General features: G+C 44.8%; 3 protein-coding genes across 3 annotated transcripts in view; all 3 read left to right on the plus strand.

The window, feature by feature from the left end:
- The first annotated feature begins 4,215 nt into the window (after window positions 1-4,215).
- On the plus strand, window positions 4,216-12,888 carry LOC143933613 (hepcidin-1-like). Its single transcript, XM_077456563.1, has 3 exons — window positions 4,216-4,378; window positions 9,733-9,795; window positions 12,375-12,888. Exons 1-3 carry the CDS (start codon window positions 4,301-4,303, stop codon window positions 12,483-12,485), a joined length of 252 nt encoding a protein of 83 aa, XP_077312689.1. The 5' UTR covers window positions 4,216-4,300; the 3' UTR covers window positions 12,486-12,888.
- Window positions 12,889-16,016: 3,128 nt separating this feature from the next.
- Window positions 16,017-60,330, plus strand: LOC143933615 (NACHT, LRR and PYD domains-containing protein 3-like). The gene is made up of 9 exons (XM_077456564.1): window positions 16,017-16,173; window positions 22,259-22,583; window positions 25,865-25,951; window positions 40,450-40,491; window positions 41,347-41,382; window positions 44,758-46,549; window positions 50,899-50,985; window positions 56,435-56,602; window positions 59,666-60,330. The coding sequence occupies exons 2-9, from the start codon at window positions 22,259-22,261 to the stop codon at window positions 59,979-59,981; spliced, it is 2,853 nt and encodes a 950-aa protein (XP_077312690.1). The 5' UTR covers window positions 16,017-16,173; the 3' UTR covers window positions 59,982-60,330.
- A 6,247-nt stretch (window positions 60,331-66,577) lies between these two features.
- Window positions 66,578-72,089, plus strand: part of LOC143933616 (uncharacterized) — a 7,905-nt gene continuing 2,393 nt past the window's right edge. Inside the window, exons 1-2 of the mRNA XM_077456565.1 lie at window positions 66,578-67,538; window positions 69,471-72,089. The exon at window positions 69,471-72,089 is cut by the window's right edge and continues 2,393 nt beyond it. Coding sequence (XP_077312691.1) covers window positions 67,510-67,538; window positions 69,471-71,136 — 1,695 coding nt within the window. The 5' untranslated portion in view covers window positions 66,578-67,509 and the 3' untranslated portion in view covers window positions 71,137-72,089. The remainder of the gene's footprint in view (window positions 67,539-69,470) is intronic.

A 72,089-nucleotide genomic window follows, 5' to 3' on the forward strand; every position in this document is an offset into this window, starting at 1 on the left:
TAATTAGTAAATAGAGTCCATCTGTGTGTAATTTATTCTTAGTATTAATGCAGATTTTCTGTGAAGCCCTCAGAAGTTTGTTAGAGAACCTTAGTGAACAAACAGCATCATGAAGGTCAAGGAACACACCAGACAGGTCAGGCATTAAGTTGTGAAGAAGTTTTAAATCAAGGTTAGGCTATAAAAAAATCTCCCAAGCTTTTAACATCTCACGGAGCTCTGTTCAATCTATCATCCAAAAATGGAAAGAGTATGGCACAACTGCAAACCTACCAAGACATGGCCGTCCACCTAAACTGACCGGCCGGGCAAGGAGAGCATTCATCAGAGAAGCAGCCAAGAGGTCCATGGTAACTCTGGAGGAGCTGCAGAGATCCACAGCTTAGGTGGGAGAATCTGTCCACAGGACAACTATTAGTCGTCTCTCCACAAATCTGGCTTTTATGGAAGAGTGGCAAGAAGAAAGACATTGGTGAAAGAAAGTCTTAAGAAGTCCCGTTTGCAGTTAGTGAGAAGCCATGTGAGGGACACAGCAAACATGTGGTAGAAGATGCTCTGGTCAGATGAGACCAAAAATTAACTTTTTGGCCTAAAAGCAAAACGCTATGTGTGGGGAAAACTAACACTACCCATCACTCTGAACACACCATCCCCACTGTGAAACATGGTGGTGGCAGCATCATGTTGTGGGGATGCTTTTCTTCAGCAGGGACAGGGAAGCTGGGCAGAGTTGATGGGAAGATGAATGGAGCCAAATACAGGACAATCTTAGAAGAAAACTTGTTGCAAAAGACTTGAGACTGGGGTGGAGGTTCTCCTTCCAGAATGACAACGACCCGAAACATACAGCCAGAGCTACAATGGAATTGTTTAGATCAAAGCATATTCATGTGTTAGAATGGCCCAGTCAAAGTTCAGACCTAAATCCAATTTAGAATCTGTGGCAAGATTTGAAAATTGCTGTTTACAGACGCTCTCCATCCAATCTGACAGAGCTTGACATATTTTGCAAGGAAGAATGGGCAAAAATGTCACTCTCTAGATGTGCAAAGCTGGTAGAGACATCCCCAAAAAGACTTACAGCTGTAATTGCACCGAAAGATGGTTCTACAAAGTATTGACTCAGGGGGGCTGAATACAAATGTACCCCACACTTTTCACATATTTATTTGTAAAAAAATTGGAAAACCATTTATCATTTTCCTTCCACTTCACAATTATGTGCCAATTTGTGTTGGTCTATCATATAAAAGCCTAAAAAATACATTTATGTTTTTGGTTGTAACATGATAAAATGTGGAAAATGTCAAGGGGTATGAATACTTTTGCAAGGCACTGTATATAATCACATTATTCTCATTAAAATAAAAGTTTAAAAAAAAGAAGAAAAAAATGCAGCAATGCTGGGTACAGATGCTAAACCCCACTATGGAGGCTTACAATTAATTTTGCAAGATTTTATCTCAGTATTCATTAAAATATTACTTGGTGATCCTGCCATGAAGGTCCTTGTTCAAGCACTTCCTTTTATAGTGTGACAAGACTCTGTGTATGAACCTCAGTTGTGCTTGTGCCTTGTCATCTTGTCCAATGGAGACTAAAAGTAGCCATTTCAACAAATATTACCAGAGCTTTTTTCAGCAGGAACATGGAGGAACGGAGTTCCGGCACCTCCAGCTCTGAATGTGTGTAAAGACAAGGGGTGCTGAGGTGTACTGGAGGGTCTATTTATGCTGGCTGCTGGGGGGATCTATTGTTATTGGAGGGGGTCTATTTTTACAGGGGGGGTCTATTGTTGCTGGGGAGGTCAGTTGTCGCTGGTGGAGGATCTATTGTTGCTGAGAGACATCAACTGTTGAGGGAGGGGTCTATTGTTGCTAGCTGTTCAGAGTCTATTGGTGCTCCATTGTTATCATTAACAAATTATATATAAATTACTTAGCACCACAAATTGATACTTGGTTCTGTATCCATTGCTGAGAGGTGGGTAGGGGGTGTTACCAAGGAACGCTGCTCAGAGGTGGGTAGGGTGTTGAACCAAGGAATGGAGCTCGGAGTTGGGTAGGGGGTGGAACCAAGGAATGGTGCTCAGAGGTGGGTAGGGGGTGGAACCAATGAATTGTGCTCAGAGGTGGGTAGGGGTGGAACCAAGGAATGGTGCTCAGAACTGGGTAGGGTTTGATACCAAGAAATGGTGCTCAGAGGTGGGTAGGGGGTGGAATCAAGGAATGGTGCTCAGAGGTGGGTAGGGGGTGGGGCCAAGGAATGGTGCTCAGAGGTGGTTAGGAGGAGGAATCAAGGAATGGTGCTCAGAGGTGGGTAGGGGGTGGAACCAATGAATTGTGCTCAGAGGTGGGTAGGGGTGGAACCAAGGAATGGTGGTCGGAGGTGGGTAGGGGTTGGAACCAAGAAATGGTGCTCGGAGGTGGGTAGGGGTGGAACCAAGGAATTGTGCTCAGAGGTGGGTAGGGAGCGGAACCAAGGAATGGAGCTCGGAGGTGGGTAGGGGGCGGAACCAAGGAATGGTGCTCAGAGGTGGGTAGGGGGTGGAACCAATGAATTGTGCTCAGAGGTGGGTAGGGGTGGAACCAAGGAATGGTGCTCGGAACTGGGTAGGGGTTGGAACCAAGTAATGGTGCTCGGAGGTGGGTAGGAGGTGGAACCAAGGAATGGTGCTCAGAGGTGGGTAGGGGGAGGAATCAAGGAATGGTGCTCAGAGGTGGGTAGGGGGTGGAACCAAGGAATGGTGCTCAGAGGTGGGTAGGGGGTGGGACCAAGGAATGGTGCTCAGAGGTGGGTAGGGGGTGGAATCAAGGAATGGTGCTCAGAGGTGGGTAGGGGGTGGAACCAAGGAATGGTGCTCAGAGTTGGGTAGGGGGTGGAACCAAGGAATGGTGCTCGGAACTGGGTAGGGGTTGGAACCAAGAAATGGTGCTCGGAGGTGGGTAGGAGGTGGAACCAAGGAATGGTGCTCAGAGGTGGGTAGGGGGAGGAATCAAGGAATGGTGCTTAGAGGTGGGTAGGGGGTGGAACCAAGGAATGGTGCTCGGAGGTGGGTAGGGGGTGGAACCAAGGAATGGTGCTCAGAGGTGGGTAGGGGGTGGGACCAAGGAATGGTGCTCAGAGGTGGGTAGGGGGTGGAATCAAGGAATGGTGCTCAGAGGTGGGTAGGGGGTGGAACCAAGGAATGGTGCTCGGGGTTGGGTAGGGGGTGGACACAAGAGGATACTCAGAAGGAGGGATTTCCTGCGCCTATTCTCTGAGAAAAAAAGCCCTGCATATTACCCATGGTCCTCTGTTGGTTGTCATCATCGTAAAGGCCCCAAGGTGTTTTGCATACATGAAACAAGTGAAAAACACGTCTCTCCTTGTGGTGCGATTTATTTCTAATGGCACCCCAAAGGCAGCTAGCAGACGTATGTTTTTCCACGCCGAAAAAACACCCAACAATCGCGCTGAATCGCACAGTTAATAAATGCCCCAAAGCTCAATGATCAAAAATCTACATGAGCTACTGTGACGCATTTGAAATAATTGGGCTGCCCTGTGCAGGTAGAGCGAAAATGCACACAAACAAGGTGCAATTTTGCGCACATTACTCAATACACCTATGTATAAACGCAGCTTAAACCTGCCCTGAGAAATGCCATACAGCCATCACTGCAGTGCAGGTAGAAAGGAAGAGGCTCCATGAGATCAGCATTACTGTGACGTAACAAAGGATAAAAAAAAAGGTGAAAATAGTATTTAATTTAGGTGTAGTCAATAACAAATAAATAACAATTATTTATGATGTACTGTGCTTAAGCAAAGTATTTGGGATGAGGTTAGGATTTAATTGAATTGCTATTCATGTTTTTTTTAATTGAGCTGCAGACTTCTTCTCATATCTCATATCTGCTTCTCTAATTTTACCTTCACAACATAAGAGAACAGGAAGACACACTGCTGTTCAGTACAATTGTAACATAACCTTTAAGTCACTTCCTAACCACCATGTACAGCACATCCTATGTTCCAGAATTTCCCCATGTCTGAAATACTACATCTATTACGGTAAAGACCCCGTGCTATGTGATAACGTCTGGAAAAATTACAAAATTTGTAACACTGGCTCTGCCCGTAAGAAATAAATAAACAAGCAGAAGGCGCCATGGATTATCAGAAAAGTGACCTCTTCTGTGACCTCCAGGCCGGGACTCGTCCATATATACAGCTCTGCCCTGACGGTTCAACAACACAGGTCTCTCAGACATAACTCACCTGTCACATAGACTTGGATCATCTCAAGATACCAAAGATGAAGACTACTTACCTTTGCCTAATTCTCATCCTCTCCACCGCCTGCCAGCAAGGACTCTGTGCCTTCCTCCAAGAGGTAAGTGACAGTAGGAAAAGGTAACACCGCGGTTTATAAAAGCCACCAGAGATATGTAATAGGTAGTCATCAAATGGTGCCCACCAGACTGGTGGTTGGCCTTCTGTATGAAGGTTATTTCCAAAAACAGCAGTAGTTTTACCTACCAAAAATATACTTTATTGTTTAAAGTATATTGAAAGAGGTAAGTGATAGTAGGAAAAAGTGACACTATGATTTATAAAAGCCACCACAGATATGTGATAGATAGTCATCAAATGGTGCCCACCAGACTGGTGGTTGACCTTCTGTATGAAGGTTATTTCCAAAAACAGCAGTAGTCTTACCTACCAAAAATATACTTTATTTTTTAAAGTATATTGAAAGAGGTAAGTGATAGTAGGCAAAAGTGACACCACGGTTTATAAAAGCCACCACAGATATGTGATAGGTAGTCATCAAATGGTGCCCACCAGACTGGTGGTTGACCTTTTGTATGAAGGTTATTTCCAAAAACAGCAGTAGTCTTATCTACCAAAAATATACTTTATTTTTTAAAGTGTATTGAAAGAGGTAAGTGACAGTAGGAAAAGGTAACACCATGGTTTATAAAAGCCACCACAGATATGTGATAGGTAGTCATCAAATGGTGCCCACCAGACTGGTGGTTGACTTTCTGTATGAAGGTTATTTCCAAAAACAGCAGTAGTTTTACCTACCAAAAATATACTTTATTTTTTAAAGTGTATTGAAAGAGGTAAGTGATAGTAGGAAAAAGTGACAACATGATTTATAAAAGCCACCACAGATATGTAATAGGTAGTCATCAAATGGTGCCCACCAGACTGGTGGTTGACCTTTTGTATGAAGGTAATTTAAAAAAACAGCAGTAGTCTTACCTACCAAAATAATACTTTATTTTTTAAAGTATATTGAAAGAGGTAAGTGACAGTAGGAAAAGGTAAAACCACGGTTTATAAAAGCCACCACAGATATGTGATAGGTAGTCATCAAATGGTGCCCACCAGACTGGTGGTTGACCTTCTGTATGAAGGTTATTTCCAAAAACAGCAGTAGTCTTACCTACCTAAAATATACTTTATTTTTTAAAGTATATTGAAAGAGGTAAAAGTGACACCACGGTTTATAAAAGCCACCACAGATATGTGATCGGTAGACTGCCCTTTTTTGTATGACAGTTATTTCCAAAAACAGCAGTAGCCTTCCCTACCCAAAATATGCTTTATTATTTTTAAGTATATTTAAAAAGGTAAGTGGGTTGTAGGGATTGTAGGAAAAGGTGGCACCACGGTTATAAAAGCCACCACAGATATGTGATCGGTCATAGTCAATAAATGGTGCCCACCATAGTGGTTGAGCTTTTGTATGAAACAACAGTCTTCTCTACCAAAAGCATACCTTGTTTTTAAGGTATATTTAAAGCTAAAACATTTTTTTCAGTTTTGTATAAATTGGTTAGATTTTGAGAAGATTGGTTTTAAAATAAACTCAAGGTAGGGCATCATTGTGTTTATATACGATCTAAGATTATATTAATGAAAATATACTGCACACATTTTTTATTAGGATATAGACACACACTGTATCTGGGTTTTTGTGGGGTTTCAAGTTTGGTTAAGGTCCAAAACCCCTGCCAGGTTTATTGTTGCCTTCTTTGTTCCATTGGGGAGCTTTCCATTCATGAAGACACAGCAGGTACTAAGAAGAGATCTCCTCAAAGTGAAGAGATATTCCTTCTTAGCCCTTGTACACACGGTCGGAGATTCCGACGGAATGTGTCCGATCGGAGCGTTTTGTCGGATTTTCCGACTGTGTGTGGTATGCATCGGACTGTTTCCGTCGGAATATACGACGGACCAACTTTTCCAACTTGGCGGTAAAATTTTCCGACAAAATGCTCCGATCGGACATACTCCGATCATGTGTAGCCTACTCCGACGGACAAAGTGCCACGCATGCTTAGATCAAATTCGTAGACCAAAGCTATTGGCTACTAGCCTGAACATAGTCCCGTCGTAACGAAATAACGTCATCACGTTGTGTACAGTCGGATTTTCCGACAACTGAGTCCGACCGTGTGTATGCAACATCACTTCCGGACCTCTTCCTGAAATTAATCCGTCTGAATTAATCAGACGGATTTGGTTGCCGGAATCTCCGACCGTGTGTACGGGGGCTTAAAAAAGTTGTCAATGGATCAGATGTCCTTATCGAGTGATTGCCCCCCACTTCTTTACAGGGGTGTTGCTAGACCCTGGCACCTAGAGTAGGTCCCCAGGGTCTTCTACTGAGTACCCCGGGTTTCCTTTGCTGTTGCCACCATCCTCAGCATGATTCTTCAGACATTCTTCAATCTTTCTTGAACTAATTCTTTGTATCTTGTATCTCCATTCCATGTGCAATACACTTTTGGAATGTCATGCATTACTTGGAAATAATTTATGTTTTTTACACAGTTATGAATGCTTTTGCTCCTCAGAAGAGTCAATTAGAGGGGGATATGATCACCTATGAATACATAATTTGTCCCCATAGTTTGGTCACCCTAAAAGACACTAGGACATTCTTAGAACTGTTGGAAAAGAGGTTTAACCTTCTCATACCAAAATATATATTTTTTTATAGTAAAAGCTGTGAAAATGTAGAGTAGGGCTCTACCATAGCTGGTTCAAGTCAACTTTGGAGGTCGCTTACAAAAATGGCTGGATATGTCTCTGAATGTACAGCATATACACTAATTGGCTATGAATACTTTCATGTAATTGTAGATCTAGGGAAGCCTTTCTTGACTTTGTCAATACAGAGGAACCCTTAAAATAACTCTCCAATCTCAGGGAACCCCTGCGAAAAATGAAAGTATCTGCGACTCATGATGAGGGCTGTCTTTAAGGCAGGGCAAAAGGGGAAGCTGCCCTGGTCCCTGTCATTGTTGTGGGGTCCAAAGCAGCTGCCTCATACTTGCCAACTATCCCAGTTTAAATCCCCCTGTCCCTTGAAGATTTAGTCTTGTGCTGTGTCACGATATATCTCAGTGCGAAGGGCCGCTACTAATGCTGCCCAGCTCTGCCCTATTGTGTACAGATGACTCACCTGTAGACCGTGTGTTTACATGTAAATAACCGATATTCATATGGAAATAGAGGCGGCCGGCAGCATTGATATGTAAATAAAGGTGCTATTTGTATGTATAGTATGCTCCCCTGCAGTGAGCAGATGATGTGCTGTAACCTCAAGCAACTAATCAGTGAGCCGTAATGCATGCTGTAACCTCTAGCAACCAGTCAGTAAGCAGTAATGATATGCTGTAACTGCTGGCAACCAATCGCAATTGCTGCCTGATCTGATACAGTAAACTGATTTTAAGGGGGCCCCAAGAATTTTTTTTGTCCAGGGTCCCAATCAATATTAAAGTGGGAGTCCGCCGGGAGTTCCGCAATTTTTTATTTTTTTTTAAAGCCAGCAGCTACAAATACTGCAGCTGCTGACTTTTAAAATAAGGACACTTACCCGCCCAGCGCGCCCGGGATGTCAGAACCCAAAGCCGATCTCTCGGTCGTCTCTCGGGTGCTGCCGCCGCCATCTTGGGTATGGGAATCAGGAAGTGGAGCCTTTCGGCTTCATTTCCCGGTTCCCTACTGCGCATGCGCGAGTCGCGCTGCGCAATAAGGATGGTCCCGCTGTCTCTGGGATCCGTGTGTTTCCCAGCAGGCAGCGGGGGACTTTCGGAAAGGGGCATAGATTCTGCAGAATCTACGCCCCTTTCTGCAGATAGCTATGCCGGAAGTGGGTGCAGATACCTGTACTGTACAGGTATCTGCACCCCCCTCCCCCCTGAAAGGTGCCAATTGTGGCGCCGGAGGGGGGGAGGATTCCAATGAGCGGAAGGTCCACTTTAGGGTAGATCTCCGCTTTAAAGACGGCCCTGCTCATGATACATTTGTGTGATGGTCAATGTGAAGACTGACCCTTACATTTGTGGTCATTGGAAAGAATTAACCCCTTACACATAGCTAAAAGGTCAATGGTGTCAGTGGGAACTTATCTGAGAGGCAGAAATGGCTTGCTTAAGTAACCCCTAGCAAACTCTGGAGGAACCCTAGGGCTCAAAAGAACCCTGGTTGACAAACCCTGATCTAGGTGGTATACAACTGAGTGCTAAATATATGGAGGTCTAGTGTGAACTATCAATCAATATTGGGTTGCATGCATAAATAAGCCCCAAGACCATATTTTATGTATTATATAATATAAAAATATATTTTTTATATATAAAAAGTTTTATGCATACAAGCGGTACCTCAAAAAAGTCAGTTTAATTTCTATTTCTAGATTTTCTGTGTTTATATGGCTGTGGTATGGGATAAAATGCCACCACTATACAATTGATACCCTGGTTCTCAACAATAGTTTTTAATTAAGAATTTCCTTAAACAGCCATAACTTTAATTTCCTCTATTGATGCCATAACTTAAATAAAAGTCAAATATATCAGTTTAACTTATCTTCCCTCGTAGCTGAGCTCATTGCCCTCCCCGATAATAAGGCCACCCCGATAATAAGGCCCCTGAAGCTACCGTAAGGCGTCTGACTCCTCTGGACCATAGCGGTGGGCGCCGCCACGCAGCTCACTGATTGGCCGCAGTGCAGCTGGAGCTGTCCAGTGAGCTACGGCTGGCTCTATGGATGACGAGCGACGTCACCCGTCATCAGAGAGCCCGCCCCGCCGCCAGGACAAGCTGCCACCTTCTGCCACCTGCTGCTCGCTCTGCCCTGACAGAGTCTGGCCGACTCGCAATTAGACAGCGAGTGGGTCGCGCGGGGCAGGATTCAGGCACATTGTGTGTAATCTAGCCGCCACAGACACACAGGGGTGACTGAGGTGGGGGGGGGGGGGGTGTCTGGTAAAGGGTGGGGGATGTCTGGTAAAGGCGGTGGATGTCTGGTGAAGGTGGGGGGGGACTAAATAATCCACTGGCACAGAGGTGGGGGGAGGGGGGCTCACTTAAAATGACACAGGGTGGATTTGAGGGGGGGGGGGGGGAATCAAAATGGCAGAGGAGGATCAGAAGGGGCGGAATCAATAAATGTGTACTGTATTCATCTTTATGGAAAAATAAGACATCCCCTGAAAATAAGACCTAGCACATCTTTTGGAGCAAAAATTAATATAAGACTATAAGACACTGTCTTATTTTCGGGGAAACAGGGTATATACTGTAAGTACCTGTAATGAATAATCGATCAATAAATAAATATTATTCATCAAATTAAATAAATGTCCAGACGTTTTGAAGCAATCTATAAAAATAACAAAAAAATATAATGCTATTCATTTTTTATTTATTTTTTTTCAGAATGAAAAAGATGATTCTTCAGTCCAAATGGTTAACCCACAGATGGAAAATGCAGATTTCAAGGTAGGATATTGTAAGATGATATCATGTATAATAAGGGACACTTAGGTAATGCTTAGTTGCTGTGCATAGGAACCACAGAGTAAGGTCTAAGTCACACTTGTGATCATTTAAGGGAGTAGGTTGATGGTACTGGACCACTGAAGTTTCTCTTACTACCAGGGCTCTTTTTCAGCGGGAACAAGGGGGGACGCAAATCCAGCACGTTCAGCGCTGACTGTATGTAATGACAAGGGGTGCTGGGGTGTGCTGCAGGGTCTATTGATGCTGGCTGCTGGGGGATTTATTCCAGCTGGAGGGGGATCTATTTTTGCAGGAGGGGTCTATTGTTGCTGGTGGGGGGACTACTGTTGCTGGGGGTGGGTCTTACATTGCTGGGGGGGTCAGTTGTTGCTGGGAGAAATCTATTGTTGAGGGAGGGATCTATTGTTGCTGGCTCACAGAGAGTCTATTGATGCTGGCTATGGGGAGATCAGTTGTTGCTAGGGTGGAAATTTTGTTGCGGGTGGTCCATTGTTGTTAGAGGGATCTATTGTTGCTTGGGGGGGGGCTATATTGTTACTGGCTGCAGGGGATCTATTATACTGCTTTTCTTGTTATCATTACCATATTCAATACAAGTTACTTAGCACCACAATATGATACTTGGTTCTGTATGCTCTAAAAGGGCAGTACTGGGAGGTGGGTAGGAAATGGAACCAAGGAATGTTTCTCAGAGGTGGGTAGGAAATGGAACCAAGGAATGGTCCTTGGCAGTGGGTAGGAAATAGAACCAAGGAATGTTACTCGGAGGTGGGTAGGAAATGGAACCAAGGAATGTTTTTCGGAGGTGGGTAGGAAATGGAACCAAGGAATGTTACTCGGAAGTGGGTAGGAATTAGAAACAAGGAATGTTACTCGAGAGGGGGAAGGAAATGGAACCAAGGAATGGTCCTTGGCAGTGGGTAGGAAATAGAACCAAGGAATGTTACTCGGAGGTGGGTAGGAAATGGACCCAAGGAATGGTGCTTGGAGGTGGGTAGGAAATGGAACCAAGGAATGTTACTCGGAAGTGGGTAGGAATTAGAAACAAGGAATGTTACTCGAGAGGGGGAAGGAAATGGAACCAAGGAATGTTACTCGGAAGTGGGTAGGAATTAGAAACAAGGAATGTTACTCGAGAGGGGGAAGGAAATGGAACCAAGGAATGGTCCTTGGCAGTGGGTAGGAAATAGAACCAAGGAATGTTACTCGGAGGTGGGTAGGAAATGGAACCAAGGAATGTTACTCAGAGGTGGGTAGGAATTAGAAACAAGGAATGTTACTCGAGGTGGGTAGAAAATGGAACCAAGGAATGGTGCTCGGAGGTGGGTAGGGGGTGGAGAAAAGGGGTGACTTGGAAAGGGGGAGATCCTTCACCTATTCTCTGAGAAAAAAAGCCCTGCTTACTACCATCCTATAGCGTGGAACCAGCCTTTCCCAACCTTTTTTCTTCTGAAGAACCCTCAAAATAATGTTCAGGTTCACAATAAGTTGAAGAAGGTTTTTAATTAACAAAAAATAAGTCATGTGGAGTACCTAACATAGTTGACACCCAAGCCAATTAGTTTTGTTACCAAACCCCTACAAAACTATTTTCAAGAATATTCCTAAAATGAATACTAGCTTCAGAAAAGAAAGGTGGGCAGCAAAAATTGTGATACCCTCTCACATTAGTGGTCATTGTAGAAGTGACCTCTTACCAAAGACCTCATACTGTGGTATGCGGATACACCTTGGACCAGGGGAAGGGGGGCACTTGTCCCCCCTTGCCACCCCATGCGGATGCCCATGTCAAAGAACTCCGAGCAACCTAAGGAGGAACCCTAGGCTTACACGGATTTCCTGTTTAAGAATGGCAGATCTGGACAATCGGCTGGTAGTTGAAGGACTTTCATGGCCACCTTTAGACTCTGGCAGAACTGAGTAAATGTAGATATGAAGAACCCCCCCATATAATAAAGGGTCCATATACATGTTTATTCTAATATTAAAATCTGATGGAGGATTGTACACAAAGCCCTTAACCAGCTACTCACCAAAGTCTCACCAAAGTCTTTATTATCAAGACAGCATAAAATGCTTCCTATCTGTCAGCCCCTGATGAAGGGGACGAGTACCTCAAAACCTGTTGGCTTTGTGTACAATTCTCCTTCAGATTTTACATTGGTAAAAAAAATTGTATTTGGACTTTTTAACGTCATGATGTGGCACTTCAATTCTGAATTAACACACTAATAATCAAGTCACCGGTGACCATTTGGCAGCAACAAGATTGCTAGAGAGGACAGAAAAATTGTTCTTCTGCAGTATCTCTCCTTCAATGATCAAAATGCTGCAGTATCTCCCTTTCCAATGGGTTAGTGGCAGCTTATTGATCTGGCCAGCAAGGAAGCAATATTATGGAGATCAGTTTACAGTTCCTCTGTATTGATTCTGCTGCTGATGGGGCCCCTATTGGGTTTGCTGTGGGGCCCCATTACAGCTCTGGCTCCCATGTACAGTATCTATTTAGCTGTTTTCCTGAAGTTCTGCTGTAACTTGGCTTTATCTTTCTTTTCTAGGAATCTGCAGAGCTTTTGGTGCGGGGCAAGCGGCACACCGTTCTCCATCTCTGTACATACTGCTGCAAATGCTGCCGGTACAAAGGATGCGGCTACTGCTGCCGAACCTGAACTCCCTTCACCATGGACCATGGAAAATGTTAATGAGAACTGTACAAAAAAAAAATGGTCACATGACCAGAACTTCGAAACCTCAAACCCTACCTGCGAGAGTAAAATGAATGTATATACAGTATGTGTTCCCTCAGATACAATGGCAGACGTGTGAAGATCTGGAGCTGCCCTTACGTTCATAGCACACATGAGGAGGTCCCCTTTAGGTCCCCTTCTCTAAATGTCTCTCAGCTTCTAAATGATGTTTATAGATATAATGTTATTAAGATGTTTTCAATCTCCATATCACTTTTTATATTATATATTTTATACTGAATAGAAATGTGAGACTTTTTTATTTAACATTTATTCTGTTAAACTAATAAAAATAAAACAAAATACTATTATATGGTATGCACAACCTTTATTGTTGCTGTTGTCTTTTTTAAACACACATATATATTTTCTATATATCTTCTATCTATCTATATATTTTATATGCTTATACAGTATATATATATATATATATATATATATATATATATATATATATATATATATATATATATATATATATATATATATACACATATATATATATATATATATATATATATATATATACATATATATATATATACATATATATATATATATATATATATATGTCTATCTATCTATCTATCTATCTATCTATCTATCTATCTATCTATATATATATATATATATATATATATATATATATATATATATATATATATATATATATATATATATATACTGTATAAGCATATAAAATGTTGAAAATGACTATAAAGTGTCTAATCTGCAGATTTCATTAAATCCGACCTCCGACCTTCCCTTCAGTCTTGCATAGTTGTACCGGCTCTTCTCCAGGCCCGAAATGGCTTATTCTGATTTCACTGCACACTGTGAGCCTCTCACAATGTGCATTAGAAGCTGCAGCAAGCCAGAAAGAGCCTGCCTCATTTCCTGGCTGGAGTATGCATAGCATAATCCAACCCTTTCCTCCCCAGCTTGATTGTCCCTGGCTGCCCCCCTTCATGAATTGGCTGAACAGCATCATGTACTGTACATACCTCCCAACAGTCCCGAATTGGGCGGGACTTTCCCGCATTCACAGCTCTGTCCTGCTATCCCGCCATACAGGGGCTTTGTCCCACATAATTTTGTTGATTGTATGTTAAGTTCTGGCTCAATAGGACCTGTAGCAGTGTGATCATCCAGCTCAGCCAGGGATTGGAGAACAAGCTGGCTGGATGTGCACTGTGCAGTCAGGAAGAGAGACTTCACCTGTCAAATCGTATGATGTCAGGTATGGGTGGGACTGCTATCCAGACCCGCCCCTCTCTCAAACAACCAGTGCATAACCAAAGAGGCGGCATTCAGTGGCGTCGCTATGGGAGTGCGGGGGGCGGACTGCACCCGGGTGACAACAAGTGACACCAGGACCATGGCAAGGGCAGTGGAAGGACCAGAAGCCCTGGAGGCAATGACTTTCTGGTAGGCAGGGCTGGACTGGCCTACCAGGATACTGGGAAATTTCCCAGTAGGCCGTCTTCCCCTGGGTTTGCTTTAATTTGTCGATGCAGTCCTCCCCTCCCTCCCTTTCTCTCTCCTTCTCCTCTTGTGTGTCACACATAGCAGGCATCTCCCGCTGGGTCTGTTCGGCAGCGCTGTAACAAGGCCCCGCCTCCTACACCGGTATGTGTAATAGTCTGGATGGAACACTGATTGAATTAGAGATCTGCATATCGCACAAGCCGGCCTAGGAGGCAGGAGCTTGTTAGAGAGCCGCTGAACACAGATCCAGCTTTGAAAGACACAGCGGGAGATGCCCACTGTGTGTGACATCCAGGCAATGATGAGTGTGCATTGAGGGGCAGTGAGGCTGTATTGATGGGCAGTGAGGCTGCATTGATAGGCACAGTGAGGCTGCATTCACAGGCACAGTAAAGCTGCATTTGATGGACACAATGAGGCTGCATTGATGGGTAGTGATCCAGGCAATGATGAGTGCGCGTTGAGGGGCAGTGAGGCTGCATTGATGGGCAGTGAGGCTGCATTCATGGGCACAGTAAAGCTGCAATTGATGGACACAGTGAAGCTGCATTCAGGGGTACAGTAAAGCTGCATTTGATGGACACAGTGAGGCTGCATTGATGGGAAGTGAGGCTGCATTGATGGCTAGTGATGGGCAGTGAGGCTGCATTCACAGGCCCAGTAAAGCTGCATTTGATGGACACAGTGAGGCTGCATTGATGGGCAGTGAGGCTGCATTGATGGGTAGTGATGGGCAGTGATTTATACTTACCTTATATTTCCACTTAGGTGGATATATTGGTAGAGGCAGCAGTTCTTTCTCTTCTTATAGCTTTCATTCCCCATAAGTACGGGACTCTAAAACTCTTTTAAAATACTTTATTATACTGTAAAATATTATTATTATATATATTATAGATAGGTTGAGATATGGTTCGATAGATAGATAGATAGATAGATAGATAGATAGATAGATAGATAGATAGATAGATAGATAGATAGATAGATAGATGTTACTTTATTATACTGCAAAATATAATTATTAGTAGATAGATCAATAGATAGATAGACATATAGATACATAAAGATATAGATAGATTGTCTTCAGTGTGTATTATATATTTTTTTAATAAGATAGATAAATACACATGAGATATTACTTTATAATACTGTAAAATATTATTATTATATTTATTATAGATAGGTTGATATATAGTTTGGCAGTTAGATACAGTACATAGATGATAGATAGATAGATAGATAGATAGATAGATAGATAGATAGATAGATAGATACTGTAAATACATACATACATAAAGTAATAGATAATAATACATTGTCTTCAGGATGTATTACTTTTTTATTATGAGATAGATAGATAGATAGATAGATAGATAGATAGATAGATAGATAGATAGATAGATAGATAGATATTACTTTATTATACTGCAAAATATAATTATTAGTAGATAGATCAATAGATAGATAGACATATAGATACATAAAGAAATAGATAGATTGTCTTCAGCGTGTATTATATATATTTTTTAATAAGATAGATAAATACACATGAGATATTACTTTATTATACTGTAAAATATTAATATTATATTTATTATAGATAGGTTGATAGGTATAGATAGGTTGATATATAGATATAGATACAGTACATAGATGATAGACAGATAGAAAGATAGATAGATAGATAGATAGATAGATACTGTAAATATATACATAAAGTAATAGATTATAAAGGCATCTTTAGGAGGAGACGGCGGCGATGTTTATTATGCGGTTTGGGTTCTATATAGTAAATAGTTGGGGGTTCTGATTGATGACCCCAGCAAACCCCGGAGTGTGATTTCTGCAATATCTATCCATCTGGGCCCGGGCGCCTCCTTCCCCCACCTATCAGTACACAGACCTGGGCTGGCCCTCTACCAATCAGATGTAGAATCCTGGTATCTATAGAAAGGTTAAAGTCAATGTGGGCGCTGGTCGGCGTGTCGATCTGTCCTCTTAGCAGTCTCTGTGTGGTTAAAGATTAATCAGAGGAGATGAAGGATTTGGTCATTAGAATGGTGTGAGAGCAGAACACACAACCACACCAAGGATTACTCACCGCCGGTGAAGTCTGGACAAGGTAAGCTTCACCCTTCACTCTTCTCTATCCACATCTGAAAAAAAAGTTTTGTCTTTAGTTATACTTTAATATCTTGTAGTTGGAGTCCCTAGAAGAGGAGGACAGTCCCCGTTTGTGTGGAAGTCCCGTTCCCCTATGTTCCCCAGTATGTCCCTCCAGGAGGGGGCAGCACACAGGTTACCACAGCATACGGAAAATTTTAAATTGTAATGGAAATTTTAAGGGATTTTTGGCTCGATACAAGTAACGTTCTGGTGTTCCTTAAGCAGAGCATGCACTGTACAATCTGATTGTACCATATCCTTTATGGCGGCCATATACACATTGATAAATTATCAGTTACTTTTCCGATCGATCTTTTCTGATAAGAATAATCAATCTATAGACAACAAAACATTGGATCAACATGGCACACATGGGGAAGCAGATTTCAATCAATGGTTAATATACAATTGTAATGTATGGCTGTAAATTATCGATTGCATCTCTTTTTTCCACCATGTAATGTCATAATCTGATCAATCAAAATACAATCGTATTCATGAACAATGTATCTCAGTGCTGTCAATTGAGGCAAAAAGATCAATAATACTCTGACAAAGCCAATCGACTCAGTCTGATTGATACTGATTTAAATTGAGTCTAAATCGATCAGAAAAGAAGTTATGGCTATTTGACTGTTTGCAGATTTAATCGTTTAAATCACACATCGATCGGGTAATAAAATCGTAGCGTATGTAGCCACTATTAGTTCTACCATCAGCTATGTAGAGCAAGGGTCTGCCAGATTGGATACAAATTGAATAGATTATTCAGGTCTGCCCTCATATAACAATGTTTTGATAGCAATAAAGCAAATTGTACGGCCATAGATGGAGCTAGTTTCTTTCCTGCAACCAGTGGCGGCCCGTGCATTGTGGGCACACGAGCGCCGCCCCCCCCCAATCCCTGCCTCTGCCGCCGCCCCCTATCCATGCGCCTGGCCCCTTTCAGAACTCCGGGCACATGAATTACAATTGCAGGGATAGGCGGGGGTGTGCCTTTTGAAGCACTGATTAGAGCCAGCGGTTCTAATAGGCCTCAAAAGAAGGTGGGCTTGGGGCGCAGAGAGTCCACTCCAATCCCACCCAATTGAGTGACAATAGCAAATACATTTTTGCTATTTTCACACTAAAGTACCTCCCCGCCAATCAGGAGGCAGGTCGTGAGACCTGTTTCCCGATTGGCCGAAGCATCAGGCAATCCTGTTGTATGCGTAGCTTTGGTGGAACAGAGAGGAGACGGAAGAGGTTGTGTAAGGAGCGGACACCGGACCCGCTGCCCGCACCAGAAGAGAGGAGAAGAGGATGCCCAGCCCTAGATCAGTGAGGCTAGTGAGGGGGTGATGTCTATCAGACCCGTGCCAAGGGATGGGGGCTGGATGTCTATCAGTCCCGTGCCGCGGGCCCCGGGGAAGTGGTGTGCTTGTTTGCCCTTGTTTGTCACCCCCCTCAAAGGAAAACCCCACCAGCTGCCACTGCCTGAAACCACGGGTTTCAGGAAAGAAAATCTTTCAATTCTCCCATCAACACAGACAGCGTTGACAGGGGAATCCCTCCTGCCAAGCCATTGCATTCTTCCACCAGGGGGGCAGAGGAAGCTGTCCCCGCCACGAGAACACAGTGATTATTGCTAGCGGCTATACCAGCCAATAGCAGTAATTGCATTTAAAATCCGGCCGGCTGGTTGTACCCAAATCGATCGATTGATCAGCTTGGTACATTCAAGGAAAACAGGGTATAGGTGCTACAGCCTTCCCACATAAAAGCTCTGCCCAGTGCTCAGACCTTCGGGCTGCTGACACCTCCAACGTGCCAGAATAAGGAAAGGGATGGTCAACACTCAGGATGACGTCCAAAATAGCATTTTTTTTTTTTTAAAAGACATGTACAATGCTGTAACAGCCTACGCATTTCAGGCGATAGTCCTGAGTCACGGCCATGACTAAGGACTGACGTCTAAAACGTGTAGGCTGTTTTCACAGCATTGTACATGCCTTTTCAATAAAGGGATACTATTTTTTGGATGTTATCCTGAATGCAGACCATCCCTTTCCTTAGCTTGGCACATTCAGCCCATACATGGTTAGAATCTCAGCCGGTTCCTGCTAAACCGGTTGACAATCGAAACGTCTATGGCCGGCCTGTATCACCAGACCTGGAATAAAATATAAGGTAATATACTGTAAAATAATTCCCAAAGTGTGGAAAAATAAGTGAACTTTGTTATACCCAAATGGTGTAAAATGTTGATGCATACCTCACATCCATCCCCTTCGGAGATTGGGCCGCAGGGCAGTATTCCAACATGATAACGACCCCAAACACACCTCCAAGATGACCACTGCCTTGCTAAAGGAGCTGAGGGTAAAGATGATGGACTGGCCAAGCATGTCTCCAGACCCTATTGAGCATCTGTGGGGCATTCTCAAACAAGAAGGTGGAGGAGCGCAAGGTCTCTAACATCCACCAGCTCCGTGATGCCATCATAGAGGAGTGGAAGAGGACTCCAGTGGCAACCTGTGAAGCTCTGGTGACCTCCATGCCCAAGAGGGTTAAGGCAGTGCTGGAAAATAATGGTGTCCACACAAAATATTCACCCTTTGGGCCCAGTTTGGACTTTTTCACTTAGGGGTGTACTCACTTTTGTTGCCAGCGGTTTAGACATTAATGACTGTGTGTTGAGTTATTTTGAGGGGACAGCAAATTTACAATGTTATACAAGCTGTACACTCACTACTTTACATTGTAACAAAGTGTCATTTCTTTAGTGTTGTCACATGAAAAGATAGAATAAAATATTTACAAAAATATGAGGGGTGTACTCAGTTTTGTGAGATACTGTAGGTGAACTTATGTTCTAATGAAGAAAGTTGCAGGATCTGCATCCCTTTAGAAGTAATGCACCAATAGGGAGTATCTCACCAAAATTAAAGCTCCTATTGCAGGGGATACCTAAAATTGACCTGTAAGTTAGTGCAGACTCCTGGGAAAGTCAGTGAGCCAATCACAGTGAGCACATATTTGCGAGCTTAGTGGATCATTTTGTTGCCATTGCTGTTGGAGGTTAGTAAATATGGCAACATATTGCATGAAAAATCGGTCCCTATATGTGCCCAAAGTAGATATGATCCCAATTTCTCTAAGAGGTGGGGGATGGTGATATTTGCAGTATCCTTCTCAATGCGGTCAAGGGAAAGGGCCTGTGTTGTTACATCCACCAGTCAGATACACCCTTTTCGGTTCTACACTGATGTTCCAACAGCAAGATCTGACTCCATTGCTGAGTCACCTTCAGTTTGGGATCAGATGCATTGGGAGGTGTTCTATTTTATTATCTTTTTGGAATCAGATGCATTGGGGTGTGGTCTATTTTATTTTTGTTTGTGATCAGATGCATGGGGGGTGTGGTCTATTTAATTTTTGTTTGTGATCAGATGCATGGGGGGGTGTGGTCTATTTAATTTTTGTTTGTGATCAGATGCATGGGGGGGGGTGTGGTCTATTTAATTTTTGTTTGTGATCAGATGCATGGGGGGGGGGGGGTGTGGTCTATTTTATTTTTGTTTGTGATCAGCTGCATGGGGGGGTGTGGTCTATTTTATTTTTATTTGGGATCCGATGTATTGTGTGGGTGTGGTCTATTTTAATTCAGCCTGGGATCAGGTGCATTGGGGGTGTGGTCTGTTTTATTTTTGTTTGACATCAGATACATTGGGGGGTGTAGTCTATTTTGTTATTTATTTGGAATCAGATGCATTGGAGGGTGTGGTCTGTTTTATTTGTGTTTGGGATGAATGCATTGAAGGGTGTGGTCTATTTTATTTTTGTTTGGATATTGAAAAGTTGATGGTTATCTATAAATCACGTAAGCCACGTACCTTTCATGTACTCCATGACTTCCATGAAACCATGACTTCTAGGGTTGCTTCTACTTCCAAAAACACAGGATAGAAGCTATATAAATGCTAGTGAGAGTTAATAGATAATCTTCTGATATCGTGTTAGTACTTGATTAACTGATAACGATCATAAATTCTCCTGGCAGCCAAGGCCAGTACACAGCTATTTATAACTGAGCCAATTTGTGACACCGGGAATTCGTGAGACCCAACACATTTTAGGCGGCACAGTCAACCAGGTAGAAATTTCTATCTTCTGGATGCATCTAATCATGCATATGAAGTGGTTTAAAGCAGGGATCTCCAAACTTTCGAAAAAAAGGGCTAGTTTACTACCCTTCAAACCTTGGAGGGGCCGGACTGTGGCTAATGGGAGTAGAAAATGCCATGGCATTGGTGGGAGTAAACAATACCATAGGCTTGGTGGTCAATGATAATAAAAAAATTGTATGAGGAATAGCACCCCGTCATTGGTGTCAGTGGGAGGATTACTGTAATTTCCCATCTCTGGTGTCAGATGGAGGAATAGTATCCCATTGTTGGTGTCAGTGGGAGGAATATTGCTCTGTCTTTGGTGTCAGTAAAAGGAATAGTGTCTTGTATTAGTGGAAAGAATAGTGTCCCGAAGGCCGGATAAAGGCAAGCAAAGGGCCACATCATCAGCAGTTTGGAGACCACTGGTTTAGAGGGTCATTCCAACCAAATCTGGCATTTTGGTGTTTGGTTGGTGCTGCAGAATTAAACCAGCTGGCAGTTTCTTCTATGTCTTGAGCACTTCATTGGTGAGATCTCCCCATGTCTACACACCTGCTGTGGTCGTTACGAAGGCATCTGACCATTTCTGCTGGATTTTTATTTATTTCCTAATTTTGAGACTATAACAGGAGTTGGAACACACAAAGTTGGATGAGGACCCCCAAAACTCCCAGCTGGATAGGAACAGAGTCAAGAATTATGGTGACCTCGCTGATGGTGCATCCAAAACATATGGGAAGCCAGGAGCTGACTCAGCCTGTAGGCCTGACCTATAACTATAATACCAATTTTGAGCAGAAATTTTAAGAAAAATGTATTTTCTCCTAAAATTACAGATATATAAATTGAGCAAATTTGCTTATTTTACAGTTTTTGTAAGGTCTTTAGTAACCTAAACTGATCGTAGACATAAGAGAATGGATAGACATGAATGCAAGACTCACCCCAACCATGGATGTCTATTTGCTCAACCTTGAACAAGAACATTTGGATTAGCATAATGAAAAATGGTCCTAGAACTAGCTTGCAAATATTGGAATTTTTTTTTTAGAGTTTTGATCAAGGCATTAGCTTGAGACTTTTTGCTAATTTTTGCAAATTTTTCAAGCTAGTCCTCGGATCATTTTTCCCGACCATCGATGTCCATTTTCTCAACCTTGAACAAGAACATTTGGATTAGCATAATGAAAAATGGTCCTAGAAGTAGCTTGCAAATATTGGAGTTTTATTTTTAGCCCTTGTACACACAGTCGGACATTCTGACAACCAAATCCGTTGGATTTTGTCTGACGGATTTTGGCCGAAACTGTTGCATAAACACGGTCGGACAAAGTTGTCGGAAAATCCGATTGTACATAACGTGATGACGTTATTTCGTTACGACGGGACTACGTTCAGGCTAGTAGCCAATAGTTTTGGTCTAGGAATTTGATCTGAGCATGCGTGGCACTTTGTCCGTCGGAGTAGGCTACACATAATCGGAGTATGTCCGATCGGATCATGTTGTCGGAAAATTTTACGGACAAGTTGGTAAACTTGGTCCGTCGGATACTCAGACGGAAACAGTCCGATGGAGACCACACACAGTCGGATTATCCGACAAAATGGTCCGATAGGACACATTCCGTCGGAATCTCCGACCGTGTGTACAAGGGCTTAGAGTTTTGATCAAGGCATTAACCTGAGACTTTTTGCTAATTTTTGCAAATTTTTCAAGCTAGTCCTCAGATCATTTTTCACTTGCAGCCCATGGCAACCTGAGTGTTCATATGCACCATGTGAAAGACCAAATGAAATGTCCAGTCATCACAGACCAAAGCAGGCAGATCCTCCAAACACTTTTATAAATGTAACCCCCTGTGTCTGTTTCCATCTTTTCTCCCCATCTAGATGTCCAAGAAGAGTGAGTGTCTTGTGAAGGTCCAGTCCTGCAAACCAAGGTTAATAACCTGGTTAGAGAAGAACCCAGCTGTGATCTTGAGATGGTTGCATGATGCCGGAGCATTACACCAGGATGCGTATTTCAGACTCCTTGAGACCAGGCCGGAGAGTAACCAGGTCATCTCTGTCTTGGAGATCATGTTAAAGAACGAGGAGACTTGCAGGACCTTCCTGAACGTTCTACAGCAGGTGCAAGAACACTACAGTCCAGAGCTTCAGAAGTGGTTGAGGGATACCTTTCCCATCATCTACAAGCAGCCTGCTGATGTTATAGGTAAGTTCAAAGAAAGTTTTCAATGAGATTTTAAAGAGGAAGTAAACCCGGATGGGTTTACTTCCTCTTTCATTCCCTGAAAAGGCAAAGCATAATGGACTACTATGCATCTCATAGTAGCCCATTATGTGTCACTTACCTGACACAGGAGCCAGCGAAGTCACCGCTGTCCCCTGTAGTCCGCCGCATCCATCTTCTTGGTGGGGTCTCGCAGCTCCGCCGCTGTCATTCAGCGAAGCCGCGATGACGTCACTCCTGCGCATGCGCACGGGAGCCGAGACACACGGCAGCTCCGTCGTTGAGAATGCCGCCCCGTAGAATGCATGCGCCGTAGACAGCGGTGCCCGTTTTCGGGCAAATATCTCCTAAACCATATAGGTTTAGGAGATATTTCTTGGACCTACAGGTAAGCCTTAATCTAGGCTGCAGGTCAAAGTGGTTTGTAAGGGTTTACAACCACTTTAAAGTTAGTTTATTTACTTTTTTTTAACCTTTTCAACACAGAGGAACCCTTGAAATAACTTTCTGGTTTCAGGGAACCCCTGCTACAAATCTACAACTCATTATATATTAGTGTGTGGTCAGTGGGGAGAATGCTCCGTACACTTTTGGTAATTGGGAAGAATTTCCCCCTAACCGATACTGAAAACAATTAATGGCGTCAATGGGATGCAAAAATTCGTTATTGCTCAAGGAACTCTTTGCAATCTCTGAAGGAACCTTAGAGTTCCACCACCCCCCGGTTTAATCTAACCAGCTATACTGTATTACCTAATTTCCCTGATCTCTAAGCTCTATTGCTGAACATTCAAATGGGGAAAATCTGATTGATGTATAAGGATTTTACTTCTTCCTTTGGTCTTTCTTATTTCTGCTAGCATTTAAGCTTATCACTAGGGGGCACTGATCCACATCACATTGCCGGTTCCTCCCAATCTCTCTTCTGTACATCTCAGTGATCAATTACTGTCGGCTCTGTCATGGCTTCCTGCAATTTAATGTTCTATTTCCAACTAACGTTCATTTTTGTAGCTCAACAAAACTAACAATCCTGGGTAACCTCATATTGGGTGAACTGTGACCAGTTTAGACTCCTATCACTAAAGAATGGTCTCCGAAATGTTCTGTGGATCTTCCTAGGTCTGCAACATTAAATGGAAAATTGAACCCCCATTATAAGAAAAACTACAACCATTTATGGAAAAGATTAAACACTTTTTAAATGTTATCCATACCTCTGATAGTCAGCCCTATATGGAAGAATTACAAATATGAGATGTGTGTAGCCTCCGGTCTGGGGACATCTATAGGCCCACTAAGTACTAAGACCTATTGGCAGAGATCTCCCACTGAGACTTTTTGACAGAGGTTTTCCATAGAGATCTACTTGCAGAGGCCTCCCACTGAGACTTTTGGAGAAGGTCTTCCAATAAGATCTACTTGCAGAGGCCACACATTGTTTTCCATAGAAACCCACTGACATTGGTGTCCCACTGAGACTTTTTACAGTGGTTTTCCACTGAGATCTACTTGCAGAGGTCAATTACCATCTCCCACTGAGACCCATTGGCATAGGCCTGCCACCAAGATCCTTTGGCAGAGGTCTTTGACTAAGATCTACTTGAAGATGCCCCCCACTGTCTTCCACAAAGACCCATTGACATAGGCCACCCAATGAGACCATTGACATAGGTTTTCCACTGAGCTCTACCTGCAGAGGTCACCCACTGCTTTCCACGAGACCCAATGACATAGGCCTCCCACTAGACCCTTTGGCAGAGTTCTTCCTTCTAAGATCTACTTGAAGAGGCCTTCCACTGTCCTCCACTGTGACTCACTAAAAAAGGCCACCTACTGTCTTCCAGTAGGACTCACTGACGGAAGCCTTCTAGTGACCCCAAACAGTCTTAAATCTACCTGTACATTGCTCATAGTTGGCAAAATACCAGGATTGCTTCTTTGCATTCATCATAAGCAGGCTGTATTTCCCTGCACTCCTCAAGCACTAGGGTACTTCAAAGCTCCTGTGCAAATTTCAAAGTTCTCGCTGCCCCCAAGTAATTATGTAGGCAGGTGTAGATAATGTCTGATTTGAGAAGACTGTGTTATCGGGGGCTAGGCCCCTTTTAGTTAAAGCCCTTCTGCAGTTATGTAATAGGAGAGTCAGTGCCCAGTTATAAGCCAGGTTGGAAGGATCCCTAGTGCACTTGGGGCATGGGAGCCGAGCACCGCACACCAGCACAGATGTAACCATTATGTAGATGTTCTGTACAGGACAAGAGGCCAGGGAACAGTAGACCTGCACCCAGCAGAGCCGACTCTTGACTTTCTCACGCTTATGGAGGTGGGGGCTAAGGCAGATTGCGAAAGGCCTTTCAGGCCAGGCCAAGAGTTCCTTGAGTGAGGCTATTCTCCTGTAAGTGTACCTATGCAATAACTGCCTTCAGAGATCCCATTCCTGTTAGTACTAATGACCCAAAGTGGAAAGAGGGACTAGTAGAGGAAGATGGCTGCATAAAGTGCTGAATATGCTTTCACATGTGACAGCTGCAGACCATCCGCTAAATTTGATTAATGCAATGTCAAGTGACTCCGAAATGTATGTCGATATGATGTGACTGTTATGCCATGTACCATCAGTAAAGTCCAGCAACCCTATTCATGCGTGGACATTCCTTGGCATATAAAGGTCAATGACATATTCCTTCCTTGGCATATAAAGGTCAATGGCCAGGAGTGTCATGTGGAGGCCTCTGGCATGGAGCAGGGAACAATATGGTGAAGGGGTCAGCCTAAGCAGGAGGGGTAGTTTTCTAGCAAACACAAGAGCAGGGTAGAGACATTTGTTGTTGGTGCCATTACTAGCCGATTGCAAGCCCCTTTTACAAGTAAGCTTGGCAAATGGCCTAGTGGGAACCCGAGCACTGCATTACAGAGAAGCAGGAGGTATCACATCTACCCTAATATAACCGGAGGTACTTCTTGGGGCTTTGATGGTGTGTATTGGGGTAGGGTGTATGGCGCCCCCTTATAAAATTGACTAATATGTCAAAGTACGAGTTCACCTTAATCCTGGATGGGCAAGACTAGCAATACATTTGAGTGTCCTATTGAAAAAAAGATGAACCTGTTTGCATATCAGCGGCCGGCTATAGAAACTGAGATAAGAATGTTTATTGGTTATATCTAGATCCAGCCTCAGCCATTAGAATTTTTTTTTTTTTCGTTTTATTACATATTTAGCCTGATCCGAGGTTCTCAAAACTTATCTTTTGTCACAGATATTGAAAAGATAGAAAAGAAAAGCACCTGGGCCAGGATCAAAGGCACCCTGCGCAAAGGGAAGAAGTACAACCTGGGGTCAACAGGTGAGCTGTGATCACACTTCATGTTCCTAATGCAGATTCTGAAGGCCGAAGTGCACCTGTCATTGTAAACAACTAACATCTTAATGACACAATTTGAGGCAACAGCTTAGTATTATTTTAATGCTCTAAAGCATGGGTCTTCAAACTATGGCCCTCCAGTTGTTGAGGAACTACAATTCCCATCATGCCTAGTCATGACTGTGAATGGCAGAGTTTTACAATGCCTCATGGGATGTGTAGTTTTGCAACAGCTGGAGGGCCGTAGTTTGAGGATCCCTGCTCTAAAGCATACATATATATATATATATATATATATATATATATATACACACACACTATATTACCAAAAGTATTGGACACCTGCTTTTAAACGCACATGAACTTTAATGGCATCCCAGTCTTAGCCCGTAGGGTTCAATATTGAGTTGGCTCCGCCCTTTGCAGCTATAACAGCTTCAACTCTTCTGGGAAGGCTGTCCACAAGGTTTAGAAGTGTGTCTATGGGGAATGTTTGACCATTCTTCCAGAAGCGCATTCGTAAGATCAGGCACTGATGTTGGTCGAGAATGCCTGGCTCACAGTCTGCACTCTAATTCATTCCAAAGGTGTTCTATCGGGTTGAGGTCAGGACTCTGTGCAGGCCAGTCAAGTTCCTCCACCCCAAGCTTGCTCATCAATGTCTTGCTTTACCTTGCTTTATGCACTGGTGCACAGTCATGTTGGAACAGGAAGGGGCCATCCCCAGGCATGTACTGGCCATCGGAACTACCAGGAGTTTCCGGGTGGGCCAATGGCTCAGTGGGACAGTTTTTCAAGGACAGCTCCTGTCTGTACTGACTCTGATGGTCCGTGTCTGGAGTATCATTCGCTGTGTGCTGCCTCCCTGTGCATAATTGCAGCTGTGCAGTGCAGTGTGCAGGTACAGTCCGTCCGGGCAGCGCTGGGTGTACAAGATTCGTATTAGTGGCTGCAGGGAGGGAGAGATACAGACACACGCCATCTTTCCTTTGACTGCTCCCCCCGTCACACCTAGGGTTGCTGCATTTTTCAGAATGGACCGTGGATTTCTGGGGGTCTCTGTAGTGGAAATTCCCAAGTGTCCCACTAGCCTGCACTAGACAGTGCTGCTATCCCTGGTGTTCATACCCGGTGACCTGCACTCCCCCTCTACACTTCCTGGTCAGCAGATGGCTGGGAACTTTGATGGCCATGCCTTGCTCCCAGAGGGCATGTTTCTGCTCTGCACAGGGACATTACTGACATGTGCTGAGGAAGACCTGGCTCTGGGGGACCTTCAGTGCCAAAACCCGGGATGTGGTTAGTGGAGGCAGGAGGCCAGCTATGAGCTGAAAAGTGGACTGTCACCTGCCAGCTGTTGTGGAACCAGAACTCCCAGCGTGCCCCAACAACTTCTGTTGGACTTCTAGCCTGCCCCTAAACTTTCTATATAATACCCTAGCCTATTCATATATTACCCTAGCCTGTCCGTATACCACCCTGGCCTGTCCAAATACCACCCTAGCCTGTCCATATACCACCCTGGTCTGTCCGTATACCACCCTGGCCTGTCCATATACCACCCTAGCCTGTCCGTATACCACCCTGGCCTGTCCAAATACCACCCTAGCCTGTCCGTTTACCACCCTAGCCTGTCTGTATACCATCCTGGCCTGTCCGTATACCACCCTGGTCTGTCCATATACCACCCTAGCCTGTCCGTATACCACCCTGGTCTGTCCATATACCATCCTAGCTTGTCTGTATACCACCCTATCCTGTCCATATACCACCTTGTCCTGTCCGTATACCACCCTATCCTGTCCATATACCACCCTGTCCTGTCCGTATACCACCCTAGCCTTTCTGTATACTACCCTAGGCTGTCCATATACTACCCTAGCCTGTCCATATACCACCCTGTCCTGTCCGTATACCACCCTAGCCTGTCCGTATACCACCCTAGCCTGTCCATATACTACCCTAGCTTGTCCATATACTACCCTAGCCTGTCCATATACTACCCTGTCAATATACTAGATCATTTTCTTCCTGTTTTTAAAAAATGTTAAGTTTTATTTTTTGGCTAGGTGGGGGGAGGGGGGATGGGTTGCTGGTCTTGCCTAGGGCGCAGAATGGTCTAGCACTGCCTGTCAGAGAAATAAAGTAGAATGGCTAATGGCCAGTGAAGGGGGGTGGATGGGTTTGTCCGGCTGACTGGTATGGGAGAGACCTGTCATCCCCACTGCTCATCACCTCACTTCATAGTGAGCAACCCAGCTCAGCCTCAGCGCCGCTGCATTGCTGAAAGGCAACCAATGGCTGTGCGGCAATTACGGTTTCTGAAATTCCAGCCAAAGAAGATGTAGTAATGTTCCTGCATGACGTTAGCCCTCCCACTTCCCTTGTTCACTTGTTTTGGTATGTGTTTGTAAAATTTAAGTGGGCCAGTCTGGATAAAGTCCAGGGCCAAATTTTTGTCACAGTCCAGCCCTGGCCATCCCCAAACTGTTCCCACAAAGTTGGGAGCATGAAATTGTCTAAAATGTTTTGGGACACTGATGCCTTAAGAGTTCCCTTCACTGGAACTAAGGGGCCAAGCCCAACCCCTTAAGAATAACCCCACACCACAATCCCCCCTTTACCAAATGATTTGGACCAGTTCACAAAGCAAGGTCCATAAAGACATGGATGAGGGAGTTTGGGGTGGAGGAACTTGATTGGCCTGCCTGAGTCCTGACCTCAACCAGATAGAACACCTTTGGGATAAATTAGAGCGGAGAGTGTGAGCCAGGCCTTCTTGTCCAACATCAGTGCCTGACCTGACAAATGCACTTCTGGAAGAATGGTCAGACATTCCCATAGACACCCTCCTAAACCTTGTGTTCACCCTTCCCAGAAGAGTTGAAGCTGTTATAGCTGCAAAGGGTGGACCAACTCAATACTGAACCCTACGGACTAAGACTGGGATGCCATTAAAGTTCATGTGCGTGTAAAGGCAGGCATTCCAATACTTTTGGTAATACAGTGTGTGTATATACCGTATATATATACGGTGTATATATATATATATATATATATATATATATATATATATATATATATATATATTTATTTATTTATTTATTTATTATATAAATAAATGCATGACAAATATATTTTTAAATTATATTATATATTAAATTATTTGAAATGATATGATATACAGTATGAAAAATGCAACTAAAGGTAAAACTTTATTTTCATTTTGGATAGAGTAAGGGAGGGTTATAACCCCTGTCATTTCTTTTTACCACCTGTAGAGTAAAGTAGAGTACCCACAATTGTCCAAAAGCTCAAAGCTGAGTGCTTCTGAGTTCGTTGGATGTTCCCCAATCTGCTTTTTGCTTTAACACCACTATGGTGAGGTGGAAGGGTAAGTGGGGTGCAAGGGGGTGGGGGGCACGTCACACTACCATAAAAGTCACTAAGATCACTTTTACATGGAAATTTCACAAACTAACTGAAAGCAACAAGTTCTTATAAAAGTATAATTTGCCACATCTGGAACCTTAATGGGGTTCTACCCAATCCTAAACCAATCATATTGGGTGGTGCAATCTGTGAAAATAATTTGTGTGATTTAAGGAGACTGATTGATGACCGTACTTGCAATTGACAGGAAGGATGCAAACTGGGCAATCAACGCGATGAAACAGAAGCTCGCGCAGAAACTCCGATCTATTGAACCGCAGAGCTTACAATCCATAAAACTGAATTACTCCGCATCCAATCAACAACGAAAATCAATCCCCAAAGGCTTTATCAAGCATGAACTGATGCATAATATATTCAAATTCAATGGGCATACAAATAATTGAAGTAATTCAGTTTTCTAAATGTGAATGCGGGGGGAATGGAGGGTCACATGATGAAATTCGGCATAATATGTTACTATAACCATTTAAGGACTAGGCCTTTTTCTGACACTGTACTGTAAAATCTGTATCTTTCGCAAAAACTTTACCTAGAACCCCCGAACATTATATATTTTTTTTAACAGAGACCCTAGAGCAGTGATGGCGAACCTCGGCACCCCAGATGTTTTGGAACTACATTTCCCATGATGCTCCACTACACTGCAGAGTGCATGAGCATCATGGGAAATGTAGTTCCAAAACATCTGGGGTGCCAAGGTTCGCCATCATTGCCCTAGAGAATAAAATGGCAGTCGTTGCAATTTTTATGTCACACGGTTTTGTGCAGTGGTTTTTCAAATGCATTTTTTTTAAAAATACACATTTATGAATAAAAAAAATAAATAAATATATATATATATATATATATATATATATATATATATACACATACACACACACACACACACACACACACATATATATACCAATTTTTTAATATAATATGAAAGATGCTGTTACGCCGAGTGAATAGATACCTAACATGTCACGCTAACAAATTGCGCACACTAGTGGAATGGTGCCAACAACTACTTCAAAATCTCTATAGGCGACGCTTTAAAAATTTCTACAGGTTACCAGTTTAGAGTTACAGAGGAAGTCTGGTGCTAGAATTATTGCTCTCGCTCAGACGTTCGTGGCAATACCTCACTTGTGTAGAATCGAACGCCGTTTACATATGTGGACGTGACCTACGTATGCGTTCACTACTGCATGCAGGGACGGGGGCGCTTGAAAATGTATTATTTATTTTATTACATATTTTAAATTTTTACACTGTCCCTTAAAAAAATATTTTATTACTTTTATTATTGCAAGGAATGTAAAAATCCCTTTGCGATAACAATACAGCATGACAGGTCCTCTTTATGAAGAGATCTTGGTTCTAAAAGACCCCAAATCTCTCTTCTACCCTTAAAAGCAAAAGATTAAAAAAACTGGAAGTGATGTCATGGCGTCCCTCCTGTCCTCCAAGAGCATAGAGATGAGCGGCAGCCATTTTGCCATCGCTTTTTCCTATGGCAAGCCACCACCTGTGCCGGATGGATACCCGGGCTCAGCGATCAGTAACATAAGCCCAGGAATCACCCCCTCGTCGCTTTTAAAAGTGATCTCATGGTGAATCCGCCATGGGGATCACTTTTATCTGAAAGTCCGGCACCTGAGGGACAAGAGAATACCGGGGTTATGGCATCTAGCTGCAGCCATAACCCCAGTATTTAACGTCAAACAAATGACGTATTTTCCCAGTTAGGCAGTTGGCTAGTGGTAGCTAAAAGATAGAGTGGAGATGGGTTAGAACACCTGCCAGATTTGTTTCCTGTCTGTGTCTCCATTAAGGAGATTTGTGCTCTCTATTTGTCCTGTTCACTGAAAGAGAAAGTAGAAGAAATTTCCAAATTTTGGGCTGTCCCCAGAAAAGTAATAAAGGGGCTATCTTCCAATGGGGACACTAGTTTTGGTGACTTGGGGGTCCTTAATTTTTAGGGATTCCCTATCACTTCCTGTTCTGACTATAGGGCAGGAACTGAAGGTAAATCTCCCCAATGGGGTACAGATGGCAAAAAATAAACCAACAAGGTTTACAACCCTCCCTTACTCTTTTCAAAATGAAAGAAAAAAAAGTTTTGCCTATAGTTCTACTCTAACTCCAATGGGTTGATCTAAAGAGTCAGCAGCTGATGGGTATACCCCATTTATGTTGTATTGTATCTAAAACCCAAATTTTCTTTCTTTTTTTGGATGGAGATAACCTAATAGGGTAATGCCGTCATCTTTTCTGGAAATTGCACCAGTTTTAGTGTATCTAATCCCCAAAACAAAAACAAAAAAAATATGATATATTGCAATTTGGATGTGATAGCTGCACAAATAAAAAAAGAATAGGTCAGAATAAGCAACTACAGGAGCCACCAACAAAGAGACCCTGTTGAGTTTTTAGAAATTAAGAAAACACACCCCATGCAAAAACAAGACTTTTTAGACCCACCCATCCCACCACCCGATACTCTGATCTTCGATTTGTTCCAAGAGCTTTGGCCTCCTGAAGAACCTGCACACTTGAAGTATCAGATATCTGCATGCGCTGTTGTTCTTCTGCTGATGACTCTCATTGACGGAGTATCAGGCATCTGACACTCCTGGAAGTGTCAGATGTAAAGAGGCCATAGCTCTGCAAAAAGCAAAAACATGTGGTGGGACAGTATCTTCTTTGTCAGTTGCGTGTTTTTTTTTTTTCATTTTTGTAGTCACGTTAAAGTGAGACTGTTGCTTTGCCCTGAATAGGTAAAACAGAGATTTACTTTAAAGTTAAAATTCCAAGTAACCAATAAAAAAATAAGTTCCAGTAGGCAATAATTCCTCTAGAAATGGAGTGTGGGGAATGTTTAAACATGTTAATGTCTTTTGTGTATTTTTGCATATATCTATTTATTTACATTTTTGTGGTGTATGTGTTGTTTCTGTTGAAAAATAAAAGTATTTGTTTAAAAACGATGAAAGTTATCTATTTTATATATATTTTTTTGGCCCCATCAAAGTAAACCTGTCATTTAAAAAACAGGGAAAGAAGAGAACTGGCCCTAAGAAAACCTCTAATCCAGTGATTCTCAACCAGGGTTCTGTGGAACCCTAGGGTTCCTCCAGAGGTTTCTAGGGGTTCCTTCAGCATTGGGCAATTTCTGCCTCTCAGATAAGTTCCCACTGACACCATTGATCTTTTTAGCTATCTGTAAGGAGGTAATTCTTCCCAATGACCACAAGTGTAAGGACCATTCTTCCCACTGACCATCTCACTAATGTATCATGAGTTGTAGATTTCTAATTTTTAGCAGGAGTTCCTCGAGACCAGAAAACTATTTCAAGGGTTCCTCTGTGTTAAAAAAGGTTGAGAAAGGCTGATCTAATCCAACCTTTCCCAAACCTTTTAACATGAGGGACCTGTTGAAATAACTTGTGGATCTTGGGGGACCCCTGTAATTGTTGGTCAGTAAAACCTCTCTTATATACAATAGATCAGCGATGGCGAACCTTGGCAACCCAGTTTTGGAACTACATTTCCCACGATGCTCCCATGACTACACTGCAGAGTGCATGAGCATCGTGGGAAATATAGTGCCAAAACATCTGGGGTGCCAAGGTTGGCCACCACTGCAATAGATGGTCAGTGGAGATAGGCTACCGTAGACTGATAAGACCACTATACATTAGTGGTCCTATTAAAGAAAGGTCCAATTACACTGGTGGTCGGTGGGAAAATGCTGCTTACACTTGTGGACTTTAGAAAGAATGCTCCTTAAAATTGGTGTCATGAGAAGAATGCTCCTTACATTTGTGGTCAGTGGGAAGAATGCTTCTTACGTTGGTGGTAATTGGGAGAAGGACCTAATTAAATTGGTGGTCAGTGGTAAGAATGCTCTTCATATTGGTGATCTTTGGGAAGAATGCACCTTACACTAGTAGTTAGTTGGAGAAATGTTCCTTGCATTGGTGGTAACTGGAAGAAGGGCCCAATTACATTGGTATGGTAATCAGTGGTAAGAATGCTCTTCATATTTATGGTCAGTGGGAAGAATACTCCTTAGATTGGTGGTCAGTTGGAAGAATGTTCTTTACATTGGTGGTAATTGGGAGAAGGGCCCAATTACATTGGTGGTCATTGGTAAGAATGCTCTTCATATTCATGATCATTGGGAAGAATGCTCCTTACACTAGTAGTTAGTTGGAGGAATGTTCCTTGCATTGGTGGTAACTGGAAGAAGGGCCCAATTACATTGGTATGGTAATCAGTGGTAAGAATGCTCTTCATATTTATGGTCAATGGGAAGAATACTCCTTAGATTGGTGGTCAGTTGGAAGAATGTTTTTTACATTGGTGGTAATTGGGAGAAGGGCCCAATTACATTGGTGGTCAGTGGTAAGAATGCTCCTCATATGGATGGTCAGTGGTCCCCCGGGGAGAACAATTTTTACATTGGTGGTTAGTGAAAAGAGGGCTCTTTAATTTGGTGATCAGATAGAAGAATGTCCCTTACATTGACGGTAATTGGGAGAAGACCCCAATTACATTGGTGTTCAGTGGGCAGAATAATTCTTACATTGGTGGTTAGTGAAAAGAACACTCCCTAATTTGGCAGTCAATTTAAAGAATGTGCTTACATTGGTGGTAATTGGGAGAAAGGCCCAATTACAGTACATTGGTGATCAGTGAGAAGAATTCTCCTTATATCATCGGGGTCAGTGGTTACCTATCTAAGAGGCAGAAATTGCTTATTGCTCAAGGAACCTCTTACACCATCTGGAGGAACCACAAAAACCTTGGTAGAGAAAAGCTGCTCTAATAAAAAAAAAACCTAAACCATTTAATAATTTAGCTTTAGTAATTCTGAGATACTGACCCAGAGCAAGTATTCAAATCAGGAGTTCTGTATTTACTCTTCAAAGCATACTTGTTCCATGGAGAGGTGCACATTAAAGCAAGAAACCGCTGCAAACCTGAGCCAATCCTAGTAAGGATGTGTACATTAGGGGTGCGCATGTTTACTGTTCTCACAATTCGATTCTGATTATCCTGTCCACGATTCGATTCCGCAATGCATCACGATTTCTGTGCAAGTGTGCATGGTTAAAAAAATTTTATACAAAAATTCAAGCAGTCAAAACTCAAATTTTCTCCAGTGGCAAAGGGATGGCTGGGATCAGAGGCAGAGGGATGAATGGGATCAGGCAGAGGGGGGTGGGATCAGTGGCAGACGGATAGATGGGATCAGGCAGAGAGCTGGCGGGATCAGAGGCAGAGGGATGAATGGAATTTGGCAGAGGGGTGGTGGGATCAGGCAGAGGGATAGATGGGATCAGGCAGAGGGGGGTGGGATCAATGGCAGATGGATAGATGGGATCAGGCAGAGGGGTGGTGGGATCAGAGGCAGAGGGATGAATGGGATCAGGCAGAGGGGTGGTGGGATCAGGCAGAGGGATAGATGGGATCAGGCAGAGGGCGGTGGGATCAGTGGTAGACAGATAGATGGGATCAGGCAGAGGGGTGGTGGGATCAGAGGCAGAGGGATGAATGGGATCAGGCAGAGGGGTGGTGGGATCAGAGGCAGATACATAGATTGGATAAGGCAGAGGGGTGGTGGGATCAGTGGCAGAGGGATAGATGGGATCAGGCGGGGGGGGGGGGATCAGTGGTAGAAGAATAGATTGTATCAGACAGGCGGAGGTAGGATCAGGCAGAGGGATGGATGGGATCAGTGGCAGAGGGATGGATGGAATCAGTGGCAGAGGGATGGATGGGGTCAGGCAAAGGGGTCGTGGGATCAGGCAAAGGGATGGATGGGATTAGTGGCAGACGGGTGAGGGAGATCAGTAACAGAGGAGTGGTGGGATCAGTGGCAGAGGGGTGGTGGGATTAGGCAGAGGGGTGAATGGGATCAGTGGCAGAGAGGTGGTGGGATTAGGCAGAGGGATGGATGGGATCAGTGGCAGATGGGTGGTGGGATCAGTGGCAGAGGGGTGGTGGGATCAGGCAGAGAGATGGATGGGTTCAGTGGCAGAGGGATAGATGGGATCAGGCAGAGGAGTGGTGGAATCAGTGGCAGAGGAATAGATGGGATCAGGCATATGGGTGGTGGGATCAGGCAGAGGGATGGATGGGATCAGTGGCAGGGGGGTGGTGGGATCAGGCCGAGGGATAAATGGAATAAGGCAGAGGGGTGGTGGGATCAGTGGCAGAGGGGTGATGGTAGTGGAGGGATGGGATCAGTGACACTGGCACTCACCTGCTTTCAGTGTTACCGACTCCCCTCCTCCATACTATTCAGTGTATTTCCCTCTTCCGGTGCCACCAGTGAAGCCTCTCCTGATGTCGGGTCTCCTGGAGCTCCTCCCCCTGCACTGTACTGGCTGTCAGCCCATCAGCTGACTTTCTGCTTCAGTGGAGGGGGCTTTATACACCATGTAGGCTCTGCCTCTGTGCTTCTCCCAGAGAGGCAGAGCACTGCATGGAGCGACGAATGACGTCACCAAACATTTATTCAGCCAACTCACAGCATTGGTGCATCGCGAACATCAGAAAAGCAATGCATCAATGCTGCGATTAAATTCAACATTCCTAGTGTATATGTGAAAGCCTCAGTCAGCGCAGCTCTTCAGACCACGTTTCATCCAACTCGTCGGGGCTTAATCATAGAGACCACTTCTATGATTAAGCCCTGGTGGACAGGCGAAACACGTCAGTGGGTTGTGAGGAGCGACATTGACTGGGGCACACATCCATACTAGGATCGGCTCAGGTGTGCGGCGATATCCTGCTTTAATGTTCCCCTTTTCACGCCGGCATCCCTGTAATCTTGAGCTCCAACAGGGCTTCACACCTCAGCTAAGAGCAGCACTACTTCACTAAGCATACATGTTCCAGGGTCATTGAACCAAAGTAATGAATCCAGGCACGATCAGGCAGCTTATATTTTCAGAAGGTCATTAATAGCAGCCTACATGGCTTATTTAGTATGGGTTTCCAGCTCTCCATTTTTTTCTCTATCCTTACCTTCACACATTGGCCAACTTATTTCATAAAGAAGCAGACATGGTTAAGAGGTTTGGTTATTGTTCTACCAAAAATCAGAATGGAGAAAAATAATTTAAGCAATCTAAATGCACGAGTCCGCTGACTGCTTTCTGCAGTACTCTGATGGAGTGACATGGTGAAAACTGCAGGCCCCCACGGGATGATCAGGTCTCCGGGATTTTCAGGAAATAATGCGCAAAATGAGCAACATCCGACAGTCATCAGCTCCAAAGTGGAACAAGAGTTTCACAGGATGAATACATGGCCAACAAAGCTGAAGGACCAGAACCAAGAATCCAAGAAGAATCCCTCCAGCATCTGAGTCCATGGATTTCCGAGTACTACACAGTATGAGATGTCTGTACCTTTTTGTGGTTTTATCTTTGAGATATTTTATGGAGACTTGGCCAGCTTAGATACTGTTGGAATACATTGTTCGTGTATTTTGCGTAACAACTACATCAGCCAGTAGATGGCAGTGTTTATAAGTTGTAGCTGTTCTGTGGTAAGCTCTACGTCTTTGATAATAAAAAAAAAATCCTGTTTCCTTTCTGCAGATAAGCAGCAAAGCCCATGTGGACTGTGCACTGTCTGTTCTGTAGGGCTATATACAGAATGTCTAAGCCTTTGTACACACGGTCGGACATTCTGACGGAAAATGTCCGATCGGACCGTGTTGTCGGATAATCCGACCGTGTGTGGGCTCCATCTTACTGTTTCCGTCTGAATATCCGACCGACAAAGTTTGAGAGCTGGGCTATAAAATTTTCCGACAACATGAGAATTCCAATCGGACAAAGTGCCACGCATACTCGGATCAAATTCCTAGACCAAAGCTATTGGCTACTAGCCTGAACATAGTCCCGTCGTAATGAATTAACGTCATCACGTTACGAACGATCGGATTTTCCGACAACTTTGTCTGACCGTGTGTATGCAACACCAGTATCGGACAAAATCCAATGGATTTTGTTGTCGGAATGTCCGACCGTGTGTACAAGGGCTTACAGATACAATTAAGCTGAGTTCACACTGCTGCCGGATACGGCTCGGAGCAGGGGTCCGATGTCTCCCTGTTCTTCGATTCAAGGATGAATCAGGGTCGAATTTTCCCCTGAATTCAGCCCCGAAACTGAACCAAAGACGCACGGGACTCCTGTGCAAGCCGCTCCACACAATTTCCAGGGAAATGTAATTTCAAAGATCAATGTTCAGGAAATTCTTCTGCTGCCGGATATGAAAGTGCTGATTATTTTTCACCAGCTCAACCGCTAAATTTCTAATCCAAACAGGTCACGTACCATCTGTTTATGGCTGCATACTTATCTCTATGCACAATATAGTTACTACAGCTAATAAAAAAAATCTAGTTACTTGATTACAAACTGCTTGACACTCTAAAGTGTCAACATATGAGGTCTATTGCGGTGACTAAATGTTTGCATTAGAGGGTAAATACACCAAAATGTCATATTTTATTTATAGGTCGAGCACTGTTGGCTGAGTCAGCCCTCGGCTTCTTATATGTGTTGGAAACTTCAACAGTGAGATCTCCGGGGCCATAATTCCCAGTCTACCCACCTCCGAGTTTTGGGTGTTCCTGTCTACACTTGTGTGTTCTAGCTCCTCCTGTTATATTCTGTTTATTACAAAAAAAATTAAAAAATCCAACAAGAGGTGGTGAGAGCCCCTCATAATGAGAATAGCAGGTGTGTAGACCCCAGACCTCAATGCAGTGATGGTGAGAGCCCCTCATAATGAGAATAGCAGGTGTGTAGACCCCAGACCTCAATGCCTTGATGGTGAGAGCCCCTCATAATGAGAATAGCAGGTGTGTAGACCCGAGACCTTGATGCCTTGATGGTGAGAGCCCCTCATAATGAGAATAGCAGGTGTGTAGACCCCAGACCTCGATGCAGTGATGGTGAGAGCCCCTCATAATGAGAATAGCAGGTGTGTAGACCCCAGACCTCAATGCAGTGATGGTGGGAGCCTCTCCTAATGAGCATATCAGGTATACAGACCAAGGAACTTAATGCAGGGATTGTTGGAGTCCTTCATAATGGGCATAGAAGGTGTGCATTCCCTGGAACTCAATGCAGTGGTGGTGGGAGGCCCTCATAATGGGAATAGCCGGTGTGCAGGGCCTGGAACCTAATGCATGGATTGTGGGAGTCCTTCCCAATTGGCTGAGCAGGTGTGCAGACCCAGAGCTCAAAGCAGGCATGGTGGGAACCCCCTTTTAATGGGCATATCAGGTGTGCAGAGCCTAGGAACCCAACACAGGGATGGTGGGAGCCCTTCATAATGGGCATAGCAGGTGTGCAGACCCGGAATTCAACGCAGGCATGGTGGGAGTCCTTTATAATGGACATAGCAGGTGTGCAAATTCCAGAATTTAATGCAAGGATGCAAGGATGGTGGGAACCCCTCATAATTTGCATAGCAGATGTGCAGACCCAGGAACTCTGCTCAGATCTCACCAAAAGAGTCCCTGAAAGACAGAAGGAACTGATTTAAAGTGGTTGTAAACCTCAGACATGAACAAAGCATATCCCTATATAGTGTGTAACCTGAACTTTATACATTACATAGCTGGGTAAATAAAGGTCCATCTGGGTCAACAAATAGAAATAAGGAATAAATAAATAAATTGAATAAATAAAAGACATCGGCATTACTACATTACTGGGAGAATCTAGGATGGAAAAGGACCTGGGGGTCCTAGTAGATGATAGGCTCAGCAATGGTATGCAATGCCAAGCTGCTGCAAGCCAAGCAAACAGAATATTGGCATTAAAAAGGGGATCAACTCCAGAGATAAAACGATAATTTTCCCGCTCTACAAGACTCTGGTCTGGCCGCACCTGGACTATGCTGTCCAGTTCTGGGCACCAGTCCTCAGGAAGGATGTATTGGAAATGGAGCGAGTACAAAGAAGGGCAAAGCTAATAAAGGGTCTGGAGGATATTAGTTATGAGGAAAGGTTGTGAGCACTTAACTTATTCTCTCTGGAGAAGAGACGCTTGAGAGGGGATATGATTTCAATATAAAAATACCGTACTGGTGACCCAACAATAGGGATAAAACTTTCCCACGGAAGGGAGTTTAAGAAGACTCGTGGCCACTCATTAAAATTAGAAGAAATTAGATTTAAACTACGTAGAGGGTTCTTTACTGTTAGAGCGGCAAGGATGTGGAATCCCTTCCACAGGCAGTGGTCTCAGCGAGGAGAATCGATGGTTTCAAGAAACTGTAAGCACCTGAAAGTGGTTGTAAACCCTTTAAAAAAAAAAAAAAACCTGCAAGACAAAGGCATAATGACTGAGCTAGTATGCATAGCATACTAGCTCATTATGAATTACTTACCTGAGAACGAAGCCCCTCGCAGAGGTCCTCGTTCACCGCTCTGGTGGCTGACATCTCTCCGGGGTGGGGGGTTGCTTCCGGGTATATGATGGCTCCGGCACTGTGATTGGCCGAAGCTGTGATGACGTCACTCCTGTGCATGCGCGTGGGTGCCGCCGGTAACCGCACAGTACAACTGAAGCAACGGCATGTACCTACCGTTGCTTCTGTTTGCTTAAGTGAGCATGTGCTGATGACGTCGGCACATGCAAATACAGGGATATCTCCTAAACCGTGCAGGTTTAGGAGATATCCAGTGTAGCTACAGGTAAGCCTAATTATAGGCTTGCCTGTAGTATAAAGTGGTTGTAAAGGGTTTACAACCACTTTAACGACCGCAACATACAGGGATATACAATGTAATACTGACATATAATCACACACATAGGTTGGACTTGATGGACTTGTGTCTTTTTTCAACCTCATCTACTATGTAACTATGTAACTACTATAAGTATTAACAATGTTAACAGTCCCTTCTTACCAATAAATTTAAAGCAAACAATCTTAGGTCATTAATCCATGAATTAGACAGTCATTAGAAAAAAAAAACATTATTTCTCTTACAGATCAAAGATCAAAATCAACTGAGAGAACTTCTCCCCTGGAAGGTATGTCAATCTTTGGCTACTTATCGATTTCACCAATTCGCCATTTCATTTTCATATGTTTCCTGGGATCTGTTTTCCTGGAAAAAAATAAAAAGTCTATTGTTTACAAACCTCAATAGCTCAAAATGCACATACCTGCGAATGAATTAAAGGAATTATGACTTCTCTTCAACTCTCCCATTCCATGTTGAAACAGCAATGTCTGAACTTTTGATTAGGTTTTTTTTATAATTTCCAAAAACAACTTCACCACTAGACACCAGCAGCTCTAAACACCACACATGGTAATAGTCCAATCAGGGTTCGGCCTTTCATCTTATATTTTAAGCTGTTATTAAAAAAAAAAGTGCTACCCAAAAGTAATCAGTGTGCAGTCAACTTTATTGTTCCTTGGCATGCACTCCGACCAGAATGTGGTTCCTTCTACAGTATGTGTTAGGGCTTAATACTAAAGGCCATGCATTGATTACATGGTGTCCATCTAAGAAGTTTTTTAGTTATAAACTCATTAAAAAAAAACGTCAAAAAAATAAAATACAATGAGTCACAAGACATTTTAGTTTCCATTTCCAAGGCTTCATACTATCAGGAGATGGATTGGGGACAGTGGATAAAGGGGAGGATCAGAGAAGACAGTATTTTTACACAATGCAGAGGATTAACCTCTTGGTTCCACAGTGAGTATAACAAGCATGCTTTACTGCATGTACAGACTGATTTTACTGTTGTGAGTTTAGTAACATTAAGTCAGAAGTATCCCAGAAAGGAGGTTTGAGGGTACACTTGGGTTATGCATACGCTCTATACCGTGTAACTACTGTATCCCAGAACTTATATTGCTTTTTTTTCTTACAGATCAAACCGGACCCGTTGAACCTTCTCCCCTGGAAGGTACAGTATTGCCGCGTACACACGACCGGACTTTTCGATGGACTAGGTCCGCCGGTCTTCCCGACAGACTTTCGGTGGACTTTCCCAACAAATGGACTTGGCCACAAACAAGCACACCAAAGTCCGACGGACTCGAACGGATGACGTACGACCGGACCAGAATAAGGAAGTTCATAGCCAGTAGCCAATAGCTGCCCTAGTGTCAGTTTTTGTCCGTCAGACTAGCATACACACGAACTGATTTTTTGACCGGACTCGAGTCCGTTGGAAAGATTTGAAACATGTTTTAAATCTAAAGTCCGTCTGTTTTTTAGACAGCCAAGGTCCGATGAAGCCCACACACGATCGAATTGTCCGGCGGATTCGTTCCGTCGGACCTAGTCCATCGAAAAGCCCGGTCCTGTGTACACGGCATATGTCGTTGTTTGCTTACTTATCACTTTTCCAAATGTTGCGCCTACATGCAATTTTTTGGGGGGCGAAGCTAACAGTACAAATTTAATTTCAAGTAAAATCAATAAAATCTGTGCTGGGATATAAATGAAAGGGAAAAGCAGCTACCCAGCAATTTTGATACCAAAAGCAAACCTAAGAATTGTGATAAGGCAGTGCTAAATCCGAAAAACGAAATAACGAAAATGTGCAAAAACACAATCATTTAATGATATACAATGTGCAATAGTAGATATATCAGTTATAATTAATAAAGGATCCCAAACTGTGAGAATATGAACCCTTAAAAGTGAAACAAAGTCCCAATTACAGTTTGTGATAAATCCTATCAATGGGATAGTCTAGGTGTCCCCACTTTCCCACTTCCTGTTTCAAAGAAGCGTACTTCTGCCCACCAAGTGACGCCACATAGAGAAGCCTCTTATCAGAACGTGTTGACCATCAAGTTATAAATGGTCATAAACGTTCAGATATTTCCCAAGGACCAGAATCAACTGGACTCCAAACGTAACCATCATCCCGTTTACTCCACCAGCGTCACTTGTATACCAGGAAAAAAAAAATGGTGGATCCCCATAGTGAAGTATGTAAAAAACAGTTTTATTAAAAAACTATCCAAGTAAAAAACATTAACTAAACTATAAACTTAACAAAAACATCAACTAATGAACACGACCTCAAAAAAAGGTTGCAAGATCAATTGAAGCAATGTGGCAGTATTGCAGTCTCACACACTGATGGGATGTAACCACTATTAGCCCTTGTACACACGGTCGGAGATTCCGTCGGAATGTGTCCTATCGCACCATTTTGTCGGATATTCCGACTGTGTGTGGTCTGCATCGGACTGTTTCTGTCGGACCAAATTTTCCAACTTGCTGGAAATATTTTCCAACAAACTGCTCCGATCGGACATACTCTGATCATGTGTAGAGAATTCCGATCGGACAAAGTGCCACGCATGCTCAGATCAAATTCCTACATCAAAGCTATTGGCTACTAGCCTGAACGTAGTCCCATCGTAACGAAATTACGTCATCACGTTCTGAAAGATCAGATTTTCCGACAACTTTGTCCGACCGTGTGTATGCAACAGTTTCGGACAAAATCCGACGGATTTGGTAGTCGGAATCTCCGACCGTGTGTACAAGGGCTAAGAAATAAAGAAAAGTGACTAGTGCAGACATTTTTTGTTTTTCTTCAAAAAGCCCAAAACTTCTCCCAGTGCGCTTCTCAGTGGATAGTAATGTGATTACCCTCACCAGAAATCTTACCCCTATTGGGGTGGATAAGCCTCCACAGTATGAGCCACTATGCTGCTCTCTGGCATTAGCTGATGTTGTCCTAGGAGATGCTTGCTCATCCGATGGTGTTATATCCACGTTTATATGTATGATAAAGAACAATTTGGGGACTTCTGGACATGTTCAGGGTCTCTTTGGCCTGCTGTTAGTGTGGTCCTCAACACACACAGCAATCCTGCTCTCTCAAATATGGGTAAGTCCTCCTTGCCACCAGTGGTAGAGGTGAGCTCATGATCAGGTACAAGGTCTATTGAGAGATCATTGATCCGTTGGCACATAGGTGTAGCTAAAAAACAGCAGGTTGGTTCAGGCAACAAACAGCCAGACAAGCACATCTAAAGATGTCTTGGGATTAACTGAGAAAGGAAGCAGAAAGTCACAGGAACCATCACATGTGAAGCACATCCATCTTAGCAATGCTGGCACAATGGTGGCATACTATTCTGCATATTAGATGCCAAAGACAAAAGTCCATAGCGGCTGGGTGGAGTTGGGAACTGCCAAAATCTACATGTTGAAGTTTCTGGGAAATATAAAAATAAGTGACTGGGCGAGTTGATTGGCCAACAACCCCTCAAAACAGAAAGGGAAGCTTTACTGAGAGATCAGGGCCAGGCAATGTGGGTAATGTTGACTTTTCCTTCCAAAAATGTCAACTGCCTGGCTCGCCCAAAGCTTCAATGCTATCAGACCCAAAACAAATATGCACATCAAGAATTGTGATCTCACTGCCTGCCTGCTGCATGTTGAAACCAGAGGTTAGCAATGGAGACAGAGACAACGCCAGGACAGATTCCTCGAAGATGCAAGCAGACGGTGCACTGGCTCATGGTGTCTTCCCAACACCCGAACACAGCATAGAGGAAGAAGATGAAAAGCCGGCAACTCATTCATCTGAATGTAGACATTTTAATATTGCAGGTGGAGTACAGAAAATACAGCAGCTTATGCGTTTCAGCTTTTAGCCTTAACCATAGCTACAGCCTGGATATGATTAAGGCTAACAGCCGAAACACGTAAGCTGCTGTATTTTTTTACTCCACCTGCAATAATAACAATTCGACATTTGGATGAACGAATTTTTGGCTTGAGCAATGAGAACCTCTTTTATTCTCTCAGTACCAGTTTCCTTAAGCCTTGTACACACGGTCGGAGAATCCGTCGGAATGCGTCTTATCAGACCGTGTCGTCGGATAATCCGACTGTGTGTGGTATGCATTGGAGTGATTCCGTCCGAATCTCCGTCGGACCCAATTTTCCAACATGTTGGAAATATTTTCCGACCAACTGGTTTGATCGGACATACTCCGATCATGTGTAGAGAATTTTGATCGGACCAAGTGCCATGCATGCTCAGATCAAATTCCTACATCAAAGCTATTGGCTACTAGTCCCATCGTAACGAAATTACGTCATCACGTTCTGAATGATCGGATTTTTCGACAACTTAGTCCGACCGTGTGTATGCAACACTTTCGGACAAGATCCGACGGGCAAAATCCGACGGATTTGGTTGGCAGAATGTCCGACCGTGTGTACAGGGGCTAAGTATGTCATTTTTGGATGGAATGACATATACTAATACGTTACTAATATTGAAATTCTTTTATTTTTTCAGCTGCTTTACAAAATCACAAGCAGTCCATGCTGAAAAAGAATGTTAAGATTCAGGGGAAGCGGGACACTTCCTATACTTGCTGTGAGATGTTGGAGATCCGATACACAGAACTATTTATCACCGATGAAGATCCTGTAGGGTTGTCGGGAGAACATGAGTATTTTGTGTTGGCCAACCGAAGAGCGCGTATCTACGAACATAACAAGCATCAAAAAATCAATCTTGCAGACATTTTCTCCTCCCTGGAAGGAGGATCTAGTGGTCCAAAGAAGGTTCTGGTCACTGGGATAGCTGGGATTGGAAAGACATCCGCCATGCAAAGACTTTTGCACGAGTGGGCAATTGGGAAAGCCTTCAACAACATAATTTGTGCTGTTAATTTTGTCTTCCGGGAGCTGAGTTTGTTAGAAGGACCCCTAAGTCTTCTTGACCTAATAAAAAAGGACCATCCTCTACTGAATGATATTTCTGAGGAGCTCTGTAAGCAACCCCAGGGATTGATGGTGGTCCTTGATGGGCTGGATGAATTTACTCATCCATTAAATGAAGGGACTTTGGTGAAACGGCTCAGTGATCCAGCACCTATAAAAGATTTGATTTACAGCCTATTAAAAGGCTCTCTTCTGCCAGGAGCATCTGTTGTGGTGACCAGTAGACCACGGCCATACCTTCCTTTAGAGACTTTCGATCGAAAAGTTGTTATCTTAGGCTTTGAGGAAAGCCAAGTGAAGGAGTTTTGTTTCAGGATCTTTAGAGAAGAAGTATTATCAGAGGAAGTTTTTCAGTATATTATGAAAAATGATACTATTTCAGGACTTTGCTTCATTCCTCTATATTGTTTTATCATTTGTTCTGTGCTGGGTCCTTTCTTTCAGAAGAAATCGTTGCGCCTCGATGATCCTCCAGAGACTATCACTGAGGTTTACCGTTCCTATCTTTGCACCCTCTTGCATTTTAGAGACAATTCATCAGAAGAGGAGAATGAAACAGGGGTGCCCATTGTACTTTGCTGTCCACCCATTGCATCTTCTATGAAAGAGACCTTTTACCAGCTTGGAAATCTAGCTTACCATTGTTTGCTGGAAGGCAAGATCTTATTGAGTAAAGCTGATTTGCAAAAATTTGGTTTTGACAATGTCAAAGTGCCAGACACCTTTATGGACAGAATACTTGTCCGTGTGGATGGGGAAACCAAGTCTGAAAGGTTTGCCTTCTTCCATATGACTATTCAAGAGTTCTTTGCTGCTCTCTATTGTGTCATGTGTATCGGTTCCTCTTCAGAGGAGCTCTTCCAGTGCCTTGATCTCTGGTGTTTTGGATCTTCTCCTGCAAAACCAGTCCCAAGTCAACTCCTATCCACCACCATGAAATCTATGATTGCAAATCGTTGGGAAAACCTACAAATGTTCACAAGATTTTTCATGGGTCTTCTGTGTTATAGGATGGAAGGAAAACTGAAGGGACTGGTAGGTAAATTAGAAAATGAGCTTCTGGAACCTTTGGCCAACTGGTTTATAGAGAAATTAAGGTATGAAGTTAACCAGAAACTGCTGAACCTCTTGCACTGCCTGAGGGAACTACAACAAGAGTCCGTCGTGAAAGCGGTTGCACCCATGATAGATGAGGTCAACTTATTCAAGGTGATATTGAATCGTGCGGACTGTGCCACCCTGAGCTATGTGCTGCAACACTCCAATGGCAGACTGAGAACCTTTAACCTTGGCTATACAAATATTGGCATCCAGGGGTTGAAAAGGCTTCAACCTGTTCTTCATCGTTGCCAAACACTATAGTAAGTACAATGCTCAGTCCTTTTTAGGTTTTGATTGCAATGTTGAATACATGTGACAGAATTTAAAGTTCTTTAGTTTTAGTCGTATTTTAGTCATCTGAATTGTTTTTGTTTTAGTCGTATTTTAGTCAACTAAAATCTCAAGTACATTTTAGTTAGCTAAAATCTCTAGTACTCACCTGAAGTCCTGCTTTCCTTGGAGCTATCTCTGTCTGTTAAAGCCCCAGCCCCCTGACTCTATTGGCAAGCTGTATTGGCTGAGAGATGCACGCTCCCTCTTTTTGTCTGTTGCCTTGGAGTTCTGGAACAATGCCTTGCAAAACACAGAAGAGAAACTCCTCCATTGGATTTGTATCTGGCTGGATGTTACATGGTGAGTGTTTCCCCTCCCAGTAAGGAGGTAACAGTGCTTAGCACTGTCTAAAATAACAGCCTCCCCAGACTGTCCAGTTGATTACCCTCATTCCTATTTACTTCCCCATCCCCACTTGCAGGTCATCCCTCCATCCTCAAAGTATAATGCACCGTGCCCTATGCACTCCCTCACTCCCATTTACTTCCCCATACCCACTTGCAGATCACCTCCCCATCCCCAAAATATAATGCACCCTGCCCTGTGCACTCCCTTACTACCATTTACTTCCCCATCCCCACTTGCAGATCACCTCCCCATCCCCAAAATATAATGCACCCTGCCTTGTGCACTCCCTCACTCCCATTTACTTCTCAATCCCCACTTGCAGATCACCTCCCCATCCCCAAATTATAATGCACCCTGCCTTGTGCACTCCTTCACCCCCATTTACTTCCTCATCCCCACTTGCAGTTCACCTCTCCATCCCCAAAATATAAAGCACCCTGCCTTGTGCACTCCCTCATCCCCATTTACTTCCCCATCCCCACTTGCAGGTCACCTCTCCATCCCCAAAATATAATGCACCATGCCCTGTGCACTCCTTCACTCCCATTTACTTCCCCATCCCCACTTGCAGGTCACATCCCCAAATGATATTTGCACCCTGCATTGTGCACTCCCTCACTCCCATTTACTTCCCCATCCCCACTTACAGGTCACCTCCCCATCCCCAAAGTATAATGCACCCTGCCCTGTGCACTCCCTCAACCCCATTTAATTCCCCATCCACACTTTCAGGTCACCTCCCCACCCCAAAGTATAATGAAACCTGCCCTGTGCACTCACTCACCCCCATTTACTTCCCTATGCCACTTGCAGGTCACCTCCCCATCCCCAAAGTATAATTCACCCTGCCCTGTGCACTCCCTCAACCCCATTTAATTCCCCATCCCCACTTGCAGATCCCTTCCCCAAATGATATATGCACCCTGCCTTGTGCACTCCCTCACCCTCATTTAATTCCCCATCCCCACTTGCAGGTCACCTCCGCAAAGTATAAGACCCCTTTCACACCAAGGGCATTTTGCAGGTGCTATAGCGTTAGAAATAGCGCCTGCAATCCGCCCTGAAACTGCCCTCCATCACATCAGAGGTCCCACACATCACATCTGAAGCCCCCGCTACATCAGAGGTTCCCCATCACATCAGAGGTCCCCCCATCACATCAGAGGTGCCCCCATTACATCAGAGGTCCCTCATCACATTAGAGGTCCCCATCACATCAGATCTCCTCCATCACATCAGAGGTCCCCCTTCACATCAGAGCTCCCCCATCACATCAGATCTCCTCCATCAAATCAGAGGTCCCCCATCACATCAGAGCTCCCCCATCACAACAGAGCCCCCCCCATCACATCAGACCCCCCCTTCACATCAGAGCTCCCCCATCACATCAGAGGTCCCCATCACATCAGAGGTCCCCATTCACATCAGAGATCCCTCCGTCACATCAGAGGTCCCCCACGTCACATCTGAAGCCCCCATCACATCAGATATCCCTCCATCACATCAGAGGTCCCCTCCATCCTATCAGATATTCCCCCTTCACTTTAGAGGTCCCCCATCAAATCAGAGCTCCCCCAATCACATCAGCGGTCCCCCACTAAATCAGAGGTTCCCCCATCACATCAGAGGTCCCCATTACATCAGAGGTCCCCATTTCACATCAGAAGTCCCTCATCACATCAGAGGTCCCCATATCACATCAGAGGTCCCTCATCACATCCAAGGTCCCCATCACATCAGAGCTTCCCCTTCACATCAGAGGTCCCCCATCACATCAAAGGTCCATCACATCAGAGGCCCCCCCATCACATCAGAGATCCCCTATCACATCAGATCTTCATCACATCAGAGGTCCCCCATCACATCAGAGGTCCCCATCACATCAGAGCTCCACCATCACATCAGAGGTCCACCTTCACCTCAGAGCTCCCCCTTCACATTAGAGCTCCCCCATCACATCAGAGCTCAACCATCACATCAGAGGTCCCCTTCACATCAGAGCTCCCCCATCACATCAGAGCTCAACCATCACATCAGAGGTCCCCCTTCACATCAGAGCCTCCCCATCACATCAGAGCCTCCCCATCACATCAAAGCCCCCCTTCACATCAGAGCTCCCCCATCACATCAGAGGTCCCCCTTCACATCAGAGCTCCCCCATCACATCAGAGCTCAACCATCACATCAGAGGTCCCCCTTCACATCAGAGCTCCCCCATCACATCAGAGGTCTCCATTCACATCAGATCTCCCCCATCACATCAGAGCACAACCATTACATCAGAGGCCCCCCTTCACATCAGAGCCCCCCCATCACATCAAAGCCCCCCTTCACATCAGAGCTCCCCCATCACATCAGAGGTCCCCCTTCACATCAGAGCTCCCCCATCACATCAGAGCTCAACCATCACATCAGAGGTCCCCCTTCACATCAGAGCTCCCCCATCACATCAGAGGTCTCCATTCACATCAGATCTCCCCCATCACATCAGAGCACAACCATTACATCAGAGGCCCCCCTTCACATCAGATCTCCCCCATCACATCAAAGGCCTCCCCCATCACATCAGAGGCCCCCCATTATATCCAAGTCCCCCCTACATGTCAAAGTCCCCTCATGACAGGGCAGCACAGTGGTGTAGTGGTTAGCACTTTCACCTAGCAGCAGTAGGGTTGCTGGTCCAAATCCCGACCACGACTTAATCTGCCTGGAGTTTGCATGTTCTCCCTCTGCCTGCTTGGGTTTCCTCCCACACTCCAAAGACATGCTGGTAGGTTAATTAGACCCTGTATAAAAAAATTGGCCAAAATATGTGTTTGCAAGCACGTCAGGACCCTATGGGATAAAGGACAGCGCTATACTGCAGATGGACATCGGCAGCAAAAGTGCCCTAAGGCGATTCAGTTCACATAGGTAGCGCTATACAATTCATTCATTCATGACATCAAAGTTCTCCCTACACACCATAGGATTACCTAAAAACAAGAGCACACATGACATAAAAGTAACCCCATGACAGAGTTCCCCCATCACCACAGAGTACCCTAATCACATCAGAGTCCCCCAATCACACAGCTACCCTTCATTACAAGCCATTTCCATTAAACAGTCTCCTCTTAACATAATTTCCCTATATTTTGGCCCCAGCAGAGGGTGGCAGGTGAATAAGGTGAACTTCTGTCCTTACCTGAATGCTGGGGGACAGTCCTGCATGCCACTTGACCTGGATCAGTGTCATGCATTGTCATGGTCCAGGTAGGCCAATCGGCAAAACACCAAAGCAATGACATTGGTTGTTATAGTGCTGGTGGCTGTCGCACCATGGCAAGCCTTGAAGCTGATCCAGGGCAAACTGAGTCCCGTGCTTGCCCTGTGAGAACCCAAATGACTCCCTGGATGAAAAACACTGCCATAGAGCATTGAAGGGTTTTGCATCAAAAATTTGTTGGCATGTCCAATTTTTAGGATGTTTTGTTAGATTGATAGCCCAATATAGCCAAATGGTCATAACCCCACCAATGTAAATGTCTACGATGTACCCTGTGTGAAGTATAGCTGAACATTTTCTCTCTTCTTTGACAACCCTCTTGAAGTCTTTAAAAAGATCCTGTCACCAGGTCACTCAAGTATAAAAAGCATGAAATATCCGCATTTGTAGGCAAAATTATTAGCAGCAACTTCAACTATTTTTTGGGTTGAAACCATTGGTGGCAGATGGATGTGGACAACTAAAATCTATGAAATTATTTAAAAAGAAAGACCTGCAAGGTTTCTTTAAATAAAAGCAGGTTGGTTTCTCAATGGTTGCTGTGGGTTATTGCACTGTTGCGGTCTGTTGGTATTTCTGGTTGTTAGCACGTACAAGCATATACTGCATGTAGCAATGAGTACTCCATATGAGCCAATAACCTTTTTTATTACTATGTAGCCTGCGCTATAACTCATTGGATAAAGAGGCCGCAGAGATGGAGGCGGATGTGCTAAAGTCACCCTCGTGTCAAGTAAAAAGTCTTCTGTGAGTCATAACGTCAATATCTAGACGCTCTTCTAAGTATTGCCTACTTCATTTCTTGACCATTTATCGTCCACTTAAAGGGAATTTGTCACAAGTATAGCCAGGGGATGTGAATTGGAAAAGGCTCAATTTATTGTTCCTTGGAAAAGAATGGAATTATATTACAGCTGGACAACCACAGTGTAGACAAAGGATAAAGTGGACCTGTGTTGTTGCCTATGAAAGGCAAAGCAACACGTCCACTTTAAAATACACCATATGGACCATCACACCTGTCCACTATATGACCGACATTATAAGGACAACCCTCCAAATGACCGAGTTCAGGTGTTTCCAGCTAAGGCCGCGTACACACGGGCGGACTGTTCGCCCAACCTTGTCCGCTGAACAGTGTTTGGGCGGACAGTCCGCTCGTGTGTGGGCTTTCAGCGGACAGTTTCAGCGGACAGTTGGACGGACAAAGTCTTTCGGAAATTCCGAAAAACTGTCCGCTGAAACTGTGTTTGAGCGAACAGTCCGCCCGTGTGTGGGCTTGTCCGCTGTACTTTCGAAATGAGCGGACTGTTCCCGCTCGGAAAGTCCGCCCATTTCGAGCGCGTGTACAGGTAGACGGGGCCCGCGAAGGAGACGTCGCGGGCTCCGCCGCCTGGAATGGGCTTAAAGGGGAACCCCAACGCCGAAAAAAATCGGCGTGGGGGTTCCCCCCAAGTCCACACCAGACCCTTGTCCGAGCACGCTACCCGGCCGGCCAGGAAAGGGGGGTGAGCGAGCGCGCCCCCCCTCCTGAGCCGTACCAGGCCGCGTGCCCTCAACATGGGGGGTGCCTTGGGGAAGGGGGGGCCGCGCGGCCCCCCCACCCCAAAGCACCTTGTCCCCATGTTGATGAGGACAAGGGCCTCTTCCCGACAACCCTGGCCGTTGGTTGTCGGGGTCTGCGGGCGGGGGGCTTATCGGAATCCGGGAGCCCCCTTTAAGAAGGGGGCCCCGGATACCGGCCTCCCACCCTATGTGAATGAGTATGGGGTACAATGTACCCCTACCCATTCACCTGTGAACTAAAGTACAATAAAAAACACAACACAGAGAAAAAATATTTTATTGCACAGCTCCGGGGGTCTTCGGGGGTCTTCTCGCCGGACTCCTCCGCTATGTGTGTGTAGCTCTTTTGCTAGCGGAGGAGTCCGGCTTTCTTCCTCCCCGCCGCCGGCCTCTTCTCCCGACTTCGGGGGTCTTGTCCCCCTCTTCGGTTCTTCTGCCGGGCCACCGCGCCTTCTTGTAGCTCTTTTACAGGCGGTGGCCCGGTCTTCTGTCGCCGCTGTCGTCGCCGCCGCCGCCGCCGCCGCCTTCCGTTCTTGTTCTTCTTGTTCTTCTTCTTCTCCTGGAGATGTTGACTCGACGAGCTCTCCGGCCGGAATGCCAGGGACACGCTCCGCTGCCACTTATATAGTGACAATGGGGCGGTGTCACATGGTATATGTCACATGGGTTGGTCACATGGTGACCCCGCCCCCTTACGATGTCATAGTCCCCATGTGACATCAACCCATGTGACCAACCCATGTGACATATACCATGTGACACCGCCCCATTGTCACTATATAAGTGGCAGCGGAGCGTGTCCCTGGCATTCCGGCCGGAGAGCTCGTCGAGTCAACATCTCCAGGAGAAGAAGAAGAACAAGAAGAACAAGAACGGAAGGCGGCGGCGGCGGCGGCGACGACAGCGGCGACAGAAGACCGGGCCACCGCCTGTAAAAGAGCTACAAGAAGGCGCGGTGGCCCGGCAGAAGAACCGAAGGCGGCGACAGAAGAACGGAAGACGGCGACAGAAGACCAGGCCACCGGACCAGGCGCGGTGGCCCGGCAGAAGAACCGAAGAGGGGGACAAGACCCCCGAAGTCGGGAGAAGAGGCCGGCGGCGGGGAGGAAGAAAGCCGGACTCCTCCGCTAGCAAAAGAGCTACACACACATAGCGGAGGAGTCCGGCGAGAAGACCCCCGAAGACCCCCGGAGCTGTGCAATAAAATATTTTTTCTCTGTGTTGTGTTTTTTATTGTACTTTAGTTCACAGGTGAATGGGTAGGGGTACATTGTACCCCATACTCATTCACATAGGGTGGGAGGCCGGTATCCGGGGCCCCCTTCTTAAAGGGGGCTCCCGGATTCCGATAAGCCCCCCGCCCGCAGACCCCGACAACCAACGGCCAGGGTTGTCGGGAAGAGGCCCTTGTCCTCATCAACATGGGGACAAGGTGCTTTGGGGTGGGGGGGCCGCGCGGCCCCCCCTTCCCCAAGGCACCCCCCATGTTGAGGGCACGCGGCCTGGTACGGCTCAGGAGGGGGGGCGCGCTCGCTCGCCCCCCTTTCCTGGCCGGCCGGGTAGCGTGCTCGGACAAGGGTCTGGTGTGGACTTGGGGGGAACCCCCACGCCGATTTTTTTCGGCGTTGGGGTTCCCCTTTAAGCCCATTCCAGGCGGCGGAGCCCGCGACGTCTCCTTCGCGGGCCCCGCCTACCTGTACACGCGCTCGAAATGGGCGGATTTGCCTCCGCCTTACGTGGGCGAGTCCGTTCATTTCAAAAGTTGAGCGAACTGTTTGCCCAACCTTGTTCGTCAAACAGTCCGCTCGTGTGTGGGCAAGTCCGCTCATGCAAATTTTGAGCGGACTGTTTGATGAAACTGTTTGCCGAACAAGGTTGGGCGAACAGTCCGCCCGTGTGTACGCGGCCTAAGTGTATTGTTAATACTACAGCTTAAAAAAGACATTTAGACAATTGTGCTCTTCCAACCTTGTGGTAACAGTTTGGAGAAGGTCCTTCATAAAGACATGGTTTGAAGAGTTTGGTGTGGAGGAACTCAAGTGTCCTGCATAAAGCCCTGACCTCAACCCTACTGAACATGGCAAGCTTCACAAATCCAGCTCCATTAAGACATGGTTTGCTGAGTTTGGTGTGAAAGAACATCATTGTCCTACACAGCGCCCTGACCTCAACCCTACAAACCGTAACTCCTTTGGGATGAACTGGAATGTTTATTGAGATCCAGGTCTTCTCGTTCAACATCAGTACCTAACCTCACAAATGTTCTTATGGCTGAATGGAGGCAGTTATAGCCTGAAAAGGGGGCCAATTCAAAATGAATGCCCATGGTTTTGGAATATGATGTCCATCAGGTTTATATAGGTGTGACTGATCAGGTACAAACTTTTGGCCTTATAGTACAGGGGCCTCCAAAATTTCTAAGCCAAGGGCAGGTTTACTGTCCTTCAGACTTTAGGGGGGGGGGGGGGGGGGGCTGGACTAGTGGGAATAGAAAATGTCCTGGTGTCCATTATGTATAAACAATTGGTGTCAGTGGGAGGAATTGTGCCCCATTGTTGGTATCAATATAAGGAATTCTGACACATGGTTGGTGTCAATGGAAGGAATTCTGCCTCGTTGTTAGTGTCAATAGAAGGAATTCTGTCCCATTGTTAGTGTCGGTGGAAGGAATAGTGCCCTATTGTTGGTGTCAGTGGAAGGAAGTCTGCCCCATTGTTGGTGTCAGTGGAAGGAATTCTACCCCATCATTGATGTCAATAGAAGGAATTCAGCTCCATCGTTGGTGTCAATGGAAAGAATTCTGCCCTATTGTTAGTATCAGTGGGAGGAACCATGCCCCATCATTTGTGTCAATGGAAGAAATTCTGTCCCATCGTTGGTGTCAATGGATGGTTTAGTGCCTCAAGGGCCCCCCAGGCTGCAGTTTGGAGACCACTGATATAGTGTATACGGCAAGGTTATGCCAATATGCATGCTGTGAAAATCATCCAGCAAATACCTTTACTGGTCTACTGGACAGATCTACTGTAGTGGGAGCAGGAGCCTTACATTCGTCAAATGCTTGATTTCTGGGGTTTTGGATCTGAAGACTTTTCCATTTTTTTATGTGTTTTTGATGTGCTTTCAATGCACTCCAATTGAAGTCTTTGGGGCTAAAAAACACCAAAAGAAGCACCTACACATTGTATAGGTATGAAAAGGCCTCATGGACAACTATGGTATTCCTCTTGTCCAGGCTACAGTAAATACCACTTCACAAATGTGTTATCCATTGCGCTTTGACCATCGTGTGACAATGCATGACATAAGGAATCCCATTATTGTGTATGGGGCCCATTCACACCTGTGCGACTTGGAAAAAAGATGCTTCTTTTGGCATGAGATAGAACATTTTAGGGCCCATAGACTTCAACAGAAGTGCCTGAAAAATACACGAAAAGCATGAAAAACACATGAAAATGTAGACTAAGTGTACACTAAGCCCCTGTACACACGGTCGGAGATTTCCACAACCAAATCCGTCGGATTTTGCCCGTCGGATCTTGTCCGAAACTGTTGCATACACACGGTCGGACAAAGTTGGTGAAAAATCCGATCTTTCAGAACGTGATGACGTAATTTCGTTACGATGGGACTACATTCAGGCTAGTAGCCAATAGCTTTGATGTAGGAATTTGATCTGAGCATGCGTGGCACTTGGTCCGATCAAAATTCTCTACACATGATCGGAGTATGTCCGATCGGCCCAGTTGGTCGGGAAATATTTCCAACATGTTGGAAAATTGGGTCCGACGGATATTCCGACGGAATCAGTCCGATGCATACCACACACAGTCGGATTATCCGGCGACACGGTCCGATAGGACACATTCCGACGGATTCTCCGACCGTGTGTACAAGGGCTAAGACATACATTGGTAACTTAGTGTACAGTCTTGGTATGGTTCTGTACTGGGACATAGTAACTCCCATGTGTATCTGATCTGAACAGCTTTAAGCGCTGGTCATATCTCCGGCATCTGTGCTGCTCATCAAAGCCTGGTATGCAATGTGAAAATAGAAGGATGCAGCACTGCTAACAACTGATGCTAGCGTTCAGATGAAGAGTGCCCTCAGCCTGGTTTCCTCCCAGGCCCAGCCCACTGACACGTTTTGCCCCACTCACAGGGCTTGGTCATAGAGGTCCTCTGTGACTTAGCCTCGTGGGTGGGTGAAGCATGTCAGAAGGCATGGCCTGGGCTGAGGCCGCTCTTCATCTGAATTTACACAACAGCTGTTAGGAGTGCTGCATCCTTCTATTTTCGCATCGCATACCGGGCTTCGATGAAAACTCCCGTGCAGGGTTACATTATACTGGCCTGACAATCAAGAAGGCTGAAGATTCAGAACCCATAAAAAGAGCAGGTAAAGAGAGGGAAGCTTTGGTAATGGAGGCTGAACATGGGCTGGAAGAAATCACTTTGTTGGGCAAGTCTGTGCATACTATGGCAAAAAGCTCCTGGGGGCCCAAAATGTTGCATTTCCTCTGGCGGTTCACCTCTGCTTTGAAGATACTGTTCTCCTTTTAAACTGCATAACTGAGCAATAAAGGAGAAGTCAGTGTGAAATTGTCTCTGTTTTGGCCTTGCAGGATGTGTGGTAACAGCATCGGCTCAGAAGGTGTGCGTTGCCTATGGGATGCATTAAGACATAACCAGACCCTGGAGGAGCTCTATGTAGACATAACCGGGATCACAGACAGCGGATTGGACAACTTACTGCCCAGCTTGGCCAACAATAGGACTCTGCGCCTGCTGACGTGAGTACCCTTCTCTGTAGATACAATCTACTTAGTTGGTTATAATAGCCCCATCTCTATAGACTGCTCAGTTTTTTACAATGGAACACAGCTGGGCGATTATGCCCATTAGGGACACAGATAGCAAAAAAAAAAAAAACCTGACAGAGGCTCCAACGATGGACCACGGAATGCAAAATATAATCAGATACAAGTTCAGCTTTATACAAAAGTTTTGGCTGCAGTTGAGCTTTAAAGGTGCAAGCTCTGGACATCCCGATCCTTTGTTCAGTACATGCAGGGCCATCCCTACCATGGGACCCAGACGCCGCTTTGAGAGGGGCGGCAAATTGCCGGCTCTCTCGTAAAAAGCAATCCTATCGCTGGATTGCTTTTACAAGTGGCTGGAGGGGCTTTCCCGGGATCCGCAGCTTCCCCGGGATCTCCTGTCCCACCGGTAGTCCTGATTGACCAGCCAGCGCTTCATAGAGGCAAACAGAGACCAGATTGGCTCTGTTTGCCTCTATGATATAAGAACCCAGAAGCGATGAGCATACTTCACTTGACAATAGACAGGGCTCTTTACACAGGGAAAAAAAATCTCTCTGTTTCTTATCCCTGCAAAGCAAGGATAGGAAACAAATAGATCTTTAGTAAAAAGCAGCACACATTACACAAATTAACACTTGTTAGGCACACATTTAACCCTGTGATTGCCATAGATGTTAACCCCTTCCCAGCCAGTGTCATTAGTACAGTGACAGAATATAGTATTAGCACTGATCACTGCATTAGTGTCACTGGTGATGTCAGTGGCAGTTAGCCAGTTTTCACTCTGTCAGTTAGTTTCAGATTGTCTGCCGCACTATCGCAATCTTCCATAATAAATTGCTGATCACCGGCATTAGTAGTGTAGCGGCCATAACCCTCGATGGGGCGACCTTGACTTTTTCGGTTTACCGGCTACCTGCGCTTGGCTTGTTCTTCCAGGTCTAGGGGTTCCCAGGGTTAGTACCCAACGACTTTGGATGCTGACACCATAAAAGTCCTTTAGAAAAGTTTTTATTTGCAGGGGTAACATCCAACAAACACAGTCTCGTATGGGAACAGAGGGCAAGGGTGAAAAAACTCAGGCACTTAGAACTGCTAATCTTTAGAAAGTCTCCAATGCAGCCCAGAGTGTAGCCACTCGCAGCTGGGCGCTTCAAAGCTGAACAAATCTCTAGCCAGAGATTATGGCAGTCAGCACCTTAATCCAGAACTTGCAAAGTCTCTGACCTTGAACAAATTTGCAACCGAAAGTGAACAGGAACCTTTCCTCAGTACCTAGAACATTCTCTGTCTCCTTGGCAGTACTGGAAAAGCATGGATTCGCTAGTGTCCTTGACAACCCAGCAACCAGGTGCATCATGGGATACCAGCTTGTTGGCCCTCCCCTGAAGAGTCCTCCCCCGATCGCTTACACGAGCTGCGGTGCCCCTCCAAGTTGAGAGCACACCCGGACGCCTTGAATCCTCCCTCAGTTACTGCACCTCGGACCAGTTGGTTCCGAGACTTGGGAACAGATGGATCCTTGCCCCAGACCATGCGGGTCTAATGGGGCTAGTCAAACTGACCATGTTGCGGAGCGGCACTCGCTCCCGTGACCCCTCGCGGGGCTACTCCGGTCTAGATTAAGGAACAGGCAGCTCTCGCCTAACGAACGAACCCCGAACACGTGACTTCAGCCTCTTAAGGGGCCAGACGCACCCACTGATTGGCTCCGGGGAACGCTGATACCCAAAGCGTCCAACCAGGCCTGGTTCTGGTCCTGTCATGTGCACCTAACTGTACACATGACCAGGCAGAACCCTAACACAGCCCAGCCAAACTGAGGCCAGAGTTAAACCTGCACAATCAACCCTCAGAACCCCTTCACTGTTCTGAGGAAAAACGAAATTTGTACATAGCAAACACATTGTCAAAAGTGTCGCCGCTAAAGAAGTATAAAAAAATAAATAAATACAAATTCCAGTATATATCCCATAGTTTGTAGACGTTATTACTTTCATGTAAAACAATCAATATAAACTACTTATTTAAAGCGGTAGTAAACCCGCTGAGGTTTTTTTTTTTCTGACCTGCAAGGGAAAAGGCATAATGAGCTAGTATGCACCGCATACTAGCTCATTATGAAATACTTACCTTAGAACAAGGCCCCGACATCTCGCCCGATCCACGCCGAGGGAGCTGACATGTTCCCTCTGCGTTTCTTTCGGGGTATCGCGGCTCCGGCTCTGTGAGTGGCCAGAGCCGCGATATCGTCACTCTCACGCATGCGCATGGGAGATTTCTTCCTGGCAGGGTCCGGCGTCTGCCGGACTTCCAGCCGAAAATCCCCTGTGCGCATGCACCGCTGCAGTCGGCGGCGCATTGCGAGGGGAATATCTCCTAAACCGTACAGGTTTAGGATATTTTTTTTTTATTATAGGCTTACCTGTAGGTAGAAGTTGTAAAAAAGACTATACAACCACTTTAACAAAGACATGTAGCAGAATACATTTTAATGAAAAAGGATGAAGAAATTAAATTTTTTTATTGGACATATTTTATAGCAGAAAATAAAAAAAATATATTTTTTTTTTTCTAAATTTTCTGTCTTTTTTTGTTTATATAATAAAAAATAAAAACCCAGTGGTGATTAAATACCACTAAAAGAAACCTCTATTTGTGTGGAAAAAAATTATATCAATTAAATTTGGGCGCAGTGGTGCAGTTATAGTAGCGCAGTGCTGAATAGCAAAAAATGGCCTGGTCATGAAGGGTTTAAAACCTTCCGGAGATGAGGTGGTTAAAAGCCATCTCCACCCAAAGCAGATATTTTTTCTCTGAATTTCGCACTGATGGATCTATTATCCATTGCTTTAGTTTTGTTTTTATATAACAGCGACTTTAGTGACAAGACCCCAATATCTGACTTTGCAATGCATGAAAAATTCAATCAGAAGAATATATACTGTATACAACATATTTTAATAATAGAGAATACTATTTACAGAATGCTGGCATGTAATGGCTGTTCAACCTTTTTTCTTTTCTCCAAAGGATTGTGGGAAACAAGCTAAGTGAGCGAGGGAAGGAAGTGCTACTGGAATTGCAGAGGCGATTGCCCAATCTGAAGATCCTCAGCAGCTTCATGGGGGACATGGGGCTCCTGCAGGCTTACCTGGACTGGGTGCAGGAACTGAGAGAAAACCCCCAGCAGATGGAGTCTGTAAAACATGCCGACGCATTTCGCAATATTCTGTCCGAATTGAGGAAGGAGGATTCTAGGGAGAGGCCCAATGAGGTGAAAGAGAGGGCCAAACAACTGGAGAGAGAGATACATCAACTTCTGGAAGCCTGTAAAGATGTTGGATGATGGAGCTACGAAGCCAATCAGATTAAAGATTCTTGTTAATGGAATTCATAGATGATCACGCACTTTCATGAATTATTCAATAGCTTATACCACAAAAACCACACAGTCTTATTGTACAGTGATGTCGGACTCAGAAGCCAATTAACTGCAACGTGCTTACATACAAAAAAATGCCATTGGATGCATACATAGTGATGATGATCCAGGATTGCATATGGGTGCACTTAGGCTTGACAATTCAAGTTTGCAAGTTTGTGCATTTATACAAGCATAACCATTCAAGATCACATTTAAGATCATATTTGGGTGACCTTATTATACAGGTGTGGCCATTAAAGATCAAAATTGGGTTCTCCTATTGGGTTCTTGGGGATGAATCAGGATCCCATTTGGGCGCCCTTATTTACTGTAGGTGTGACCATCCAAGATAATATTTTAGGTGTCCTCATAGAGGTATGATCATTCAATATCTAATTCGAGAGTGTCAGGTCACCTAGAGCCCAGGTGACAGATGCACACCGTAAGGCTTAGGAGTGCGCGGCAAGGTTGTGGACCCTACGGATGACTGCTGCGGACGGGGGTCAAGGTGATAGGAAGGCAGGGCCTCCAGAACACCAAGATGGATCCCACCGGGGTTAGAGCGTAAGATTCCCTGGGGCGCGGAGTCTAAGAGCCAGCAGGTGTTCACCAGAGCCTCGAGTGGTGAGGATGGACTTGGCTGCAACTGGCTCCAGGTCGCGACCCCCAGGGTCCCCCAGCTCACACCCACAGTAGGCAACAGGAGGATAGGGATGGTGAGGGACAAAGCCAAGGTCGGGGCCGCAAGCAGACAAGAATAGTCGGGGACACGCCAAAAGGTCAGGATCACAAGCAAACAGGGATAGTCAGGACACGCCAAAGTCGGTAACGGAAAACAGTAGAAGAGCACACGGCAGATAACAGGAAGCTAACACACAAAGGTTGATCAGCAGGATTGGCTAGCAGTGCACAGGTTAATATAGAGTTGTCTAGGGTGGAGCCATGCCAGAGGATGGATTATAAAAGCAGTCAGGTGAGGCTCGGCTGGTCTCTAGAAATGAACACATGGAGACAGGTAAGCAGATGAACTCTATTGCATAACCATGACAGAGAGTGTCCTTATACTGATCAACATTGGGTGCCCTTTTAGATGGTGATGATTTAAGATCCCATTTAGGTGCCCTTAGACAGGTGTGATGGTCCTAGATTGCATTTGGTAGGCATTATATAGGTCTGTCTGATGATACAAGATCGTATTTGGGTGCTCTTATACAAGTGTGACCATCAAAGTTCACTTTTGGTTGGTTTCACATAGATGTGGTGATCCAAGTTTGTATCTGGATGCCCTTAAATAGGTTTAAGAATGTTGATGTCCTTTTACAGGCATGACTATACAAGATAACATTTGGTTGCCCTTATACAAACATGGCGATCTAAGATTGCATTTGAAGGTGCCCTTCTACAGGTGTGGCCATCCAAGGTCAAAATTGTTTTCCCCTATTGGGTTCTTAGTGATGATTCAAGATCCCATTTTGGTGCCCTTATTTACTGTAGTATGACCATCCAAGATAATATTTTAGGTGTCCTTATATAGATGTCATTCCAAGATCAAAATCGGGTGCCCTCTTAGATGGTGATCCAATTTAGGTGCCCTTAAACAAGTGTGATGGTCCTAGATTGCATTTGGGGGGCCTTTATATAGATGGGATGAACCAAGAATGTACAGTATTTGGGTGCCCTTATACAGGTGTGACTCTCTAAGATCTCAGTTGGTTTGCTTTTACATAGATGTGATGAACCAAGTTTGTATTTGGATCCCCTTAAATAGTTGGGAAAATGTTGGTGTCAATTTACAGGCATGACTATCCAAGATCACAATTGGGTGCCATTGTACAAACATGGCAAACTAGCATTGCATTCAAAGGTGCCCTTATACAGGTGTGGCCTTCCAAGATCAAAATTGGGTTCCCCTATTGGGTTCCTGGTGATGATTCAAGATCCCATTTTGGTGCCCTTAGACAAGTGTGATGGTTTAAAATCCAATTTGGGTGCCCTTACAAAGGTGTGGCCTTCAGAGATCAAATATGGGTTACCCTATTGGGTTCCTGGTGATGATTCAAGATCCCATTTTGATGCCCTTAGATAAGTGTGATGGTTTAAAATCCAATTTGGGTGCCCTTATACAGGTGTGGCCTTTAAAGATCAAAATTAGGTTACCCTGTTGGGTTCTTGGTGATGATTCAAAATCGCATTTGGGTGTCCTTAGACAGATGTGACTATTTAAGATCCCATTTTGGTGCCCTTATATAGACGTGACCACCCAAGATAATATTTTAGGTGTCCTCATGCAGGTGTGACCATCCAAGATCTCATTGAAGGGTGCCCGTATACAGATGTGACACTCCAAGACCAACATTGGGTATCCTTTTAGATGGTAATAGTTTAAGATTCCATTTAGGGTGCCCTTATACAAACATGGTGATCCAAGATCACATTCAAGGGTGCCCTTCTACAGGTGTGACAATACAAGACCAGAATTGGATTCCTGGTGATGAGACAAGATCCCATTTGGGTGCCCTTAGATGGGTGTTATGACTTTAGATCCCATTTGGATGCCCTTATATAGGTGTGGCCATGCAAGATTGTGTTTTGGGTGTCCTTATACAGGTGTTAAGGTAGCACATCCTATGTTACTGCATCCAAACTGCTCCCCCTTACAATGCAATCTGGTTGTAAAGCAAGTCACAACCAACTTCAACATATCTTATGGGTGTGACGTTCCAAGAGGTTTGTTCCCTTGTAAAGACTTTGACAGCTTCTGCTCACCTCTAGGAGGAATGAGATTACCAGAGGCTAAGCGTCATACAAGATGTGGCAGTCTTGGTCTGCTAATCTATAGACCAACTGAGCCCTGCATGAACCTCCATTCATCACAGAGATGCCACACCCAGTGAACCCTTGTTGGTATCATAAGCCCAACCAGGGGCGGACTGACCATTCGGGCACTGCCCGAGGGCCCCATGCCACTAAGGGGCCCCGTCAGGGTTGCCAGCCTCAATAAAACCAGGGGCGGTATGTAAAAATCTGTGTTTTTAAAAAAATCCCAAAATTATAGCTGCCCCACCTCTCCAGTACCTTTTCAGTGTGTATATTGTGTATGTGTGTGTGTGTGTGTATACTGTATGTGTGTGTGTGTGTGTATACTGTATGTGTGTGTGTGTGTGTATACTGTATGTGTGTGTGTGTGTGTATACTGTGTTGCCCCATAATCTATTGCCTGGGGGCCCCATAAACTCCAATTGCCCAGGGGCCCCATAATCTTCTCCTATTGCCCGGGGCCCATAATCTCCTATTGCCCAGGGGCCACATAATCTTCTCCTATTGCCTGGGGGACCCATAATCTCCTATTGCCCAGGGGCCCCATAATCTTCTCCTATTGCCCGGGGGACCTATAATCTCCTATTGCCCAGGGGTCCCATAATCTTCTCCTATTGCCCGGGGGCCCCATAATCTCCTATTGCCCAGGGACCCTATAATCTTCTCCTATTGCCTGGGAGCCCCATAATCTCCTATTGCCCGGGGGCCCCATAATCTTCTCCTATTGCCCGGGGCCCCATAATCTCCTTTTGCCTGGGGGCCCCATAATCTTCTCCTATTGCCCGGGGGGCCCCATAATCTCCTATTGCCCGGGGGCCCCATGAGTTATCAAGTCCGCCCCTGAGCCCTACCCTCGCTGATGGCATTGCAGGACCACCAGGCTTTGTCACCATTACATTTGCCGCCAGCCTGGAGTTGCACTTCAAATGCAGCTAGCCTAAGCACCCATATCTGTCCTTATTTTAGCTTTCTGTAATACACCAGCTCTAAGAGTGTGAGGGGAAGTATGCTGGTGTTGCTCAGTGCTGTCAGTTTAACACAGGGAGCTGCCTGACAGGAGCCCCATGGTTTGTCCTCTTTTTTTTTTAGGATAAGTGTAACTTTTTGGTTTGACTAAAAAATCATCAGAACTTATTTACTGAAAAAAGTCTAAACTTTGATCCAATACGGCAAAATCGTTTTTTTTAAATAAAAAGATGACCCCTCTGCTCAGCTATGATGGGTGCGTGACGCACTCCCCTCACTGATGTGCTTGATCAAACGAAATATGAGCTCTAATATTTGAATTGTATGTACTGTAATACAGTATCTCACAAAAGTAAGTACACCCCTCACATTTTTTAAATATTTTATTTTATCTTTTAATGTGACAACACTGAAGAAATGACACTTGTCTACAATGTAAAGTAGTGAGTGTACAGCTTGTATAACAGTGTAAATTTGCCGTCCCCTCAAAATAACTCAACACACAGCCATTAATGTCTAAACCGCTGGCAACAAAAGTGAGTACACCCCTAAGTGAAAATGTCCAAATTGGGCCCAAAGTCTCAATATTTTGTGTGGCCACCATTATTTTCCTGCACTGCCTTAACCCTCTTGGGCATGGAGGTCACCAGAGCTTCACAGGTTGCCACTGGAGTCCTCTTCCCCTCCTCAATGATGACATCACGGAGATGGTGGATGTTGGAGACTTTGCGCTCCTCCACGTTCCATTTGAGGATGTCCCACAGATGCTCAATAGGGTTTAGGTCTGGAGACATGCCTGGCCAGTCCATCACCTTTACCCTCAACTTCTATAGCAAAGCAGTGGTCATCTTGGAGGTGTGTTTGGGGTCATTATCATGTTGGAATACTGCCCTGCGGTCCAGTCTCTGAAGGGAGGGAATGATTCTCTGCTTCAGTATATCACAGTACATGCTGGCATTGATGGTTCCCTCAATGATCTGTAGCTCCCCAGTGCCGGCAGCACTCATGCAACCCCAGACTATGACACTCCCACCACCATGCCTGACTGTAGGCAAGACACACTTGTCTTTGTCCTCCTCTCCTGGTTTCCGCCACACACGCTTGTCACCATCTGAACCACAGAAGTTTATCTTGGTCTCCTCAGACCACAGGACATGGTTCCAGTAATCCATGTCCTTAGTCTGCTTGTCTTCAGCAAACTGTTTGCGGGCTTTCTTGTGCATCATCTTTAGAAGAGGCTTCCTTCTGGGACGACAGCCATGAAGACCAATTTGATGCAGTGTGCGGCGTAAGGTCTGAGCACTGACAGGTTGACCCCCCACCCCTACAACCTCTGCAGCAATGCTGGCAGCACTCATATGTCTATTTCCAAAAGACAACCTCTGGATATGACGCTGAGCACGTGCACTCAACTTCTTTGGTGGACCATGACGAGGCCTGTTCTGAGTGGAACCTGTCCTGTTAAACCGCTGTATGGTCTTGGCCACCATGCTGCAGCTCAGTGTCAGGGTCTTGGCAATCTTCTTATAACCTAGGCCATCTTTATGTAGAGCAACAATTCCTCTTTTTCAGATCCTCAGAGAGTTCTTTGCCATGAGATGCCATGTTGTACTTCCAGTGACCAGTATGAGAGAGTGAGAGCGATAACACCAAATTGAACACACCTGCTCCCCATTCACACCTGAGACCTTGTAACACTAATGAGTCACATGACACCGGGGGAGGGAAAATGGCTAAATGGCCCCAATTTGGACATTTTCACTTAGGGGTGTACTGTATTTTGTTGCCAGCGGTTTAGACATTAATGGCTGTGTGTTGAGTTATTTTGAGGGGACGGCAAATTTACACTGTTATACAAGCTGTACACTCACTACTTTACATTGTAGCAAAGTGTCATTTCTTCAGTGTTGTCACATGAAAAGATAGAAGAAAATATTTACAAAACTGTGAGGGGTGTACTCACTTTTGTGAGATACTGTATAAATAATATATTATAGTATATATAATGTAATAAATTATATGAGATATGATATAAACAAATTTTAAATATGTGCTTGTATTTATTATAAATAATTACTATATTGCAAAATATAACTCATTATATATTTAATATATAATGAGTTGGTACATTAATTATTATAAAACTAAGATTTAGTATTTAAACTAAACAAATAAAGTGTCAAATATATGTGAGGCCGATATCTTTCAGTATATAACCCACAAATAGATGATATAAAACGTCTGCTGGCCGTTCTCTCGTGTTGTGGCCTTCCCATGGAGACCTTTTCTACACACATTACACAGGTCTGCTCCCGCGTTGTCGGTGTGAAGAAACGCCCTGAGAAAGGCCAAACATTCCTCCCCGGAGTTCATGGATTATTATTATTACTATGCAGGGTTGCTGTAGCGCCCACAGGTTGGTTACGCAGCGCTTTAGACAAGAAATGGCTGCAAAGCAGCGGTAGGAGATTTGCAGCACTGAAATGGAATAGAGGATAAAAAAGTGAAATGTATTTTATACTTTTATATGGTGGTTTATGACATGCAGGGCTTTAGTAAACTATATGACATTCAGTTATAACATTGCTTATTTATATATATATAATACAATGATTATATGAATTTAGTTAGTAGAAATTCATTTACTTTCATAATAATAAAAGTAAACGTGCCAGGTTGTGAGATGCTGGCAAGGGTGGGGGAGGGGAACATGTAGTCCTTTTGGTAAATGTGAGGTTGTAGGGAGGGGCAGCAGTACATGTGGGGGAGGGGTCCCTGTGTTTCCATGCTTAGTGCTGTGTAGAGTGCAGAGCCTGCGGACGAGGCCATATCCAGTGTATGCACAACGGCTGCATGACTGCGCCCCCTACAGCTCCACCACCACACTGCACACTACTCTTTTATTACACACCATTCACTGACCACACCCCCATACTCACACCACCATTCACTGACCACACCCCCACACTTGCCACACCCCCAGTTTGTCCAACCATTCGCTAACCACACCCCTATACTGACCACACCCTCATACTGACACCACAATTTATTCACTACACCCCCAATCACTAACCACACCTCCATTTTGCCCACACCCTCATACTGACATCACACTTTACTGACCACACCCCATTTATTAACCACACCTCCACTTTGACCAAACCCTTATACTGACATCACAATTCAGTAACCCCCCCCATACTGTCCAACCATTCACTAACCACACCCCCATACTGGCACCACAATTTACTCATAACACCCCCATTCACTAACCACACCTCCATTCTGTCCAACCATTCACTAACCACACCCCCATACTGACCACACCCTCACACCACCATTTACTAACCACACCCCCATACCGTCCAACCATTCACTAAGCACACCCCTATACTACACCCTTACCACACCCCCTCAATGACCAAATCCATAAACAGACCACGCCCCCCTTATTGGCCACACTCCCATCCAGTCCACACCATTCCCCGACCACACCCCCTGCTGACCACACCCCCTCCCCATAGTGACCACACCCCCATACTGAGCACCCCCCGCCCCGCTTTCCTTCCCAGGATAGAAGAAGTCCCGGTGGCGGAGAACACCCCGAGAGAGAAGTCCCGGCCCGCGGAGTGATCTGTCCCGCAGAGGAGAGGAGTGCGGCCTAGACATGGAGAGCGGAGCGGAGCCCCGAGACAGGTGGGTGGGGCCTCTGTACACCGCGCCGGACACTGAGAGCGCCATACATCGCACATGGGCCGGTGTAGTGTATACAGGAGACTTCACATTCTATATCATCCCATCACACCCATAGAGATCACTGTGCATCGAATGTCATGGATTTCACCCATCACTATATATTACACCCATAGAGGTCACTATATATATATAATATATATATTACACCCATAGAGATCACTATATATATATATATATATATATATATTACACCCATAGAGATCACCACTATATATTACATCTATAGAGATCAGTATATATTATGAAATGACACCCATAGAGATCACTGTGCATGGAATGTCATGGATTTCACCCATCACTATATATTACACCCATAGAGGTCACTATATATATATACATCTATAGAGATCAGTATATATGATGAAATGACCCATAGAGGGATGGTGGTATATAATGATTAGTATATAGAGATGTGATGAGGTCGGAGATATGTGGGGGGATGGTGGGTGGGAGAGGATATTGGGGTATTGATGATGTGATGACAGATTGGTTGGTTGGGGTCACATGGTGTAGATGATATTTATATCACCTCCTCTGACTCTATTATATATATTTCCAGCACCACCCCTCCCCACCCAGTGACACCGCCAAGCCCAGGATGGTGAGGGGGGGTGTGGGGGGGGGGGACATTCCAGAAGTCCATACAAGCAATCCAGCAACACTCCCCATGGCTGGGGGGGGGGGGGGGGGTTACCCATTCAGGAAACTCATGGAGGTAATCCAGTGGCACCCCTCTCTACACAGTGACACCAACAGGCCCAGGAATCAGGGCAGGGGCTCCCATTCCAGGGGGATGTAGAAGTTATCTGGTGACAATCCTCTCCACCCAGTGACACCCACCGTGTCCGGGAAACATGGTGCGTGGCTCTCCTACAGGTATAGTGGGGGAGGGGGTCACATTCCAGAAGCCAGTGATAGTAATCTGAAAACATTGGGGGGCGCTCACGTTCTGGGGGCCTGTAGAAACGATCCAGCAACACCCACCATGCCCAGGAAACATGTGGTAGGGGGCTCACATTCCACGGGTCTGTGGAAGCAATCAGGCGACACTCACAATGTCTGGAAGAAATTAGGAGGCACTCACATTCTGGGGGTCTGTGGGAGTAAGCTGCATCATCTTTGGGGGAGGAATAGTGCCCCATCATTGGCGTCAGTGCATAGAATAGCGCCCCATCATTGGTGTATGTGGGAAGAATAGTGCCTCATTGTTGGTGTCAGTGGGAGGAACAGTGCCCCATCATTGGTGTCAGTGGATAGAATATTGCCCCATCATTGGTGTATGTGGGAGGAATAGTGCCCCATCATTGGTGTCTGGGAAGAATAGTGCCCCATCATTGATGCCTGTAGGAAGAATAGTGCCCCATCATTGGTGTCAGTGGGAGGAATAGTGCGCCATCATTGGTGTCAGTGGGAGGAATAGTGCGCCATCATTGGTGTCAGTGGGAGGAATAGTGCCCCATCATTAGTTTCAGTGGGAGGACTAATGCCCCATCATTAGTGTCAGTGAGAGGAATAGTGCCCCTCATTGGTGTCAGTGGATAGATCATAGAATAGTGCCTCATCATTGGTGTCAGTGGGAGGAATAGTGCCCCATCATTGGTGTCAGTGGGAGGAATAGTGCCCCATCATTGGTGTCAGTGAGAGGAATAGTGCCCCATCATTAGTGTCAGTAGGAGGGATAGAACTATACCCCATTGTTGCTGACAGTGGAGGGAATAATGCCCCAAGGTCAGGATAAAAACAAGCAAAGGGCTGTATCCTGCCCCCGGCTGCAGTTTGGAGACCTCTGGTCTATATCACTGCTCTTGTTTTTTGTACTGCTTTGCTGTGCAACAGAATTGCTAAATGTCCACCTTTCTTTTTTTCTCCCAGGGTCCTTGAAGAACCCATTTCTTTATCACCGAATGTGGTCATCAGAGAATGTGGCACCACTGACCATGATGCGCCACAAGCAAGAAGTACAAAACCGTCAGAGAAGAAAAAGGAACACCACGCCTCTAAATCTTCCGTTGTTCCCTCCTCCCACCATCGATCTTCTCAAAGTTCCTCCGGTGGGGCCTTAGATCTTCAGGCTGTGGTTGGAAGGCCTAACTCATCCATCTCCGGAATGACCGTCCCAATACGTTTGGACGCTTTGTCCTATCTTCTTAATAGCGCAGTCATGGGAAACTACAGAATGCCTTACCAAACACCGTACTGCCCACCTTCCTATCCGATGTGCTCTTATCCTCAGATGGGATGTCCTCCCTATGGCATGTGCATGGGTTCTCAGTATTGCTCCTCAGCCTTACCAAACCAGTATCCTGCCTACCAGACAGGGCTTTCGGCTTGTGGGAACCAGCAAATGATGCAGGCATACCAGCATCCAGTGCCAAACTTTAACCAAAGTATGGGTGATGCATCACAGATCCAGAACACTGGCGCCTTTCCTGGTGTTAACCCCCAAGGCGGAATGGCCTTTAATCCCACTGCAATGGCCTTTAATCCCACTGGAATGGCCTTAAATTCTACTGGAATGGCTTTTAATTCTGCCGGAACTAGCTCAGCGCAAAACACTAGTGGAGCTGCCCAACCAGAATCTAGCAGCTGGACCAAGAAACCCTTTGAGAAAGCTGGAACTAGTGAAAAGTTTGGAAGCAACTGGAGCAACTCATTCTCTTCTGAAAATGAGAAGCGAAGCTCTCCTCGAAGTGGGAGGTTTGAAGAAAGAAAGAATGAAGACCGAAGAGGTTTTGGCAGGTTTGGAGATAATAGGAATGAAGATAACTGGTCCAGTAGGCAACAGTCCAACAGCTTTGGCAGAGATTTTGGCAGGGGCAGAGGAAGCTTTGGTGGCTCCTCTTGGAGAGGTAATTCTAGAGGACAGAATAAAGAATGGACATTTGGAGACAGGTCCCGTAACGCAGATTTTGGCAATAAGAGGAGATTTAACGAGAGTCCCGAAAGGTTCCAAGACCAAGGAACCTTTTCTAAACGCGGTCAATGGTCAGGCGGCAGAGGAAGAGGTAGAGAAAGCTCAGACTCTTGGCAACAGAAAAACAAGCAACAGCACTCACCGATGTGGTCCAGCACAGCAGATACCCCAAGCACATCGAGCTTCGGCCAAGAAACCAAAACAGCTGTTCAATCTGATGCCGGAGATGAGGACTGGGAAACCGATTATCCAGAAAAACCCACAGCTTCTAAATTGGGTGACACGTCCGAAAAACCAGTTGCGCAGTCGCCTGTGCCATGTTCAACGGAAAAAAACGATGAAAAAGTTAATGAATCTAGTGAGGTCCTTAAGCCAGCCGAAGGCTTCACAGAAGAGCTCAGCACAGTTCCTGCGATAGAAGAACCACAAGCAGATGCCATTTCTGTAAAAAGCGACACAACAGTGGAGCTGGAAGCAAAGGCAGAAGAACAGGGTTCCACTTTAAGCCCAGCTATTACTTCTGAGCACGATAACCAAGATGATGAGATCTACACCTTTATCGTCACTGTCGATGGAGAGGAGGACAAAGGTGTTCTGGTGGAGGTCAATGGAAAAAATATGTAAACAAGCAAGGACCTTGATCTTACAAAATTTTGAATTTTCCACAGATTTACACAGTTTTTTTTTTTTTATTTAATCTTGTTTTAACTTTTAAGCATCTTTTTCCCAATTTTTTTGGATGACTGTTTATCACCACATTCACATTCAAAGGATGAGGCCTTTGGCTCATAGACTTATGTAGCCACCTTATCTACCTAGTTAGGACGTTAAAACATAAAGAGGGTTGTGACTTCACTAAGGGAACTCTGTTTCAAGTTTACAACCAACTTTATGTTTTTAATTTTTGAAGTAGATCTTGTACGACCTAATGGCCATCTTCACACTAAGCGTCCCAACACGAAAGCATGTTGATACTAAAACTTTCTGAGCACCATGATCAAGACGAAGAGATCTACACCTTTGTCGTCACTGTCGATGGAGAAGAGAACAAAGGTGTTCTGGTGGAGGTCAATGGAAAAATTATTTAAACAAGCAAGGACCTTGGTCTTACAAAATTTAGAATTTTCCACAGATTTACACAGTTTTTTTTATTTAATCTTGTTTTAACTTTTAAGCATCTTTTTCCCAATTTTTTTGGATGACTGTTTATCACCACATTCACATTCAAAGGATGAGGCCTTTGGCTCATAGACTTATGTAGCCACCTTATCTACCTAGTTAGGGCGTTAAAACATAAAGAGGGTTGTGACTTCCCTAAGGGAACTTTGTTTCAAGTTTACAACCAACTTTATTTTTAAAATTTTTGAAGTAGATTTTGTACGACCTAATGGCCATCTTCATACCAAGCGTCCCAACACGAAAACATGTTTATACTAAAAAATTCTGAGCACCATGATCAAGACGAAGAGATCTACACCTTTGTCGTCACTGTCGATGGAGAAGAGAACAAAGGTGTTCTAGTGGAGGTCTATGGAAAAAATATGTAAACAAGCAAGGACCTTGGTCTTACAAAATTT

The sequence above is a fragment of the Lithobates pipiens genome, unplaced genomic scaffold (genome assembly GCF_037356315.1).
Source record: "Lithobates pipiens isolate NorthernLeopardFrog02 unplaced genomic scaffold, aLitPip1_a1.2 Scaffold_27, whole genome shotgun sequence".
NCBI classification, from domain to species: domain Eukaryota; kingdom Metazoa; phylum Chordata; class Amphibia; order Anura; family Ranidae; genus Lithobates; species Lithobates pipiens.

Bases quoted from the DNA above. Each gene is read 5' to 3' on its own strand.
- LOC143933615 (XM_077456564.1), top strand. From the start codon at position 22,259: ATGTCCAAGAAGAGTGAGTGTCTTGTGAAGGTCCAGTCCTGCAAACCA. The intron at 25,952-40,449 runs GTGAGCTGTGAT...TTTCTCTTACAG, and splicing joins GTACAACCTGGGGTCAACAG to ATCAAAGATCAAAATCAACT. The intron at 46,550-50,898 runs GTAAGTACAATG...ATTACTATGTAG, and splicing joins CATCGTTGCCAAACACTATA to CCTGCGCTATAACTCATTGG.
- LOC143933613 (XM_077456563.1), top strand. From the start codon at position 4,301: ATGAAGACTACTTACCTTTGCCTAATTCTCATCCTCTCCACCGCCTGC. The intron at 4,379-9,732 runs GTAAGTGACAGT...ATTTTTTTTCAG, and splicing joins TCTGTGCCTTCCTCCAAGAG to AATGAAAAAGATGATTCTTC. The intron at 9,796-12,374 runs GTAGGATATTGT...TTTCTTTTCTAG, and splicing joins TGGAAAATGCAGATTTCAAG to GAATCTGCAGAGCTTTTGGT.